This window comes from Cuculus canorus, chromosome 8 (genome assembly GCF_017976375.1).
Source record: "Cuculus canorus isolate bCucCan1 chromosome 8, bCucCan1.pri, whole genome shotgun sequence".
Classification (NCBI taxonomy): Eukaryota; Metazoa; Chordata; class Aves; order Cuculiformes; family Cuculidae; genus Cuculus; species Cuculus canorus.
In genome coordinates, this window is record NC_071408.1 from 14,306,479 (window position 1) to 14,377,950 (window position 71,472).

The 71,472-nt window shown below is 43.1% G+C and overlaps 1 long non-coding RNA gene across 4 annotated transcripts; it reads left to right on the top strand.

Annotated features, from left to right (window-relative positions):
* The first annotated feature begins 13,056 nt into the window (after nucleotides 1–13,056).
* Nucleotides 13,057–60,738, top strand: LOC128852874 (uncharacterized). Of its 4 annotated transcripts, none has more exons than XR_008450978.1 (5): nucleotides 13,057–13,969; nucleotides 16,417–16,531; nucleotides 16,668–16,978; nucleotides 48,444–56,765; nucleotides 57,382–60,738. It is a non-coding gene; the product is annotated as an uncharacterized LOC128852874 (long non-coding RNA). The 4 variants fall into 4 exon arrangements; XR_008450980.1 differs by having other exon boundaries at nucleotides 48,444–54,236; nucleotides 57,382–60,737; XR_008450977.1 differs by having other exon boundaries at nucleotides 13,088–13,969; nucleotides 48,444–60,738.
* Nucleotides 60,739–71,472: the final 10,734 nt, after the last annotated feature.

The following is a 71,472-nucleotide window of genomic DNA, read 5'->3' on the forward strand; positions in this document are numbered from 1 at the left end:
TATCACTGACACACCGCAACATCTGAAATACGGCATCCAGCTAGCATGTGCTCTGGGTGTGAAAGGGAAAAACCGGCAGCATAAGTGTCTTCAGTCTCCATGTCATTAAGTACGGCCATTTGGCAGTGAAACACGTGCACACGATTTTAATTCTGCCTGTGGCTGTTGCATCCTCGTAAGCGAAGAGATAAAAGCCTCTATAAGAAGAGAAGGCTTGATTTCAAGTGACAGTGGTGACATTTTCAGCAACGACCCCCCAAGCGTGGCAGAGGCTGCCATTCAATACTCTTACCCCAAAGGCATGTGCATCATCCTCCTCTCACCGGGAAGATGCGGGAATCCGGATGAGCAGCCGGGGTTGTCCAGCACTGAGTGGTGAGGCATCTACCCAACTGCACCCCAAACCACATCAGGCTCTGCATGGGGCACTGCTGCCAGCATGAGTGCTCTTACAGCTCTCCCGCCTCAGCCACAAGCTAGTTGCTCTCTCACTGCAACTCGCAGTGTTTGTTTAATTTAGACTTCAGAATATTTTCACCATGGCCACAGACAGGCCAAGGAAAGGAATGTGATTTCTCCTGCTCCTCCCCTGCCAGGCCTGCCAAGTTTTAGAGCCCTTGAAGTACTGCATGTACTGTGTCACTGTGTCCCCTGGACTTCTCTCTTGGGAACATCTGGTGGAGAACAGAAAGGAAAAGGGAATTATTAGAGATCTGTTCTTGTACACAACCCTTCCCATAGATGCATCCTCCTCTGTGTGTCCAGAGCCAGCCCCACATATTTCTCCTGGCAATACGCGCAAGTCCAACAGTAGCAGCTTTCCATGCTGGGCTCACAGGCTCTGCTTCTGCAAAGTGTTCCCTGAGCTCCCAGCCTGTGGAGGCTCCCAAAACCCTGCAGCAGAAGCTGATGCTTTCCCCCAAAGCACCAGTGGGGCACACTGAGACGTCTGGCTGCGAACCGAAAGCAGCAGTCTGCTGGCATGAGCAGGAGCAGCCAGGAGCAGCCTGCTGATCCAGTGCACCATCGCACACACGCCAGAGCCCTGGGGCTCCAGGCAGAGGGAGGATGGAGTTGTTTCGAGCAGTATTGATTCTGGCCGTGACTGGACTACAAGGGTTCGACTATTTTAAACATCTTGGATTTTCAGGATTCTCATACTATTTGAATAGAAAACTGCATTGTCCTAGACGAAGTGCCAATCTTCAATTTTTCAGCCTCTTTTCTCTCTGTTGTCGAGATATACTTCCCCATCAGTTACTAATATGCTTCTAAAAACTTGAAGAATTATTTGAAAAAGGGCATTCCTATTCCTTATGCATAAAACATGCATGCATATTCATATAAAACATTTAGAAAAATTTGTACCAGTTATAATTAGCATGTTTTGTGCATCTATTTTCTTTGCTATTAAATAACAAATTTGTGGTAACCATAGCAACTGGAACATCACATGCTACTGGTGCTATTTTGGGGATAACATAAGTACCTTTCTTAAAGAAGCATTCACACCCCTAAGCTATGAATTTTAATAATTTTCACGATAAAATATCCCTGGGGTAGATTGTATTCATCCCTCACTATAGTATTGATTTCACGTGGAATGCACTACCTTGTTTTGCAGTGCCTTTGACCACTTTAAAGCACTATTGGGTCCTCTTGTTTTGCAAAAAGGCAAGAGACTTTTGAGAAAGGCAAAAGAGAAGCTACGTGGTGTATTGGTGGCACTTATATTGAGGGGAAAAGTACAATAAAATGAAGGATTTCTGTTACCATTTCTGGGGAAGGAGCTAACATCAGTCATGCAGCTCTTCATGCCTGAACAGAGAAAAAGAAGGAAAGAGATGCTTTCATCTTGGACTGGTATAGCTCCTGCTGGCATAAGCAAGAGGTGTTGCACTAGCTGTACTGGAATCTGGGAGAAGTCCTTGGGGACCTCATGTGGGAAGTCCTGATCAGAAAGACCAGCTGAAGCACGGAAGCCAATTCCCTGTCTGTGCAGTCAAGTATGTTCACTATAGAATATCTACTGTACAAACCACCGCATGCCATGAGCCTTCCGACATGTCTCAGAGCCTTATAGCTAATGGGATAAAGAGCAAGAGACCAAAAGCCACAATGGTAATAAGCCATGTAGAGAGAGTAGGTGGCAATAGGGTCAGTAACTCTGTGCTAGGATCCATTAGGGCAGGAATTCTCTTAAGTAAAATCTGCTGGAGCGCCACATTACAGACAAGAAAAAAAATGGCTCAAGAATCCCAGTCAACATTATGATGAATTGAGGAAAAATGGAAAACTATGGACGAAATTCCCTTCAGTCCCTGAAATTGGTAATTCAGTTAATAGTGAGCACATAAGTAGGATGAACCAAACAGGCACCCATGAGAAATGAATGCTATTAAAAATATCCTGCCCACATTGACGTACTAATGAAAAATGCTGGTTGACATGATTAATCGTTTTATCTTTAAAGTGTCTCTAAAGATGAAACCCACCCTGAGCTATCAGGATGGTGTTATCCATCTCCTAGACCAGAGGTAATGAGGGATCATTCACCCTAGGTGGCTCCTACACAGGTGATTTGGGTTAATGCACATGCTAAAAATGCCATTAGGCTGGGAAATGACTCAGACTAAATCTGCCTGCTGAGGTGGAGTTTGGAGCAGAGGGATTTTACTAACAGGTGACGAAACGGGAAGACCCATGAATCCAAGCTGTAAGAATATGCAAGTATGTGCAAAAGATGAGTGTTCATGGGGGGTTGCAGGGCCAGCTGGAGACATGCAAAAGGGTAGGATGCTCAGGAAGTGCCTCAGACCTGAGACTGGAATCCCCAGCACGGGTGAGTGCTCACCCAGCTGTGGGCTGGCTTGGGGCAAATTGCAAGGAGTAAAAGTTAATGAGAATTTTAATTTTGTAAGCTCAGCTAGGCCAAACCTTGTGAAATTAAGCTAGACTGTGGGAATTAGCCAGAGAAAAGATTCACAAAGCACTGCTTTGCCTCTTCCTCCATTCCATTCTGCATTCCTCCTGTTTTCTCACATTCAGGTGTACCAATGGGATTTTTTTTTTTTAGAAGTTCATCTTTACTTACTGCTAATTTTTTAGCACAACTTACACAGGAGAAAGCTTCTTTCTGCTTTTCTCTTATTTTAGAAATGTAGCTTTTTATTAATGGGAACACTTATAAATTGGCAAAATGCTCCCTTTCAGCCACTTTGAAATGAAGGTTCTCATTTTGGAGCATTATGGTAAATTAATCGATTGAAAAAAAAAAAAAAAAAAAAGCAAACATTCTGATATCTCAAAAATAGAAAGATTTTATTAGCCTTAAGTAACCCTTAGTTGCTTATGTCTGATCTGCCCAAAAATAAATAATCTAAGATGGAGAAATTCTTTTTCACCCCCTTCTTGCTGAGTCTTCAGAGACTTGTAGTGCTTGTTTCAGCCAGGCCCTGGCAGGATATCCTGCGTGGAGACTGCCTGAGAGAAGATGATCTCTCAGTCCCCATCATGCTCACTCTATGTGTTGCGTTATTGATCCTCTTGGACTTACCTGCTTTGTTCTCCCTTGCTGCAGGTCCTGCTGTGCTATACCTTTCTCTGCCTGCTCCCTGCTTCCTCCACCAGTCATCGGAGCATCTTCTCCCTTAGCCCCTGCTGTGGAGAGAGATTGGTCTTCAGCTCAGCTGAGGCCAACTCTATTCCAGCCCTTCCCTCGCCTTCCAGTCTTGTTCTCCTCCAAATACCTGTTTCTTAAGAAAAGTCTTGGGAAAGGTCTAACGAGGCAGCAGCGCAGTGTTTCAGCTGAACAGATATGCTTCCAGGAGCCCTGAGGGGTGAAGCAAAAGTAAACCCATTAGAGGCAAAAAGGGAGAGTTGCATAGTACGCTTTTTTTTCTTTTCTTGATCCATGCTGTGAAATGGGAGCTTCTCATTCTACTTTCTGTTTGGAGGGGAAGAGAAGAAAAGAAAGATTTGGATGATGCTGGCAAGTGATAAAATACAGTTCTTTTTCTTATAGAGTAAATGAATGGGTTTCTGCCTTACCTTTTGTTAAAGTTCTTAATCCAGCCTGTAAATAGGGACTTTCCCTTTGGACTGACTTTTTAGATACAAGGCTTAGAGCTGATCTGAAGTAATGGGATCAGAAAATAGAAGAGATATATATATATATCAAAGAGAATGATACATATGCCCATACTAGCGAACTTTCTCTTGCAGCACTGCTCATATACTATATGTAAATGTTCACATATACAAAGTGCACTTCATTTTACTGCAGACATAAGCTAAGACACCTGCTTGAGGACCCTGCCTGCTTGATCCATGGGGAACAACGTGCCTGCCTTTGAGCAAAGCACAGATCCTCTACAGTAAAGCAGAACACAAGAGGTAATCTTGTTGCATGTCCTTATTTGGATTAACTAAATACTGGAAGAACTCAACATTTAAGGATGCTGGAAGTGGAGATTCATGCTCCCAGATCTTGGAAACAGCAGTAGCTCACCTGACTGAGCAGAAAACCCAGCAAAACACGGACTCAGGATAGAGTGAACTCTTAATTAAAAACTAGATTATCTTTAAAGAAAAAACATATTTCACATTTGTGAAAGAATTCCTTACGCTATTTGTTATGCTACCCAAACTTTTCCGATGAAGCTGTAGCCCTTCTGGTTGTTTCCTCGGGGCTGTGCCATGGCTTTCCGTAAACACGGCTGTGGTGATGCAGTGTTCTTCTTGGGTTTGGAAACCCTCCAACTGGTATTCAGCTGCCATGGAAAAAAATCCTGAAAATTCATAGACTTGTCTTGTTTCCAAAGACACCTCTGACCCAGGCAATGTACTCAAAAATCCTTAATAATTTTCTGCTTAGTGAAAATCCTCACTGATGGAATAAGAATTTCTCCCAAGTCAGAAAATGAGAGAGACGAGATTTCTATTGTAGTTCTTAAAGATTAACATAAAATTATATTGAGAATATAAACCTGAAATAATGCATATATTTTTGTTTTAAAATGCATAAAGGAGTCACTTGGTTTCCATTTTGTATTTAGCAATATTTGGATACCATTTGATGTTATTTATATTTTCCAGGGTAGCTTTTCATCAGATTAATTTTTTTAAAAAGTGCTACTATGACTATATTTTTGGAAGGCATTTCTAGCAATATAAAGAGATAAACCTCCAACCACTGCCATCAATGTAATTTGCAAAAGTTGCTCAGACTAGAGAGCTCAGGAAACAAACTTGATTTCTTCCATTTCTTGCATTAATCTTGTGTAAACCAAGTGGAACTTTGCAGATCAATAATTGGACCCAAGGAAAGAAAACCAAAATCTAAACAAAATATCTCTTCTACTGCTGATGTGTAAAGCAGATCTGGGCAGAAATAAAGATCAATACTTGCAAAAGTTGTTGGCCTGAGCAGATTTCTTTCTCCCCGTTGAAAATACCGTGTGATTGAAATGGGAAATATTTAGAGGAGACCTGTGTTCCCAGAGACTGTCAATACTGAGCTAGTTGCTTACAACAATCCCAGCTCTTCCACTGAATAGTATGAAAAACGGGCTGACATCTGTGTACATACTCTTTTGCTCTAAAATAGTTTTTCTGTACTGCTATTGTTTTGTTTTCTTCTCAAAGCAAACCCAATATCTGTCAAAACCACAAGTTACATTACGAGCTTTTAAAATGGCTGTCAATGCTTGTATTAATACATTTATCCCAAATCAGCTGAAAGCTGTGCTAAGTTTCCTTTATATTCAGCCCTAAGATATCCTTCTAAATACCCATAGAGGGATATGTTTTAGTTCTACTATATAAATAGCAATTATTTTATTCTTTTTATTCTATGCTTTAAGAAATATGACCACTTGAATGTCTCCTACTTCAAATATGAAGCCATAGTATTTCAAACATTTGGAATAAATACTTTCTTTGACTTCAGTGTCAGTATGACAGTTACTAAAAGGTACATCCTTCATTGCCTGTTTCAACACTGAAAGGCCTTCATTTCAATTAAATTAAACCTCAACTAAGTAAACAAATAAGTGGAGATATCGAGTGAAGGCACAGCACCAACCCACTCGCTAACGTGAAATGATGAGTGAGTGGTGAAAGATTAGCCCTAGAACAGGGGTCTGCAAATGCAACTTGCTTTTTATATGAGTTGTGTTTTCCGATGGGCTTCAGGTCAGGTGCTGAGACTTCAGGGCTTGCTCTGTCTGCAGCTGTCTCACTGTTTTCTTAGCTTAACTTGAGCAAGTTCTGCAATGTTCTGTTCCTCCAAGGATAAAATGTGTCTAACGTTTATCAGTGTTGCAAAGGTGTCAATGCCTCCTAAAGGTCTTTGGCATTCCCTATAAGGAAGACACTATGCATAATAACAGATCCACAGTGTGCATGTACGCATATGTAAAAATGTAATCTCAAGGGTTAATCTTTTTCTCCAGGACATTTATTTTTACCTATTAAATCCATTGTGAATTAATGCTTTTGTTTAGATTTATATGGTTTTAAGGCCAAAAAATAAGAGAGAAGACGCAGGCACCTGTTTAGAGACAGAAGCCACAGAACTAGATATGTTTTACCAAAAGCATTTGTTGATGCAGAATAGATCAATGTGTAACTTCATAATAAGGTGGAAAGGATATGAGATTAAATGTTCAAATACATATCCTAATTAGAAAGGACATGTACGTCCACATACAGAGAACCTGACAGTGAGAAAATGACCAAGATTCAGCACTGCAGTGAATTATAATTTTCAAATTACAAGCATGCATGTGAAAAAAAAAGCTTGTAACTGTTAGTAACTAGACTCTATATTCATGTGAAAGCTGTTGCCTTTATCTTCTTAAATCCCTCTAAGGTGTTCTGTCATTCACTGTCAAATTTTCTACGTAAGATAATAAGACATATGTCACACAAGTGTCCAAAACTGCTTCTCTGCCATTGCCAGGACCCACCAATTTTTTTTGGTGGTTTGATTTGTTTTTTTTTTTTAAGCAAGAAGAATATTAAGCAAGAGATCTGCTTAAGTATTAGCAGTCAATTGCAGAACGTTTTCCCCCTCAGATGTGATAAAATCTAATACGTGATGCCCAAATATAGTGGAAAAGGCAATCAGCAATTCATGTGTAGATTTGGCCGTGGATTCAATAGGTTGTCAGAGAGCCATAGGATGCACAATAAAAATGTGTGCTAACTAAATTTCAATGTGCAAGAGCATGTGTTCAATTTGCAAGATGTTTTGTTTAATTAAAAGGTAAATACCATTTATAATTCCTCTCACAGACTATTTGAGAGCAGCAAAAACACCTACAGAGCTTTCAAGCTGCCCGAAGAACTACTTTGATGCCTCTGATCCATGAGATAGGTACATTTAAATTATAACAGTGCACTACTTTATTAAGTGATATTTTTATTTTTAGTCAATATTGGTTATTGTTTTTAAAAATTTCTAAACATCAGTTGCAAATTGTTAGCTGCACGAAGTGTGTATTTTGTCATGGAAGTGTGGTGCAAATACCTCCCCAAATATAATTGACTCAGAGAGACAACGTTCACCCTAGTGCAGAAGACTGGCATCAACCTAGGACATCACATAAATATAAAGGCATAAAACCTGTCTGCACAAGCCACGTTCAGACCCCTCTGCATAAAGGGCAAACTGAAGTGCTGCTGAATCAATTGCATCTTTTTGAGGCTTGCTTTTCTTAGCCATATCCTCTCCTTCCTACACCTCCCCAAGCTTGCGAAGCTTACAATTCCTTTTCATTTCCTTTAAGGTCCTGAGACTTGACACCCCATCATAGCTTACAGCTCCATGCTCTGCTTTGAGCGGCTGTGGTTCCTCCAGCAGAACCCCTCATCTAACCAGGCTCCTCCTCAGACTGAGATAAATCCACAGCTATGCCCATGGCAGGAGCACCACATTTGGCAAATGGAGCAGCTGAAGCCAAGAAAGGAACAACAGTATCAAATGGAAAGGCAGCACCGGTGCAGTGATGGGTGTCATGTCTCCATACTACATCTACACAGTTCTGCTCTGACATCCAGATATCTTCTGCCAGGTGCTCGGCAGCACTTCTTGGCTACAGCTGCTTATAAAAAGTGTAGGGGAACTGCCTGGCTCTGAGAGACTGCTACCTCTCCTGCCAGTGTCTTTAAGGGCAGCATCTCCAGGTCAGTTTTTCCAGTGGGGAACCTAGCAGCTCTCATTTTGTTAGGTTGTTTTTACATAACAAGAATGGCTGAGAAGAGGCGCAGGCAGCTGACACCCAGCTCTCTAATATGCTGAAGTTGGATTCTGTTCTGCTCAGAGGGTCTGATGGTATCAGCCTCCAGAGAATCAGTGTCTGACAATCCCAGTCTGTTGTTCATATTGGTTCAGTCTCAGCTGAGCTATTTCTAACAACGAAGAACATATCTGAGAGAGTTACAATTTGCTGTAATCATATTTTTCCAGTGTTTCTCTGTGATAATTACTCCCATAAATATCATTGATTCACCTCAGCTCAACAGAGTGCTCTCTATTTCTGTGCTCAGTCTTAACTTTCCACACTCAGATTACCAAGGCAGGACAATGGTAGTATTTGCTGTTACCAGAACCCCTCCAGCTACGGAGCTGTCAGGGCTTCCAGTTTCAGTCCAGTTTCTATGCTGTATTAGTTGATCAAAAATTCCTGTCTGAAGTAAAAACTGCTGGGGGAAAAAAGAAAGGTATTAAATTTTGCACATGTTTAAATGATATATAACAATTATAAAGCTTTGACTTGGTCTTCAACCAGGCAAAGACTTGAAAACCAGAAGTCAGGATGCAGCTTTGCTGTTAAATTTCTCTTATTTTACTGCTGGCCCCTGAGTTTAGTTTAGTAAGAGAGAATGTTTTTAACATAATCAATGGGCTGTACACCTCAGGAATTCCAGTTCCTACTGTGCTTACTGACAGCTTTCCTTAAACTAGATTTTATAAGAGTAGGGGCTATTTTTAACTGTCAGCCTGAGTCCCAGATGCATTTGGACCGGCAGGTACCAGGAGTGCCCAGAAAGGAGGCTCTTGGTCTGAGTGCATATGATGCAGGAGGGTATCTGGGAAGGAAAAAAAGAGATAAGAACAGCAGTATTGCTGTTCCCATTTTAAAATGGGTGAGATGTGGCAGAAGACTAAAGAACTCACCGAAGTTACCTCTTGCCTATGGGATACCTGGTGTTCAAAGCGAAATCTCCAGATTTCTAATGTCCCCTCTTAACTACAAGGCCATTCCTCCCCTCCAGAAGATGATATATAGGTATATAAATGTGTATTGATGTAATGCCAAGTTATAAACCGCAAGTCTTTCAGAACTCATGTCCCTGATAGATTGCGAAAGAACTAGAAGTCAGGAGAATTGTGGTTTATCTGACCTTATGCTAATCATTCTCCTTACTTGTGTCTTGGTCAAACTGAAATGGATAGAATAATGAACCCTTTTGAAAACTGTAATTTCTGGGTGTTGGTCACGACCCAGTTTTCATAAGTTGCTAGGATATGGTGATAATCAGGGAAATGAAGATTCTATCTTATGAGACAAGACCGAAAAGCTTGATTTAAACAAAGGAAATTATGAGAAGGAATATTAGTACACTGTGAAGGGAGTAAATATCAGAACTAATTAAGTTCAAGGACAAAACTGGCATCTGAACAAATGGATTTAAACGGGCCCTTAATAAATGTAGGCTGGAAATCTTAAGAAGCTGAGTTATGAGATTCTGGAACAGTTTCCAAGGGGAATAGTAGGGCCAGGGAAAGTAAGCACCTTTAAATGGATCTTCATCAGTCTATGAAGCGGGTATCACGCCAGAGACAACCAAAGGGCTTGAAGCTCAGGCCACACAAGTCCAGTGTTCCCAGATGACAGCCAGAACATCACCAAGCTGGAACATCTTGGTGATATTCTGGAAAAAGAAGTAGGCAACCACAATACGTCTCACTTTGCATCACATATATTTTGGGTTTTAGGCTCCTCCATTCAGAGAGTATCTTCAGCTCTCTGACTATCCCACCAACCCAGCACTTGAGATGTTCTCTGACACTTCCAGGTAATCCTTCATGGCTCTTAAGTGCCAACGTAGGAAGAGAGATGAAACGGCTCACGGTAGCGCTGAATGCAGAACTGATTGATGTCTATAGAGGACGGGAGAGCAGGGATGGAGGCGGGGGCACCACACATGGCTTCCCACGTGCTGAAGACCCTTTGCCCCACCGGTGCAGCCCCAGGGCAGGGACCACTGGCTGCTGGTTATTATAGAATCACTAGGTTGGAAGAGACCTCTTGGATCATCAAGTCAAACCATTCTTACCTGCCACCAAACCACGTCCCTGAGCACCTTGTCTATCTGGCTTTTAAATCCCTCCAGGGATGGTGACTTCCCCCCCCCCCCCCCCCCCCCCTTCCCTGGGCAGCCTCTGCCAGTGCCCGATGACCCTTTCGATGAAACATTTTTTCCTGATGTCCAGCCTGACCCTCCCCTGGCGGAGCTTGAGGCCATTCCCCCTTGTCCTGTCCCCTGTCACTTGGGAGAAGAGCCCAGCTCCCTCCCCTCCACAACCTCCTTTCAGGTAGTTGTAGAGAGCAATAAGGTCTCCCCTCAGCCTCCTCTTCTCCAGGCTAAACAGGCCCAGTTCCCTCAGCCGCTCCTCCTAAGACTCGTTCTCCCAGGGCAGCTGTTTCCGAGGGCAGCGACCCGTCCCGGGGCTACAACGCGGGGCAGGGCAGGTTCCCCCTCTCTCCTCCCGCCCCGCGGAGCCGCCCAGGACCCAGCGCAGCCCCCGGGGCACTGCCGGGCCGGGGCTGGGGCAGCGCGCGGGGTGCGGTGCGGCGCGCGGCCAGCAGGGGGCTCCGCCGCTGCGCAGCTCGGGGTCCGGCCGGGCGCCGGCAGCCGCCCCCGCAGTTCCCGCTCCCCGCCCGCAGCCGCGCGCTGGCTGGCGCCTTCCCGCAGCCCGCGGGCACCGCAGCTCCGCCGCCGGAGCCCTCCCGCGCCGCTGCCGCACGGGCGAGGCCGGGAGACAAAAGCCCGGCCCCGTCCCCGCCTCGCTGCGGCGAGGAGCCCGCGCTCCCGGGGAAGGACCGTTCGGAACGGTAACGGGCGGGGCGCGGCTGCCCGTGGGAGCCCCCGGCTCCGCTCTGCGATTGCCGGAGACCGTGTGAACAGCGTTAAACCCGGGCAGAAAGCAGAGAGGGGGAATAAAGCGTGTCTTGCAAAGCGGTGTTCGGACGCGGTGGGGAGAAAGAATGGGGGCGGCCACCTTTACTGGGCACTGAATAACAAGGAACAATAACTAGGTCGCTTTGACACTGGCTTGGCTTTGGGTGTTTTTCCTCCGGCACAGCGTTTTGTGCAGTAACGGTGGGAGCGGTGCCGGAGCGTGCGGGGGCGCGGCTGCGGGAGCGACAGCGGGCGGTGCCCGAAGTTCCCGCTGTCCCCGCAAACAGCATCGCTTTGCGGTGCTGGGCCGGGGGGAGGGAGCGAGGGAGGGGCTGCTGCCTGGCTGCCCCCTCGCAGCCGCCGGCGCAGCCCACTCGGCTTCCCGGGAAGTTTCTGACACCGAGAGGGAGAGACAGGGAAACTCTCAAGTTGTGCCCGGGGAAAAGTTGCTCGGCCCGGGGGCAGGGGGTGGGAAGAGTTCTTGCCTTTTTCCTCGGTAAACCCAGGGAAACGGCGGGCTTTGCCTAGAAGCTTCTCGTGATCGTTTTGAGAGAAGGGGAGAAAGAAAACAACGTGTCTTGAGTGGCACCTTCCCTTGTTCTGCCTTTGCTCTGCGGCCGGGGTTGGCAGAGGGGCTGAGGACAACCGGAGCGGTGCTCCGTGCCCCGTCCTCCCCGCTCGTAGCCCCTCCTCGAGAAACACGTCCGAATCCTCGTGGTGAAGAATCAAACCCCACAAAAGCTGGATGTTTCTCGGAGTGGGGGGCTGGGGGCTTCGAGCCCAGCGGCTCCCGCCTGCCGCACGCTCGGCAGCGGCGAGGACTTGACCTGCAGAGGGCAATAGTTGGACGCAAATGTTAACAAAGACGGCGAGGCTCGTTTGCTCGGCACCGTGGCCGGGACCCAAGAATGCTGTGTAGGCAGGCAGCAGTCCTTAATTAATGTATACTGAAACAAAAGATCGGGTAAATTGTTTGATTTGTCTTTAGGCTATGTTTTCAAGGCTACTCTAATTCATAACTGTTAGATTTATTCGAAACATATTAACACAAACTTCCAGGAGAAGCATGCTGTTAACTCCAGGATTACCCTAAACACTAATTGTTTACTGGAACATTTTAATTCAGCCGTTTGGATTCGTATTATTAGCATTATTATTCTCTGCTAATCAGATAGGCGAGGTGGAAACGAACGGGAGCTTTCCTAATTGTTGCAGCGATTGACAGGGCAACCGGGCAGACTTCGCAGGAGGAGGCGGCAGCCGCCCCGGCGCGGCGGTGAGGGGCGCGTCGCGCCTGGCCATTGTCTGCGGGGCCCGGCCGCCGCCGTTCAGCACCGGGCGGGCGGACAGCGCCCGGCCCGCCTCTCCCGCCCCGCTCTCGGCGCAGCCCGGCCCGGCGCCTTCGCCCAGGTCTGGGAGGGATTCGCCTCCCGTTTGTTCTAGCAGCCCTTTTCCCCCTTGGTGATGGATTTACTAGGGAATGGAAAAGAGCACCCTGACGGGCGCACTTTGTCTCCCTGTCTGTACGTGTAGACGTGGCTGCAGTAGACTGGGACTTGTGTACATATACTGCTTTAATAATTACATATACGTCTCTATAACCTCATTATTCAGGGAAGACTAGAAAACTCGAGCAAATTGGAGTGTTGGCAGCAGGAGTGATTGCAGGTCTGGATGCACTCTGTCTCTTCCCAATTCACCGCCCCCTTTCTCCCCTCCCTCCCCAAATCATATTTATCTGAGATTATGTCAAATTTCAGTGATCGGAAATGTCTTGCCCAAAAGCCATTCCCACTGGAAAAAGTCAAAAGGGTTGCTGGCATTAAAACGACCTTGCGTCATTACTGATGAAATTAGCAGCACTGTATGTTTAGAGCTTTTCTATGGATGCACTTTGGTCACAGTAAGAAGTAAGAGGTTTGGGGTTTAACCCCCCCATCTGAGCAGGAGCTGTCTGCTTTTACTAGCTGCAAATCCCAAGACCGGCACTCGAAAGCGTCTTAGACCCACAGTCCATTTTTTACTTGTCTTTAAGTGCAAGTGATGGGAATTGCTAACCTCAGCTAAGAAAATTTCATTTGCCCCATCCTGCTAAACGGTTCTGGTCGACATATGTTTGTTATCAGAGAGAGGTGCTATGAACACAGAGCCATTTTCTTAGCAGCTCTTTGACTCTGTGTTACCATAGTCCCACACAGCATTGGTCCTTTCCCATTGGGAAGTCATGAATAAGAGACTGTGAAGCTTGCACGTCAGATCTTCCTCAATTAATCCACCCTTAGCATGTTTGGGATCCTCTGCTGGATGGTTAACAGCAGCTTTGGTAACTGTATGCTGTCCATACCCAATTATGCTCTGCTAAAAATGAACTCTGCAGAACAACCTTCCTGAGCTGTCAGTGTCTCCCGTTTTCCTATTTTAACGCTTGTGTGTAGTGGCAGGCGACAGATGGTGTAGATCAGATCGATTTGATTGCATTAGGCGATTTTTTTTTTTTCCCTCCTCTCCCCCCCGACTCCTTTTCTGGAAGCCCATATTCATCTGAGAGGCGATCGCCGGGGACATGGGAAGCAAGAGCAGCCGCCGATGTGTGAAAGCAACGAGACATGGCCAGCCAGAGGCGCCGGGGTCCTTTCCCGGGGTTTGTTAACATGGTAATCCGGCACCAGGAGAGAAAGCTGCTTTCTACTGCCCAGAGCCCGTTCCCCATCACACATCAGATGACTCTCTGGTTTTACACACAGTTGGAGTTCTGCTCGAAACCTGGATTTAAAGGGTAAGCGCTTCAATAGAGGTGGATTTCTGGTGGTTACTCGGGTAGGTGGCGAAACGAGTGAGCTCCCAGCGATTTTTAAAAGACGCTGCTTTTGAGCGGGAATGAACATTTTCTTCCTTTCTCCTTTCGTCCTTTTTTAATTTTTTTTTTAATCTTTTTATGTCCCTTCGCTCCCCCCTTCTTCCCCCCCCCCCCCCGCTTTTTCATCAGCGAGCCCCTTTAATTCAGAACAATCTCTCGCACGGAAAGACATCGCTCCTCTCTATTGACGGATGGGATCGATATTCCCCCCTCCTCTGAAATTTGCTTTTCGTGGCAAACGCGAGCTCTGCTCAGAGCTCCGCTCCTGATAGCTTAATAGTGTTTAATTCCCTCCACCCGTCCCCCTCCCTTCTGTGTCGTCTGTGTCCCCCCCACCCTTCCCGGGCACAACAGAGCGGTGGAGGTGCCCCCCTGCTGCCCTTCCCCGGTCCCGCCGGGCTCCGTCACCCCGGCTCTTTCGGCGGGGGAGCGGGGAGGCAGCGCCGATAAACATGGCTTTCCGAAGCCGGTGAACAAAGGTATTTAATGCCGAGGCGCGCCGCCACCGGCACCTCCCGCATGCGGCGGAGAAGGTGCGAGGCGGGGGTTTCGCTGCCCTGGTGCTGAGCGGGGGGCGGGGGGCGGGGGTGGGGGGGGCGGGAGGAGGCGCGGCGGAGCGGCGCGGGGGCTTGGCGCTGTCCGGAGCCGCGGGTGCTGAAGGGCCCGGTGGGTGCGGCAGCCCGGGCCGGGCTGGTGCCGAACGACCGCGGCGAGGCCGGGCAGGGGAAGTTTCGGCAGGCGCTGTATTCGCGGGGGAGTGTATGTGTGTGTGGGGGGTGCTTTTCGGGAGAGGAAGTGCAGTATCGGATGAACATAGCGAGAATAAGGCTGGCGCCGCGCGGGTCTTCTTTTCCCCGAGATTCGCATGCTTTAGTGCTCTTTTCTTAAAAAAAAAACACCTCAAAGTTTGGATTTCTGCCTGATTCTCGACGCATTTGTGGAGCGGCTCCAAATTTCGGAGAATACCGGTCTAGGTGTATCATTGTGGAGTGTTTTCACCACGACTCGGTGAATTTTACTTTTTCAAACGGCTTTTGTTCAAGTTGAAGGAAACCCACTGCATCAGTTATTTGAGTTCTAACGCCAGCTAAGGGGGTTACAGCCTTCCGTTTCGCAGCGGGGAAAAATTACAGTGTTTGTTATTTGCTCTCTATCTGCCATTTAAAATGCAACTTGAAAGCTTGCTGTGTTAGGGGAATATAGGAAACCACACCTAAAATGAGAACAAAATAGAGGAGAGTGAGTTGGATTTTTTTTTTTTTAATTTATGGTAGTGTGGCAATGAAAGTATTTTTTTCTCTGTTTTCCTTCTTTCTTGCAAATTCAGACAAGAGCCTGTGTTACAAAACAAACGCTTTCTTCTTGTATGTTGTAGTCGGAAGCATAAGGGTACTATATCAGGGAAGGCAAGGGCTCATGTTAAGGAGGGAATCTGCAGAAAAAGTAAGCATCTTGTATTAATTTCAGTTCGAATCTAATCAACAAACTGGTCAGTTTCCGAGTGCAGTGGATAATGAGAGCTGTGTGCTGCATAATTACTCATGGCTGAGGAAGTGCGGAGTCCCCCTGCGATGTGCGGGGTTTGGCCTCGCGGCGCTAGTTGCGTTCCCCTCTCCCCGTCACTCACGCTGAAGCTGTCCTTAGCATCAGGAGCCGGGGTGAAATAATCCAGAGAAGTTCCTAATCGCCAGGCGAAGTCTGCTGTGCCATGACGTTGCAGAGATCCTTTCTATTTAGTTGGCGAACAATAAACGTTTATTATCACCGCGGCAGATCATCAGACAAAGCTTCCCTCTCTCCCGCCTCCCCCAAGTACGAGCGCTGCTGATAAGGGAACTGCTCCGGGTGACGGAGAAAGCCGCAGGCGCCATTTGGAAATAACTACTTTATTATTATTTATTTTTCGCTATTTTTCCGCGGTTCGGCTCGTGCCGAGCCTGGCAGGGCGGCGGCAGGTGCTGGAGCTGAGGAGCCACCCGGCTCTCCGGCGCGGGGCTCTGCCGCTCGGGCACACGCGGGGAGCCAACTGCGCCCAATTGGGACTTCGAAGCCTTTTTCGCCTTAGATTTTTTTATTTTTTTTTTTTTATGGCACTAGGGAGGCCTGACAGAGGAGCGCCTCTGCTGAGCTCGGAGCCTTTGCTACTTCTTTCTTTGATTTTCTTTCTCTTCATCGCTTCCCTTTCCGCCCTCCCTCCTCTTGGTAGCACATCGAGTCAGTGTGAGTCAGGACTTGTGAAATGCATTTCCAAAGCCCAGATGAAAAGTCTCTCAGGCGTGGCTGCTGCTTTATCGGAGCTCTCCCAAGCCCACCTATGCAAACAGATTTGTAATATTTGTGTGCTTAACCATGCATCTCTCTTACAGGAATCTGTTGCTGCGTGTGACATCTCTTGCGAGCTCCCAGAGAGAACTGATGGAGCATACAGCTAGGGAATAGGATGTCAGAGAAGCACAGAGGAAGAAACCAGGCAATCACCAGGTAAAGTCAGCCTCACTTTGATTTATTTCCTTTCACCTCGCCTGCAAGAGCTCGCCCGCTCCAGTAAGGCGGCAGGAGAGCAGAGGGACTGTACGCGTGTGTGTTAAATGCCTGCTCCTCTCGTTTGCCTCCGCAGGATGGGAAGGTTCAGCGTCCATTGGATATGGGACGAGATCACTCGGCAACCCTTGTGGATTCTCCTTCTTCTAAAGGGGAATTATAGTTATGGATTTATTGTCCCGGTGCAGCGCTTCCACCAGCAGCAGCAACAGCGGCAGCTTTCTGACTCTCTTCGGTGACGGGTATTCTTGGGTGGATAATACGGATTACGTTGTTATTGCTTAAGAATACGCGTAGTCGAGGAGAGTACCGGCGGCGGGCAGGCAGGCAGGCAGCGCGACCGCCCCCAGCCCACCAGCTGGCTCCTAACCTCCTCTAGTTGCCAAGGTAGCACCTTTTCCATCTTTTCCTACGCTTTGCAATGTTTCACTCTGTCTGTGTCTCTGCGGGCGGGGGGCTGCAGCTCGGACACCCTGTCCGCTGCCGAGGGGGTGTCCGCGCGTGTGTGTGTGTGTGCGTGCGAGCAAGGGCAGGGCCGGTGAGGGCCGGGAAACCGCTCGCCCGGGGCTGCGGGCAGGGGGCGGCCGGGCTGCGCCTCCGTGGGTAGTGCTCGGGAGCTGCCTCGGGGCCGGGGGAAGGTGCTTGCCCCGCCTGGGAAGCCCCCTGTGCCCCGCGGCAGCCCTCATCCCGCGCCCCGTTGCCCCTCTCCGAGCGCAGGACGGGCATGGGGGGGACCTCGGAGGCCTGCCCCGCGTGCCGAGGGGTGTCCCCTCCTCCCCGGCACACGGGTTGTCGCAGAGCAGGAGCGACCCCTGCTCCTCCGCGTCCGCGCCCGCCGGCGGAGTCCGGGGTGCCGCCCTCTCCGCAGCCCTCCGCAGCCCCGCGGCTAAAGGCGAGGGGCACCCTCGGCTGCGCTCTGCCCCCCGGGGAGCCCCGCCATTCCCCGGCCGCTGAGGGGCCCGGCCACAGCCTGGCTGGGGAGCAGGTTGTGGCCGATTGCTTCGAGGGGGTGATGCCCCTCTCGCCCCCTTATCCTCACCCCGTCTCATCTAGCTGGTGAGGGCAGCGTTAAGAGCGCGCCCGCCGCAGCGCGGGAGGTGGGGAATCGCCCAGCCAGGTGCAGGACTCGTCAGCCCCCGGGGCCCCTGGTTGAGATACATCTTCAGGGCTGGGGGTTTGTCTTGGCCCTGGAGCCCAGGCAGTGCCTGCTTTGCCCCAGCAAAGGGCTCGGGACCCACCAAATGCTACTGGGCAGGTTGGAGACAGAGCCAAGAGAGTGTTCATTCTCAATAGCAGTCAAACCGTGCCCCATCTCTTTAACACAGAACAGGTGCGTCCACCCGCCCCTCCAAGCTCAGCTGCAGGGCACTGGCTTTAGTTAAAAGTCTGGCCAGCCTTTCAGATCCTTAGGAAAATCTAGGCAGAACATTCATACTTCCAGTCTTTTAAAAACTGTTCCTCTGCCCCCAGGATAGGCAGAGACAAGCAACTGGGTGTGATCATCCCTGTGTTTCCCCATTTGAGACCTCTCTACATGCCCAGAGGAACCCAGGTCTTGTTGCCACATAGTTGCATTTGTGAGAACATATTTCATCCTTATGTGAATTAGATCAGAAGCCATTTTAAAGCAATACCAAGAGTACTGTGATGAGAGCGCCTTTTTGAATGCATCTTTCCTCAAGCCCAGCTATGATGAGTCTGAGAATGATTTTTAACATGGACAAGCCAGATGTGAAGTGATCGTTAAATTGTGAGTGTGATGCAGGATGATAGAGGATGCCTTTCTGTCTCTTGCTTAGCGATTGAAAGGCTATTTATGTTCTGCTTAATTATTTCCAACAACTGGCAAAGGAATCTTACTCTGTTGCCTTCAGTAGCGAGTGGAGCGCTCGTTGTTACACAGACGTGTGGAGCTGTTATTCTTTAGACACATCTTTGATGCTAGTACTCTGATCCTCGTGTTTCTCTAATACCACTTGAAAGCAGATTTTTTTTCTTGTAGTTTAGTATGTTCAACAGCCTCAGAAATAATGTTAAATTATGCTTTAAAAAGACGCGATCAGCTGCTAAATCATAGTCACTTCAGCACCGTAACACAGCCACATTCACATTCTAGTGCTGCAGGAACAGTAATGGAAACACTCTTTCAAACATCGAGGTTTGTATTACAAACCTTCCTCTGACCTGAGCTTTTAGTTGTCATTTTCCCTTGAGTCATAACTTAAGAGTATTATCAAGAGTTCCCATTTCATCCCATGAAGGATGTGGTTTTGTTTGCTCTTTGCTTGGTTGAGTATCTTGTGCAGTACGGGTTGGACTGGTACCAAGCTAAGCAAAATGTGTCTTTATACCTGGTTTCTTCTAGTTACTTTCTGTTTAGCATGATTAGCTGGTTTTGCTGAACAATGCCTTAATGACAGGGCTGATGCATTTTTAATGCATGTACTCTTTGTCATTGTCAAAATTAACATTTTGATGATTGTAGAATTCTTTTCTCTAAGATCTTTTGGGGAATATTGTGATATATGGGTTAAAATGGTACAACTGCAAGGTCTGATCAGAGAAATACTGGATATGCTCACTAAAATAACTATAAAATATTGTGAAAAGGTTCGATAGAATGATGTTTCCCAATAGCACGATCTCAGAGTGGCTCTCCCCATTCATTAGCAGTTCCTTGGGTCTGTCACGTATATGTATCGAAGGACGGAAACAGTAATTTCTAAGCAACAGATATCTAAGAGGAGACTGTTTATATTTTGGGCCTGATCCCAGGAATGCACGTAGCTTCCATGGGACTGCTCAGAGGAGCGAGGTTGCTCACATTAAATCCAAAATATTTTGGGCCAGATCCTACCATTCAATGCAATAGCAAAGCCCCAATTGATTTCACTGCGGGAAAGATTAGACTCCTAGTGAAAGGGATTTTTACAACACTACACTCCTTATTTTTTTGCATTAGAAATCGAGAATCCTGCGTGCTAAAAAATGAGTCTAAACCCCCCCTGCCTCTAATAGCCTAACGATATTTTATTAGCAGCAAAAATCGTATTAAAAGGCCATAGTGCAACATAATAAGAAAGTAGTTTATAAATAAGGGAGTTTAATTGTACCAGTACGAGCACTTTCTAAGACAGCGTTTTAGAATGAGGTTTGTGGCAGCACCAACTGTGTGTTAACAGCTATTTTGGTGAGTGCATATTTAATTAATTCAGAATACTAAATTTCTGTTCTAAAATTGGTTTTGTAATATGCATCCTGGTAGAAAATTAAATAAAGAATCAGCTCAAAAAACATTACTTGAACTTAGCCTTTCTTTAAAGGCGATAATCCTATGAAGATTTGTATCTCTGGGTAATTTTATCCACTGGAGTAGCCTCAAAGGCTGCTCCCATAGGTAAGTCTTTGTTGTGCCAGGACCCCTGTAGCAGCATGGCTGATTGATGGAGGAGCGGATGCCGGGGCGGCACCTGCCCTGGCACAGAGCCGGGTGCTGCAGGCCTCCGCGGCACAGCCTCCCATGATGCTGGCTGCTCACCGCCCCGCTCCACGCCAGGGAGACGGCAACTGCTCTGGCCTTCCCAAAGTGGGACCTGCTGAAAGGGCTGTTCCCCTGAGCACTGCTGGCACGTTGTGCCCCACAGCGGGAGTAGCTTTGGTCTCTAATGGATGGAAGAGTAGCTTTGGTCCCTATTGCCCTGTGCAGGGGGACAGCCCTGCCTGGGTCTGACAGGAGGCATGACTTTCCTTAGCAATACCCTAAACTAAGTGATAAGAACTGTTATTTGATTTCAGGTGCTCTTTCCAGAAATATTTATGCCTATAGCCCTTATATACACTCAAATCTCTGCATGTAATTAATACATGTATGCACGCATATTACACTCACCTCTGAAGGGAGGCTACAGCATCACGTGAAAAGCCCCACTCTCCCAGCCCAGACAGAGGCTCGGCTCCTGCTCACCTCAGCAGGGGCCGTGCATTGCACTGTGTATTTGTCACTAGTGTTGCGAGTCCTCTTGCTGCCTGCAAATTTGCCTAAATTTGTTGCGTGTAGATATGTTTGGTTATGCAGGTGCCTTTCTTTGGGATCAGTTCTGCTTGCTTTTCACTGTTAAGACTACATCTGATTTTGAAGTGAGTGTAAGATTTTTTCCCATACCAAGTGATTGCTTTTCATGTCAGTTGAGGTGGCTTTTAGTGTTCGTAGGATTTTTGCTTTAAGAAACTGAAAACAATATCTATATATGCATACAGCTGGACATGTACTTCACAGCTGTAGGAATAAGCCAACTGGCCTTTTTCTTTGGGTGTTTGCATCACACTGGAAGTAATGTATACAACTAGATTTTATAATTTTTTTTTAAAATAAATAATGTCTTTACATACACAAAAGGCTTTTTCTTCTCTTCCTTTTAAAAGACAACTATTCTTCTGAAAAGCAGCCCTCCCAGTTATTACACTTAGCTGTAATGACACCTCAGCATTTATTGTTGTAAAAGTAAATCATAACACCCATTATTAATAATTGTAATTTTTTTTACCAGATTTAGCATCTGCCTCCCGAAAGCTTTAATGGTGGAGACATATCCTGGGCTAAAACCCGTGATGCTTCCATGCTTTTTGTTGCTATAAATTACTAACCAAATTACACAAAAATCCAAGGAGTTGATTATCACATACCTGCAATGCATAGAGCTATTTATAAATGCGGATTCAATAATAACAGTGACTCAAAAGATATTTAAATGGCAGGCCAAAATAAGAAGGCTGAAAGTGAAAACCCAAGCCAAAATTCATCGAGGTGATGGAAAGAGTTTGACAAAGAAGGACAGAGAGGATCCTATAAAAGGTAAAGAGAAGAGGCCTGGAGGTGATGGTAGAGGGTAGACGTGGCAGGGCTGTGCAGAGCTGGAGGGTGGATGAGAGATGAGGCGCCAGGGATGATAGCCAAGGGGGTATCGCAGCATGGAGCTGGGAGAACGCACCAGAAGTGTGGAAGCCAGGACTGGAACATTATACAGATCTGGTAATTTGCTTTCTGGAAAAACAGTATCTAGTTAAAAGCAACCAACAGAAAATTAGGTTCAATGTTCCAGAAACTGGAGGGGTTGATTGATGGGAAAAATAAGAGCCCTGAATATATAACTGAAAGGAGCTTTATTTATATATATCTATATGAATATACATACCTAGCCAAATTACATAATAATGGTTTTATATATGTATAAAAATGAAATGAGTATCCTGCTTTTGAAATTGTTCTCCTACAGAAACCAGTGGGAATTTTCCATTGATTTCAGTGGGGCCAGAATTCCTCCTGTTTGCAGGAAAATGACGTAGCTTATTTCGTGCAAATAGAAGTAGGAGCTATGTAGGGAGAAAATGCGATGTGGCTATCAAGAAATATTTCCTTTCAGTGAACCAAATACCTCTATAGCCAGCGGGGATGATAGAAAGTAATGGAGCAATCTGCAGGCAGGAAAGCCCTTGCCTGGGAGATATGAATTAGCTTGGCCAAGACACTGCAGGCAGCAGTCACCCTGGAGAGCCGCCTGGGGAGGCCTTCTGGCCTCTGACTTCTGCGATACACCCTCATGAAGCTGAAATGGCTTTGATAATTCCCCAAGATTTTGTACACTAGAAAGAGGTAAACCCATAAGAGGTTACTTAAACTTTCCAAGCTACTCTCTCAGAGTATTTCAGATTAAGTCAGACTTAGTCTTCTATCTGTTTCAAGGTCAATTGTCACCACGGTATTGTTCTGTATCAGCTCATCTGAGTTGCATGTAATGTACAACCCTTTCACATTATTACATTAAGCATGAAATGCTGGAAAAATATAGCTGACTTCTTTAAAATTAAGAATTTCTGATTCATAACCTTTTTTGAATATTAGCAGTTCTCTCACTAGGTCAGGACAATGTCATGAAGTTTATTAATGTTCATAGGTCAAGCCTATCTTTTAAATCACCGAAAATCAATGACAAAGTGATCACCCTGGAATTGGTCTTCTCTAACTGGAGAAAGAGGGACATTTTGAAACAGAACTGTACAGCATCTGATTGTGCAGCCTGTTACCAAAAAAAGAATCATCTCACTGCATCTTACAGCAGCATCTACATATATAATGTAGATTTCATATGTCTTTTTAGATTATGTGGTAGTAATAGCTTTGCAAGTATTCACATTCTCCTAACAAGAAGTTGATAGAAAATTTAAATAAAAAGGCATTCCTGTGATTACTGTACTATAAGGAAATTGTTTTATTTTTTTCAGTTAGGTGGGAAATAATAAGAACAAGGAGGCTTGATGCGTTAATGCTTCATCGCCATCTGGAAACTTATCCTTTTAACAGTCATACTTCAGGAGATAACTTGCCTGCTTACTCCAGAAAAAAAAAAAAAAAAGTAGAACATTATTACCTCTTTGTCAAATTTAAACAAAACCATTCTTCTGAAATCCCAAATTATACAGTCTGATGCCTGCTGGTTTACTGAAGCAATGGTTATTACAGTCTTGCTGCTCTGGTTGTTAAAAATGACCGTTCTGGTGAAAAACAGTTTCTTGTTCCCCTACTTTCTTTCCTCCACTGCCTGGATAGCCTCCTTCCTGTCTATGATACATGAAAAATGTTTGAGGGGATGGAATTTTTTTTATTTCTCAACATGTTTTATTTTAGAAATGTTCTATTTTTTTTCTGAATATCTTCAACTATAAAGAAGAGCAGTGGAAACTTTCTCAGACCTCAGTTTAAGAGGTGGTGACTTTTCCATTTCTCAGAAAGAAGTGTTTGCCAGAGGTCTGAGTTATGCAGAAGGCAATAATGTTCAAGGTTTTGGTACACTCCTTTTCTTTCTGACTGCACATGTCGTATTGTCCTATGTTGTGTTATGACATCATGTGGCTGTTGTACATGTGATGACATAAACTCGCTTGCCTTCAGCCATTCAGAGAGCCCCTTGGTGAAAACAAGATCTGCAAGTCCTGCTCTAGGAAGCAAGAACAAACCCACTCCCTTTTGCTCATCTTGTTTAGGTACTCTCCTTTCTATGTATATAAATTCTTACCAGTGAAGAGTGCAGGACCTTTAGTTAGAGATGAAAAAAGACACGTTTAATTTTCATTTGCTGGAGCTGCAGTGAGTCAGTGGTGCTCGCTCTGCTCCAGCCTCCCTGGTACAGAGGGAGGAAGAACTCCAACAAGGGAAAGGAGGCTGGATGGGCGTGATGCAATACTCAAGGAAATGAAATTAAAAAAATAAATTTCCCTTGCCTCCCTATAGACATAGCTGGAGTTTATGTTTTATTTTTTTACCAAATGCCACTCTGTGTAAAGTACTCTGCATTTTTTGGATGCAAGACTTAAATATATGCCCCCTAGAAAGGCTCAGAATAATACCTCTGCTTTTTCTAATAAAATCTCTCTTCTGAGATTACCTCTGGAGCTAGCAGTAAGGTCAGTATATTGTTTCATAGAAGTCAGCTCACACTGACATGGGTTTGGCCTTCTTAGCAATGGGCCGTTTGCTGCTCAGAAGTGTGAGGAATGGCTCTCTGAAATATCAATAGCTTGCCTTCACTAGAGTTCATGATCAAATTTAGCTGGTAAGTATCAATGTGCTACAGCACCCGGACTGAAGGGCTGAGAGACTTGGGCCTCGGCCAGCTGCTGAGGTTTGCTTTTTAAATAAGAGGCCAGCTCTTACATTAGTGTAAATCTGCAGCTCATAATAACGGCAAATGAGGTTTGTGTCAGAGTAGCCCAGGCTACAGTCTGGTCTTGGACTTTGAAAAGGAGTAGAAAAATTCAGCTGAGAACTTTAGTATTCCAATTTCAATTGGTTTTGGCATGTGTGTGTGAATGTTTCGATACACATATGTACACGCATGCAGAGCTGCATCTCATTCTTGTGGATATTTCCCAGACTTGTGTGGCTGCTGTTTAACAAGGACCTAAGAGTACAAAACCTTCATCCTGATGTAGTTTAATTGATATGTGTAGAGATCTCATATGAAAGCTCTGGGATCCCACTTTTTCATCCATAAAAGGAAGGAAAGCAAGCTTCATCCCTGGCTAAACCTTGTGCACAATATAGATCAATAATGAGACAGCATCCATTTATGTATCGCTCGCTGGAAATGACTGAATTCAGACAGAAGCCGGTGAGGCAGCCTGAGCTCCACCAACATGCATGGCGTCTACTGTTAGTACCCAGGATGAATCCTGAGGCAAACAGGGAAGAGAGGCACTATTTGGAGCCACACTATGAGGAGGAATACGAGCTTCAGTACTTGGCAGGTCTCCTCCCTGACAGTGCCTTCAATGGCTCTACCTCGGACCTGGCAGCGTTGGAGCAGGAATGCAGGAGAAATGGTTGCAAGAGCAGGGGGCAAAAGCACAGCCCCATCGCTGCTCCCTAGGAAGAGACTTACCCACTGACCCAGACTTGCCCGCAGGTGGAAGCTCCCTGCCTTTCTTCATGAGAAAAGGACATGCTCAAGCGGAAAACGGAGCAAGGCGGTACTAGCTTGATACACACCCATGCCTTCTTGCCGTCTCATTGCAGAATGTTTTCAACAATATTTGTTTTTTACCTGGGGAAAAATGTGTGGGGAAAAAAAACCCATCCCTGTTACTACATTGGATAGGTAGGTTTGTGTGGCTGACAGCCCAATGACAAGGCTGAGGTGCAGTGCCGACAAATGCCTGTGACAAAAAAACCTTGCTCGTCTATGAGATATTTAGCATAAATAAGTCACTCAAAACCCCTTAGCAAAGCACAATTCAGGCAACTCCTTTGCTCCATGTCCTTTTTACTCCTTCTTTCCTCTGTGGCTCTTGTGTACTATGCCCATATGCTCTAAAGCTATTTTGTTTTGAGTTTTATGCATGTGTTATGTAAATTAGAAGAATCAAGCTCCTCTGCTTGCTAAATTATAAATTGAGTGGAAATTGGCTTGCTCTCTTTAGACTACGTCTATAAGTTATACAAAATGTAAGTAATCAAGCTGAGCAGGCTGGGCTGGGGAGGGAAACACGGCAATAACATGGCCATGTGGATGCAGCTCAGGTCCACGTGTCCCCATGTACTGTTGCTTGCCTTTGCAGCCTTGAATATCTCTTTCCTTTAAAGTGCCAGTATAAGTTCTTTCAGACCATTCTCTGAGATGCAGGTTTATTGCCTCCTTTGATAGTTTGCTCAGCATATTCACTACACCTTGTATAAATGAACTGCTCTTAAACGCTTGTTTCCACTCTCTTGCTTTAGGACCAGAGTAGATCTGGGCTGCCACCTCTGGGAGCACTGATTGAGTTTGTGTCCCTTCTTCCCTTTGTAAGTCAAAACCTGTTAATTTTAGTGTTTGTCTCTTTGTCTTACTCCCTGCTTTGGCTCCACTTCCCTTATCCTACACTAATTTTCCTGTGCTTGAGTCTTGCCCTGGGTTGTCTTTTCCTTAGCAGCCCAATACAACCCTACAGGGTAGGATTGTGGTGTGAGACTGGGAGCCTGACAGTGGCAGGCAGCCTGTGAAATGCTGCCAGGAGAGCAAGAGGATCATTTGGTGTCTTGGGACTCTGTGAGGTGGTAGAGAATCTGCTAGAGGGCCGAAAAGGCAGGCTCTGTGTCCTATTACTGCACAGGTAGACCAAGTTTTAAGAAAATTAGGCCTCAAATCAGATGCCTGAATCTATCCATACACATTTAAAGGTAGGCTGAACTTGTGGAGCCAGGTAGGACCAGAGTTATCATAAGCAGACAGGGGCATGGTCCTACTCTACAGTCTGACTTCAGGGTTCCTGTAAAAATGTCAATTTTAAGATGATTGCAGCCTCAGCACGGGCAGGGATGTCTGGCAGGCGATGGCTGTGCCAGCATCTGCACTCTGTCAATGTCTGGAGCGCTGACTGAGGGCAGCCTTGTGCTGACAGCGCAGCCTGTCCACCATCAGGGCAAAGCTTTGGACAGGTCTGCTCTCTGTCTTTTACTTCCACACCAGCTGGAAAATAGAAAAATGCATCTTCAGAGAGGGGGTGTAGTGCAGTTCTCATGAAATCTTGACTTTTTGAGGTTGGTGTCACAGAGACGGTGAACGCCATTGCCATAGAAAATTCAAGTTAGAAACGAATCACTGCAGAGCGGTGATTGTGGGTGATGGGTGGCTTCTGCAGGCACAGCCCCAGGGCCACAGGTAGCACGTTCCCATTTAATGTGCAGTCCTGGGCATCTGCTGAGTCCTGGGGAACTCACGTGGGTCTCAAAGCCCTCCCAGCCCAGCCTGACTGCTGAAATGTGCCGCTCCTCGGGCACAGTGTGCTCTGCTGATTCTGGAAGGGTTGAAGCATATGCTTTGTTAAAGGGAGTCCCAACTGAGTTGGTTTTGCCTGAGTGACAGATGACCTTCAGGAGTCACAGGCCAGGACTCACAGGGTGCAAAGGAGGTTCTCTCTGCATGGACTCTGCCCTGCAGTTGATTCAGTTCAGGCTCTCTTTCACTGAGTTCATAAAATACATCTTTTTTAAATTCATTAAATACTTTGATTCAGTGATATACCATGAGAACTTGGTTTATTCCGTCCAGTCAAATGTTTACTGAGAAGTGATAAAAAATATCCAACCTGCCTTTTTAGAGCTGCTTATTTTATTTTGAAGGGAAGGCATAACCTTTCATTTCCTGGTGTGATTTTTATTAAACCTCTGCCTGTTTTATTTGGCAAACCACATACAAATTTACTACCATTTCTGTTTCCAAATAAAAGACATATAGGTTGGTAAGCAGGCTGAAAGTCAAGCTGCTATTCCTTGAAACTCGTAAAAGGATCATTTTAATCCGTGGAATTGCTAATTAAAGCTGCTTCTCAATACACAAAAATTAAGTTAACAGTAATTAATGTAGCCAGCCTGGAACCTTAGGAAGCTATTGCCAGCAAGTGTCTTTTGGTGCACTCAAGAGGCTACAGTTTGATTGTTGGCACCGACAGGTTGGGAATTGTAAACATGGTAATTAGCAGTAAGTTTCTGGATCTCAACTTGCCAGACTGGCAGTCTGATTCTTGGAGTAGCTGTTGCATGGGAGCAGGGGAAAACAAAGTTAGGGAATTAGAGCAACCTTGCATTGCTCCACCAACATATGCCACTGGACCAATGTTTTTCTTGGCAAAGATCTCTGACACAGATCTTGAAAGCAGCATTGCAGCCCTGCTGCAAACTGTGAACATCGGTGCAGGCATCAACCAAGCAACTATCTGCCGCTCCTCTGCTCAAACTATGAATGTTGCTCCATGGAAAGGAATTGTAGAGTCTGAGATTCCCCTGCTGCACCTCTACGGTGCGTCACAGTGTTGATAAGATTATCAACAATAATGGGATTAAAATAGTTAAAATTCAGCTTTTGCAGTAATCTCAGAGTGTTCTATTGTTGAGCTATCAAAGATTAAGGTTATAGTAACCTTATTAACCCTTGATGTAGTGTAAATAAAAAGGAAATGTCAACCTTAATTCCACTATGAAATTAAAGCTTTGCTTCTCTAAAAGATGATTCTAACAGAGTTTACTCCAGCCAATGTGGTTTATGAAAATACAGAACCCACATGAATTCAAGAAATCTCATCTGAGAGAGAGAGGGAGAAATAAGCAATAAAACATGGTACTTGTTTTGTTTAAAAAGAAAAAAATAGTATTCATCCAGGTTGCACATCTGCAGGAGCTGTACCTAATGCCATAAAGTATGCAAAGAATAGGGAACAAGTGCTCTTGGTGTAAATCTCTGTGATGGAGTGAACACAGCTGCTCAAGACTGCAGCAGCTGACTCTGGCCCTGGGCAGAACAGCTGACCCCATGCCTCGTGGCAGCCATAGCGCTGCTACTGATGTCCTCACCGGGCACTGCGTGGCCTCATCAGACCTGCCCCAGGGACAAGGACAGGGTGCTCCAACATGAGAGATTGAACCAAGCATTGTTCCACCAGCACTTTCAGTGGCAGAGGTGAGGCGATGAAAACATAATAATGTCAGAAATTAAATAAATGGTGGCTGAACCTTCTGGAAACAGAGAGCCAGGTGCTGGTGTGAAGGGCACATGTTTTCCTGGCTAAGCTGATTTCCAGGGGGTGGAAACTGCCTCTTTTGGTGATGGACGGTTCCCTCCTCACCTGTGCTGGAGGGAACCAGCCCTCCCTGCCCCTCCACCTGTGCTGCAGAGCCCTCCCTACCGTCCCCACCACCGCTGTGAGGACTGAGTAAATAAGTGGGTCTGGAACCGTGCCCTGGGCCTTGTTCTCTTACCTGAAGGGAGGGAAGGGCTGATGTCAATGGGATGTGGTCCAGGTAAACCTGTATTTCCTTGTGGGAAGTCGGAGGAGAATTACAGTAGGCAGAAATGGTCTGTGTGCTCTTTGTTACGCTTCTTTGACTGGGAGGAAGAATAAAGTAGTGATAAAGTAGAGTGATTCAGAATGATTCTGCCTATTAATAACTTGAATGCTTACTCTGAGTCTCTGGCAGAGGGGTAGTTAGGTATTAAGGAGCTGCCTAGAGCAGGGAGTGAGCTCTCTGAAGGGCAAGAGGCATTGCCAGAGCAAAGAGATTGTTTTAGTAGGGCTATTGCCCGGGAAATGGGCTTTGCAGCCACGTGGCATCTGCATCTCCTGGAAAATACTGGCTTTATGGACTGATAGAGCTGGGGAATGGGTGTGCTCTGTTCTTCATATTGCTCACTGTAGTCCTCACTAACTCTGGTGAAGTTGTGTTACAAAAAAAATCAGAGAGCTCAGTTTAGGATTTTTTTTTTTTCTCCACTCACTGAATCATATTCTTCTCTGGTGCAAACTGTCCCAGGTCCAGAGTGTGCACCAGTTCAGATGCATCCTCCAGGTCCTGGGCTTCCTCCACACCCACTGCGGCTGCAATTGCTACCACAAGCACATATTGGCTCACTCGGACTCTTCTTGTCTTTCCGCAGTGTAGGAATAGACAGTGGGCCCATGGGGTTGTTCAGGAAATATTACTGGTTTCCAGTGCTAGCATAATGTTCCATTCTAGATAGTATGCCTTTTCTGGACAATTTCCCAGTAAAATAGTAAATGGCAACTGCAGAGCAGTAAAGGCAATGCTGTATTTGTTAGAATGACATTTCAGAGCCTGCAGAGCAAATGAAATTAGGATGCACAGTGTGTTGAAGCTTCCTTTCTTCATTGCCCTACCCTGGGAGAGCTGCTGTTAGGTTCAGCTTAAGCCTGGTCCTTGCTCTGTGTCAGCCTTAGAGTGGACGAGAGGCTCTGAGAAGGGAGGGTGGCTTGTCTCTGAGCCCTTCGGGCACCCTCTGCTTTGGGAACAGCCAGCATCTTCAAGGGCTTGGGGGCATAGGAGCTGCTGCTGCTCTGCTGCTGGCACTGCAGCCCCAAGCAGGAGAGGGGTGATTTTTTTGTCAGTAGGTGTGAGGTTACCCCCAGACTCGGCAGAGTTAGTACCAGGGTGGCCCTGCAGCACTCTGACCTGCAGTCGTCATTGGGGAGAAATTCCTGTTGGTGCCTGTGGATTTGGGCCAGGCAAAGCTACTCAGGTTTTGGGCTACCCCAAGTGTTCACCACGGGCAACTGATGCTTTCTTTGGAGTTTTGCAGGTTTGACAGTTGACACACTGTGAACACTTTGATACACATTTGGCATCAGAAAGAGGTGGAAAAAAAATGGTAGTAATCAGTTAGGTTTGTCCGAAGGAGGTAATTGAAAACAAATTGCTACCAAAAGCCAAGGGCTAGAGTTAATTGCAGTGGAGCACTGTGGGTGGCTCACCTGTAGGGAGAAACTGCTAGAGAACAGGCAGGGTTCAAATCTGTTTCTCTCCTGGTGGGGAAAGAGACTCTCAGCCATATAATTTGGGTTTTAGGGTTATTCTGTAGCTTATTGGCCCCTACTTGAAAATCCAGGTCACAGAGCAGTGCTTTAATCCGTGGCAATACCGCCGTCGGTGAAGGCAGGGGCAGCCGCAGCTTGCCCTGGTGGCACAGGGATGGCCAGGCTGCAGCATCACTCCTGCCACAGGCAAGTCCGAGCTGACCCCCGCAGCACACAGCAGAGGAGGCACAGGCAACTGCTGAATCCCCTCTCCACTGGGTTGTGCTGGAGGAAGGGGGCGTGTAAATCCTGGGTTTGGCTGACGAGACAGTGGCATGGTAGAGGTGGCAATATGCACAGAACCACTATGCCACCAGCACACTCCAACTAGGAGTTTTACCTTGCAGTTTGATCATTGCTGCTGTGCATTGTTTTATTTGTTTCAAATTTAAACACTGCAATATTTGCTGCTCCTGGTGTTTCTTAGATGTCTGGGGTCGGGCAGACACAAATGCCTATGTAAATTGGTGAATCGTTTTGCTACGGGTGCTCTGGATGCAGAGACAGGGAAAGCCTGATGCAGGGTGGCATGGACTCACTGCCCAGGGTGGCAGGAGGGGGGATGCCCGTGGTGGGGAACAGCTCCCCAGGACAGAGCCTCTTCTTTCTCTGAGAAGCTCTTTCTACACCAATAAAGCTATTGCAAGAATTCAAGAGATGAAAGTAATGATTAAAAAGCTGCTCTAATTTTTACTAAATCGCACTTTTTCTAGATATTTTGATTTAAAGCTATTGCGGCGTAAACCAAAAATTTTTTCAACTTCCTATATCTGGCAATAAATTCAGTACCACCCTCCTTCAGGGCAGGTCCTTGCTCCTGGCCCTCTCACCTTTGTTTTGTGCTCAAGTAACCAAGTATACGAGCAGGCTGCAACCTGCACCGCTCTCTGTCTGTTCCCTGCACTAACACTGCATGTAGGAAGGAGCCAGGGCAGAATGAGAAATGGGAACCAACATTTCTTAAAGCGGTCTAAATGCAGGGCAGACCTTCTGAAGGTTGTGGTGTTACTTAAGTGATGGCTGTACCAGCTCTGAGGGTTGGGTCAGCCTGATTACAGCTTGGATTCCAGTGGCTCAAAAGACTTTAAAGTATACAAGTGTACCACGAGTATTAGAAAATGAATACCCCTGCCTAACCTGAGGTGTGTGAAGAGAGATCGCCTGGATCTCCTTGGAATGTATGTCCTTTGATAGTTCAAGATACCCTTATATAGAAAACCAAGCCATATGCTGATTTATTTAACTTACTACTATTATTATGGACAGCTTTTGGGAAGATTGGTAATAAAACCCTTTCTCCTCTTATTTTACAATGAAAACCCCAAACACTGTCCATGCAGCAAAGTCTGTCCCCAAATAGAAGCCTGATGTGGCAATGCTAGTGCCACGCAATCCCACGCCCCTCCGTGGGAGCCTGGCCTGCATGAGAGCTGGGGGCTGTTCCAGTGGGGGTGACAGCTCTGCTGCACAGGGACGTGAGCAATTGCTCTTGTTTTTAACATGTCAGATCATAACTTGATCATCTGTTTAGTGTCAGGGCTGAAAAATACTGTCAAAATGGAAATGCAGGAGCTGACTGAGAAATCAGTGAGTACACTATCTGGGTGCTCCAAATTTAGACATCATGATTGATAAAGGATATGGAATTGACTTTGTTTTCAAGTGAGAAGACACTCTATTAATCCTATACAATTTGAACATGTTTGTTTTAAGAATAATAGCTGTGTTTTGCAGAAAGTGTGTGTACTCGTGTTTGCACGTGCACATGTACGCACGTATTGCAGTAGTCCAGCCTCGCATGGAGTTTGCTGCTGAATTAAGCTGGCACTATGAAATGAATTATCAGCTTCCCACAAGGTCAGGCATAGTACCTGTACAACACAGTGGAAAAGTCTGAGTGGTACTGGGTGAGAATGTTTTCCTAGCGAAATTTGCTGGTGTTCAATTTGTAACTTCACATTCTCCTTTTCCTTTATTTCCTTTTATTTCCTTTGATTTGTATAAGCTGCAAGGAAAAGATGGGGGGGAAATGGCACTCTCGTGGAAGGATAAGGTCTTGGCAGGAAAACAGCTCTGTGTATGCTGCTGAATATGAGGTGCGTATGGTGATTTGAAGGGGTTTACAGAGGGCCAATGTGGCTTGTTTTTCAGGTGGGATGTCCTGCGACCAGGACATCTGGGAGCTTCAGTGGTCAGAGTGGTGGATTATTGCAGTGAACACATACATCCTAGTCTCCCAGAAAAATAACATAGAGTCACATACTCAAAGGTTAATGTCATGCTGAAGCCATGGCCACCTGTGTTTCTCTCATCCTGCGGCTCCCCAGCTTGGTGTGCGCTGCTGAGGGCTAGTGCTGCTTTGCTTAGCATGAGACACAAATAGCATGGCGTGATGTTCAGGCATAGCCAACACTCCAGCCCTCCTGCTCCTTGCTGCGGTGGGAGATTTCTGCCCTGGTCCTGTCCGGGTGGGCAGGGATGCTGCCCGTGAGGCGATGCATCAGTAGCTGCTGGGCTTGCCGGGAGGTTCTGCAGAACTCCCCAGGGCCCACGGGGCTCCTCCCGGCCCTGCTGAAAGGATGTGGCTCAATAGCATCAGGAGGGCCCCTGTGCTTTTGACCTCAGATTTTCTCTTGCATATGCATAAAGCACAGTATAGTGTTAGAGGGCTTTAATGGAAAGAAATAGAGGAAGCCATTGAATAAGTTTCAATGGTAAATGTTTATATTAGTATTTTAAAAATTCAGTGCATTTTTTTCAAGAAATTTAATATTATCTTTAGAATGAGAGCCAAAAGGCACTGGAAATCATAAATGAGGAGGGTCTTGGTTAAAGAAACTGCAACTAAGGCCCTCTCGCTCTGCTAACTCTCAGTGTTTCTACTGGTGGATTTCCAAATAGCTACTTCAAAGCTCTGGAAATCCGAGTATTATTCCCAGAGCATATATCCATCCAATGATTTGAGCCTGGTATTCACAAGACAAAAGCTGTTTGTCACATGAAATAAATCCCTGCAATTCAGTCCCTTCTGTGAGTTTACTCGCTCCCTCAGTGAGAAGTTGGGGACACCAGATTGCCAAGAGGGTGAAGAAAGGTAGAGAGAATTGGTCTAATGAGTGAAGGAGTTCCAGTTCCCTGGAGTAACCCGTGCAGCACCCTTCCCGCCCAGCACTGTGCTTCCAGGCAGGATTCAAGCCTCCAACATGTCAGCATTCCTGCCCAATTAGATGAAACAAGATCAGGAAAACACCTGTTTACTACAGTATGGTCTAGTTTTTGATCCAAACAGATTGCTGTACATTGGGTGTGAAACTCCCTAATGTTCAAATGATGATGCTGGAACCTCTCTGACAGCTCTGCACTTTCTGAGGTTATGTAAATGCCTAAAAAGAAATCCAACTCCAAATCTTAATTGTGTAGCAGATTTCAGTCCTGTGAAATCTAGGCACTGCCAAATTTTAAAGCCATGCTGCCACCTTACATAAATACTCATAAATACTTACAGTAGGTGTCCTAAAAAGATATTTGGATCACCAAGTGAGCTAGAAGGTGGCATTACAGGGCTGCCTCATCTCTGCTGGCTGTGAGCAGCATGCAGTGCCGCCCAGGTCTGCTCGCACAAGAGCAGAAAACCTGGTTCCCTTTATGTCCAGCCAGAACTGTGGATACCGGGGATCACTTCCCAGGCAGAGAAATGAAGATACTTCCATTTCTGATGCCCATTAACAGGGCAGAGAGACTCTTTCTTGTGCTACTGTGATCTAGCCTGATGCAGAAACAATTATAAATTCCATCTGGGTGTTGCAGCCCTTGCTATGGATCTCAAAATATATTTGAGATTTATTAGCATTGTGCTGCTTCTGACACAAAGGATGTGGGGGACAAAGAGCAGCAGCTTCTGTGCTATAAGGAGGCACATAAAAAGCTGTCGGTGCACTTGTGATTTCATGCTTCTAAATGTTATTATCCAGACATCATTGTACTTGCAACTATTCTGTGTGCATTGAATCTGAGGTGTAAAATACTACCTGGTATTAAAAATGTGGTAGTTATGTGGATGGTTAGAGTATATCTAATGGTTTTGCCAGAGCTCTTGTTAGGTCTTATTGCCTTGTCTTTGGTGCAACTTAAGGCAGAAAAATCGAGTTTACTGCATTTAAAAAGTGTACAAAAAGATGTGCTTGAGTAAACTGATGTCTATTTTCAGTGTTTGAACAGGTATGTAAAGAGAAGGGGATTGAATAAAGGCCAAGTCCATGTGATAAAGCTTACTAAATAACAGTTGTGATTAATTTTGCAGAATTGTCCATGAATGACTGGCAAAATATTGCCTGTATCCTACAAATACTAGAACTGGCTGACTCATTATTGTGCTCAGGGAATGGTACCTTTGAGCTGTGATCTGATACACATTAAAAATTGTCATCGATTTATTTTTTTGGAGAGATTGAATCAGGGTCCTAAAAGACAAACAAAATACTTGTTATATCCTTCCTTCTTTTTTGTTGCTTTTCTTAGGGTAGGTGAGGAATCAGTGCTAAATCACAGCAGTGCCTACCTCTGCTCTTCTGGAGGGAGGAGAGGGGCAGGGCACCTGAGCAAAGGAAAACGGTAGAAGAGGAAAAGCACAGAAAGAAATGAGTCGAAAGAAACAGGCAAAAGCAGAAAAGATGATAAGAGAGACAAGTGAATAAAAAAGAAGAAAGGAAAGATGAGTAGAAAAATTAAAACAGAAGGGAAGACTGGATAAACATGAGGAAGCTCAATAATTAATTCAAAGCCTTAATATTTCAGTATACTCCTTAGGCAGGTGATGAATGCGATAAGGAGTTTGGGGCGGGTGGGGATGTTGCAACAAACTCCACTTCTTCCCCCCATCGCTGTCTCAAATACCTTTTCTCCCTTTTACCTTGGCCTGAGCATTAAGGCTTGCACAGCTCTGCCGTGCTTGACAGCTGTCCCGTGGGCTGGGCTGGAGAGCCACTGCTGCTCACAGGCTCTTTCTGATGCTTATACATGTCCAGCCGACCTGAGGTCTACAAGGAATATGAGTAAACACCAGTTCCCGCTTAAATCTCAGCAGGTTTATCAATTACAAACCCGTGACAAAAGATGAAGTAATGTCCTATCTGGCCAAATACTGGGCTGTAGGTCCTCCTTTTTTTTCTAACAGGAGAGCTGTCTGATGTGTCTTGTTACTGTCAAAAAGAAAAAAAATATCAGTTATTGTGATTTAGAGGAGCTAAGTGTTTAAAATAAATACACATCCAGTGCTTTCATGTAAAGATTCAGTGATAACCAGGTGCCTCAAATCAATGCGCTTTTATCAAAGCTGAAACAGTATTTTTTTAAGCTGTTTATGGACTATCTCTGCTCTCATTGTCCCCTCTTACAATTACAGATGGGGATGATGAAAACACATTCCCATGCAATTATTTGCTGCTGACTTATAAAAAGCCAAAGCCTAATGAGCCTCAATACAGAGTGAATTAATAGCATCCTTGTGAAAGAGCAACCTGAGATGTTTTGCCCTACTACTGACAGTGAAAGGAGACCTGTCCATGAGGTTTAAGACAAGATCTGAAGGAGTTTGATTCAGCCAATTGCAACCTGTTGAGAATGAATTCTGGAGCTGTGTTGAACAAGAGTTAAGAGCACATCTTCCATACATCTTTACTTTGTGTTTTGGAGAGACCAGTATGCTGTCCTCACACAAAGAGCCAAGCTCTGATAAATGCACTGATCCCAATTTGTGCATCGCTTTCTAAGTCATCAAAGCAATTTTAAAATCAATATGTTATGTTTAAGTGGGAGGTCATGCATTCCTCTCTGGGCATGAATAACCCATTGAGTCTGCCTGCACATTGAGAGTTAACATCCTAGATGCAGTGTTTTGTTCAAACCAGAGAATATAAAGAATATTGCGGGAAAGCCATAAAGGGAGATGACGCAGTAACGGTTCCTGGGATGTTAAAAATACAGTTATGCTTATGAGCTGCTGTGTAAGCCTGACTGCAGTGGCTGACTCGGGGTGATGCTGTGTGGATGACAGTGTGTTTCACAAATGTCAGGAGTGCAGAGCTGAGTCCCAAGCAGCTACTGTAATTTTAACATTTTAACATGTAATGAGGCCAGAAGACAGCTTGGTGTAGTAGTAATAATTTAATGCAACTAATATTGTAAAGAAATATCTGAGACAGTGTTGATAGCTCTGCCAACAGCAGTTTGTTAAACACTACAGTGATCAGTCTAGGGTGGGGGTTGTAGGCTTGAGTACAGGTCTGTGGGATGAAGCCACTAGTTTTTAATGGGTTTGAGCCATTCTTAAATAAACCTTCATTAGTTAGGGTGGCACCGCTAAGTCTGCTTCCTACAGAGCAGCAGGAAGACAGAAAGAGCATCTACAGCAGTAATAGTTTAACACAAATTGATTTAAAGACTGGAATAATAGGAAGCTTAGAGAGCTGGGATGAGGGATGAAGGAGTTGGGCAGGAAGAGAGGAACAAAGCAGCTCAGCTGGCTGCGGACAAAGAAGGAATGCATCTCCTGTTTTCTTCTGTCCACCGAAGCACTCCACATTGCAAATGGGAGATGTGAATGCTCGGGGTGCATCTATGAAACTGTTCTCGACTTTGTGACCTGTTTACAATGCCGCGCAAACAACCTCTGGGAAGACCGAGTATGCTGCCTTTCACAGCCTAACTGGGACCCACTGCAGGGCCATTCAGTCAGTGTTTACTGAATGATCTACTAAGAGGCTTCATTATGGTCTCCAGTTTTCAGAGGGTCTTTTTTGTCTGTCCAAAATACTTATGCCTGCAGCATCTCAGACCTGTCCATGTCTTTTTTTTGTTTACTGGGTACAAAGTAGTTTGGTTTATCCGATGTGTCTGTATACAGAGTTTTAGTTGTTTGGGTTGCTTTTATGTTATAAAGAAAATAACAGCCCCTTAAAAATTGTTTATTGATCATGAGAAGACAGTAGATGTTTTTAATGTTTAGAAACAGAACTTATGAAATTATAAAATGCCTTTAAATAAAATACTTTATAATAAAACCACTGCATCCAGTGTTTTCAGAAATGGAATACATTTCATTTCCTCATGTGAAGGTTCAGAGAAAACCATGGTGGGAGTTAGACTTTCTCGCTCAGTAACTGCACTGATGTCAATAAGTCAAAGCTAGTCTCTTCCCAAATTCCATAAACCACTGAATGATTCAAAAGCAAGGTTTTGGAGGGCTGTAAAATTCCCATTTCTGTTGAAGAACTCTCTGCAGGAGTTGTGATTTTATTTTTGCAGACGCACACACAATGCGTTCTTTCTTTACTGAAAGCTTAGAACTATCATCATATGCCTATACATACACACATACATATGTATGATGTGTAGCTGAGCATGTATGTGAATGCACGTGTATGTATATATTTTATTTCTAAAATTATAATCATATTGCAGTGTGTTATGAAGAGACAAAGGTTGCTTTTAGCCATACAATCTGTTCCATTTCTGACTATGCTGAGTCTCACCAGTGCGTATAGCAGCCTCTCTGACTGGTCCCACTCAGCATGTGGTTCTGGCTGACCCTAGCGATGATGAAGTACAGCTGAAACTCCCTACCTGTCCTTGTCGTGACCAGGTGCCTGAATTTGGGGGTTGGTTTGCATATTCCAGAATAACAGCTCTGCCAGATGTGACCACAGGAATGTGAGGCCTGAGTGTGTTGAGTCTTGTGAAGCAGAAAAGATCTGCATTTAGCCTGGAGTTTGCATCTTCCACCACTTCCAGGAGCTAAACAGGACGCTGGTTCCTCCATGAGAGAAGCCAACCAAGGAGGCATTACCCATTCAAGGAGGTTGGTGGGACTGTGCAAATGCCAGTGGTCTTTGCCATTAACCAGCTCTCTTCAAGCTGGCTGATAAGCGGTTGTCAAGTAAATCCCATCCCTTCAAAAGGCAGGAACAAAACCACTTACTTGACAAAGCGAAACTTTTTTTGTTTGCTGGCAAGGGATTAATTCCTGTGCAGCTATGCTTCCCCCTTAGGATGTCAAAGAAAGAGGTTTTGCTAGTCAAATGCCGCTTGCCTTACCAGCCTGCATTACTCCAATGATAAAGTGCTCCAGTGACAGAAGTCACCTTCTGTGTTCAGCTGAGCTCAACTGGAATCGTGCTCTGTGGCTGTGCTGTTAAGTGACTGAAGACATTACTGTGCTGCTGTATTTCAAGTAATAATAAAAACTCACCGGATAAATTGAAGGAGCGTGGCTTTTTGTTGCAGCAAGTTGGGATGATATAAGCAACTCTATCATTGTGCTAAGGCAGCAGATGCAGCCAGTGTTTGGAGGAAATGGTTCATGACCCGATGACGCTTCCCAAGAGATACAGCCAGGAAACAAAGACATGGGGGGCCCCTCGGGTAGGAGTAACTCCAGCAGGGTGGGCAAGGTAAGCAGGAGGATCAGATAATGAGAGAAAGCAAAGAGAAAGATGCAATACAAGCAGAAAAACCCTTTGCCATGCTCTAGCCTCACTCTTGACTCAGAGCTGTGGGATAGAAAGTAATAGATGGGGAAAAGCCCCTTACTGAAGACCAGGAGAGCACACCAGGAGCGTGCTGCAGCCACTCTCTCTGCAGTGAAAATGAGAAGCAAAAGCCACAATTAGCACAGGCATGAACTGCAGGAATCAGATCAAAGATCTGCATCACCCAGAGAGCTGGGTCCAGTGGGTCCCTGGAGCAGAGGAAGGCACTTGTTCTATATGGGGAGCCACAACCCTCTGGGACAGAGCGCTGTCAGACACTGGACGGGATTGTCACCACACAAGCACATTAAAGCTGGTCCCTGGGAAAGCAAATGCTGATGGGGTGCTACTGCATTATTTCAGTCCCTGAGCAACCAACCCTGAGAATACGTGAGTGCAGGTGCCCCAAATGTGAAGCATGACCTGGCTGGGGGGTCGATGGCAGAAGGCCAGGATGCTCGCCAGGGGCTACACCCAGAGAACAAACAGCTCCAATACTGAAGGGAGAAGCTGAGCTGGCCTTGCTCAAATGGCCAAGCTAAGCGGGTCCCTTCCCTTGGCTGATGTCATGACTTTAAGGGAAACACCTGGGAGCAGCGGGTCAGAGGCAGCGCTTGCTCTTGCTGCTGCAGGAGGACTGCACGGAGGGTGTGCAGAGCTGGAGCCCATTCCTGGCAGGGCTTTACCTTTGCCCCCTGTACTCTCCCACCTGGGTGAGTCACTGAGGAGCCCTCCATGGGCAGCATCCCATAGACGTCACACCTGACCTGTGCAGGTAGACATGGCCACACTAGTGTGCACTTAGAAGCAAACCCTGCGTGTGTGGGGCAGCTGTGACCACTCCCACATACAGCAGTGGCTCTCTCACCCTCAGGAAGGGTCCCCAGCAGACAGTGATGGGGATCAGCATGGCCCCTGTAATCCTCTGCTCAGAGCCTCGGCTGCCCTCCTCCCCAGCCCATACCTAGACACGCAGCACTGCAGGACAGCAAAGGGTCCCAGCCCTGAGCACCCCCACATCAGGAGCTCGGGGTCAGCACTTTTACTCCAGCTGAGGTTATGGCCACCCTTGCCTTCACATCAGGTAAATCCAGCTCAGCTGCACTGGTGCAAAGGAGCAAATATATTTTAAGAAATTAACTGAAAAATGAAAGCGTAACAAATAAAGATAACAATGCTGCTAAGGACACCTATTGAACACAGCATTATTTGCAGCTGGCACCTGGAGATTTTTACAAAATATGTATTTATAAAATAAAGCTGGTTTTGTCTGAAGGGGTAAAAGTTTCTGCACTAACACTGCAGCTCCTGTGTTGTCTTCCCCTGCTGTGTTTCTTGTCTCCCTGTTGCCTGCTGACCTGCTCCACCTGAGGGGCTGTGCTGGGGAACAAAGCTGCAGCCACTTTGAAGTCTGCTGGGGTTAGGGCTGCTCCCTGGAAGGAGGGGAGACATCAGAGGAGGCAGCACCAAATGGAGGGTGAGAGTGTGGACTGGGGGAAGGGAGCAGGTGGTAAACCAGCTGCTTGGCACAGGGGCTGAGGCTGGTGTGCTGCTGTGCTGCTGTGATGAGCTGCTCTGACCAACAGAACTTGTCCCACACAAAGGGTAGGTTACCTTCCCTTTGACTCCAGTGGATGTTGGAGCGTGTTTGTGCGTGTACTGAGCTCAGAAACCAGTTACTGTTCTTTGGGTCTTCTATCACACAGTCATCGTATTCTCTGCCATCCTGTAATTTGCAATATCTATTTTATTATTTACATAAACTCATGTTTTTGCTGTCTTCAGGGAATTTCACCCAAGTAAGCACTAAGCTAGTTCACCTTCCTTGAAATTCATAAGCACAAACATCTTTGATGTAGTTTTTCTGCTACTGGAATCTCTGTAGTACTTACTTTGGGTAGGTCCTTTTTTAAGAAGTTAATAAAGCTGTCACGGCGAGTCCATTGACTCTTAGTAGAACATTTATTTCATTTCTGAGGTCCCTTTCATAAGCAGTTTACATATTAGCATTGTCTATTGGCACCTAGTTATCTTTTCTACTTAGTACTAATCGGCAATGCACATCCTTTTGTAGCCCCCAAAGCTCATGAGGCAGCTACTAGTTTGACTTCTGATGGGGGAGGAGGTATCTGTAAGCTGTGTTTCGTTTCTTAAGTCTTTTAAAAGGACTAGAAATCCCAAACGCAGTAACTTGTGGGTTTCTGTCTTAGAGAATTAGGAAGTCTTTGCATTTCTGAGCAGGCAAACATTGAGCTTTGCTTGATCAATAAGAGGCATTGCTAGAGGTCTGGTATAGTCTACAACAGCTAACGGTAAGTGTTGCTATAGGCTATGGAACTAGGAATATAAAATGTCGAATGACAGTAATAATTCATGCATCCTGGGACATATAAAACCAACAGCATGTCGATAGCTGTGGCATGCTCTGCAGAAAATATGCAGGATTTAATGTTGCAGGAGTCTCTGTTTTATTTTAAACCACACTTTCCTGGGTGAAATGTAGACCTTCCCCATTTGTTAAAAGCATTTATTTTTGGTTTCATGTTGCTACTTTTCTGTTAAGATTCTAAGAGCTGCACAGCTCAAAAGGGGCCTTGAGATTCAAAAAGCAAAATATATGTATTTATTAAAAAAACCACATAAAAGATTTATAAAATGGAAGATGCAGTAGTATTTGAGATTCATGGACCATTTCAGCATTCATAAAAGCATGGTTCTCATATTGGCTTCACTGGGAATCGGACTTTGTTAGATGAGGTACCCAGGAGGTATCTGGCATTGCCTTAAAATGAAACTTACTACAATCACTTTGCAATTTACTTGGAAAGCAGAATACCTTGTGAAGCAAGTAAGAACTTATCCAATGCTCATCCTCTTAAAAAAATACTTCAGGACAATTAATACTGCTTGTCTCTTACAAAAAGACACCGAAGAAGGTGAATTATTGTATCCGAGAGGCTACAGAAGGCATAAGAAGAAAGACTGTGTCTACTTGATACATGTTCTCCCCTGTGCCACTACTGCATGGCTGTTTGGGAGCCTAAAAGTGATGGGTGCTGTTTTACAGGCTAAGGCTCTCACAAAAATTCTTCAGATGAAACTTTAATGAGAAAAGGAAAAAAGAAAAGTTCAAGCAGCCCCATTCCCATGCTTTCAGCTGTGTGCTCCTGTGCACATCAGCTCTGTGTTGCCAGGCCTCCATTTCTCTAGTTCTGCCTGGAACTAGAAAGGCGAGACAGAGGAGTTGTATGTCACTCAGGATTATATGAATATAGGCCTTAACGTACAGGTAATACTTCTAAAAGAATGCAAAATATTATTAAAAAAAAAAAAAAAAAAAAGGAACAGCATCACAAAGAAACCCACCATGCATTATTTAAATCTTTCCCTGTGAGAGGCTTAGGACTCAAATGCATATGAATCGTCTGCTATTCCATGTGGCAGCAATCTCTCCACTTCAGAGTTGCAAGGTCCAGGCTCCTACTCAGGGAATTGTTTTTAAGGTGTGTATTCAAATAAAATGTTGTAAATATATTTTATATATATATATAGAGAGAAAGACCATAAAGTGATTTTGGTGCAGTGGACTACACGTATATAAGCAAGCACTAGCAGGTATTTCAGCACATCTTGCTAAACTTAGAGTGAAACAGAGACGATGATCAAAATAAAATCCAAACAAACAGCCTGCTACCTGTCTGAGACCCGTGGAAAGGGATGTCTTTGTTCTGAGGAGAGCATCTTGGCTCATTGTGCTCCTTCGGCTTGGTTTTGGGGAGGATGTATTTTACAGTCCTCCCATGATACTCGGCAAATTTAAAGCTGTCACTGTTGATCGTGCTTCCTTTTGTATTAAAAGAATTTTTGTGGTGTTTATATTATGGGGAAAAAACTTGTATTTCTACTTATTGTATTTTTATTGTCTCTTTCCTTATGACTGTACTATTTGTCAGCAGCCAAGGGGCCACTTTGATGCTTGCTTTGATGCCATGGTTTATTATATTATACAGTTGAGCCTATGGTTTTGCTTTCTAATCAGAGCTGGCATACTGGGTGAAAAAAAAATAAAGCTTTTCTGTAATTATGGTTATTTCATAGAGTCTGCATTTGTTATAGCTGCTGGAAACTGGTGTTTGTTAATACCTATATATATTCTGATTTGTTTTTAATATTGGAGATGGTTTTGCCTGCTTCTGTTCCTCACCGCTGGCCACTCATGTGAGCAGGCTTGCATACAAGCGTGCTGAGCGGCTACAGTCTTGGGAACATGTTGGGCTGTGTGTGTTACCTGGGTTTGTGTGCATGGTACAAACTACACCTTGTTCACGTTTCTCGCTCTGAAGGATTAGCAACCAATCAAGAAAAAACAAATTAATCTTGTTTTATCAGTTCACCCAGGGAAATGAGTGGCCAAAATAACCAGAACATTAATGCTGGCAGCAGGGACAGAAGGCAGGTGGGCTGGAATCGAGTGTGCTGGGTGATGTGCACCTCTGCCTTGCTCTTTTCAGAGGTATATGATTTCACCCTGGGTCCTAGTAAAAGTAACGAGACTCTACTGTGCCCACAGAAAGTCTCACTTGCTCACTCCCTTCTTTGCCTTATGCTCCATGTGATAATGCCAGACAGGACTTGAATAATACCTACTTGGATGTAGCTATTACTTTTCTCCCTATGTCTCACGGCCATTTTCAGCCTGATGAGGAACCATTCCATTTCCATTTTATAGAGGGAAAAGGAGAGACTTTGAGAGGCTGAGTGATTTATCCAGGATGATGCAGCAAATCAATGGAAGAAAAAGGGATCAGGCCACTCCATGCAGTTTAGGAGTGTCTTTAACTGCCCCATGGGTTTTCTAGGGAAAGGCATGCAGGTCCCCAAAGAGGCAGCTTCCATCGCAGGAACGTTCCTCCATTATTTCTGGCAGATTATTGCTGTGAACAGCGGAGAAATGCAAAATGTATTATTCATCTCTCCTACTCCTAGAATCAATACCTATCAAAATACAAATACAATTTAAATCAAAGGGCACTTGTTGAGTGCAGATCCTACTAATTGGGTATGATTTCCCAACAATTTCTTAAATTATTTATCCAAGGGATGGGCAGCAGGCATTTTATGTGCCCCAGAGTGAATATTATAAACCTCTTGTCATGATACAGCAAATGTGAAATGTAGTGCAATGCAGCGTGATTCATAACCTCGATGAACTAATGTAATATCAATACACATCAATCTGCGCAAAAGAACCTTGTCTCGTCTTAACATCTAACAAGATGCGTTGAAAGCCAATAACCTTGTGAAATGGACACATATCAGTGAAGGATACAGATTGTACTGCTAGGAATCTATTAAAAATGTAATACCCACCTGCGATAGAAGTTACTAAACCACCATCAGCCAAAAAGAGGTTTACATCATGCATAGACATTCGTCATGAGAGCAGCTCCCTCCAGGCTGGCTGTTGGCTATGTAAACAATTCTGCTGCAATATCTGGCCTTATTTTCTTCTGCTGGTATTGCTTAGTCTACCTCCATAGTCAACATCTAAATACTATTTATGCCATCACACTAGTTAATCACACTTTTAAAACCTGTAAAGAAAAAAAAATGTTTTGAAGATTCTTGTGTACAAATTAGGTAGCAGCTCTCTTGTAAAATGAAAGGTTTAGCATTGTCATTCAGTAACATAGATCAATGCTCTTCAATTTTTAATCATAAGGATTTTTTCTATGCAGCTTCTTTGGATCTTAATTTTCAAACGTATGCACCTGTCCACACAGCAGATCTTAAGCTTCCATCACATCAGGCATGCGTGAACTGTGAAAATCTGTGGTTCCATCATCTAATTGTGATACTAACTCACCTATTTGTTTCTTATCAGTGATTCAAAAGAACTGAAATACTAGGGATGTATTCTCCCCAATTTTTAAAGCAGATGGCTTTAAAAGCAAACATTTTGTCAATTTACTTTTTCCTTTGTCATCTGACAACAGTTTAAATGCAAGTGTAATTTTGAGGCCTAAACTAAATAGTTGCACACGGGGCTGCTGTCACTTCAAAGACAGCAGCACGTGAGAGGCTGAAGTAAACCCATCAGAGTAATTCAGATCAGATATTTCTTACTCGGTGCCTTCCTCTCTAGCCTTAATGGTGACCAGGCACGCAACCAACCTGTCAGGAGCCTGAGAAAAAGCTGTAGCGATCCATAGTGCCTGCACATTTCGGCTGCTGCAGACAGCCTGTGATCTTACTACACTGTTGGCCGTACTTACATGCAATTGTGCAATGGAGGATGCAAGGCAGAGCCTTAACTCTGAATTTCATGGCATTTTAAAGTACAAGTTAGACTTTTAATGGTATTTAAGCCTCCCTTATTAGTTGCACAATAAGTGTCTCCTAGCTAGCGTTCTGCAAAATCCTTCCTGGCTGTCTGTAAAAGACACAATTTGAAAGTCAAAGAGCTGAAGGTTGAATGCTGGGTGTGTGGAAATGGATCACTGTGCCTGAACTGTTGGGAGGAATAAGGGAGTCTAAAGAAGCACTGCATTAAGATATCACAGGCTAATAAATGTAGCAGCACAAAGCACGAAAAAGCATAGCATGAATGCATTGGTTCTGTAGGATAAATTCACCTTCAATTATGCAGCTCTCCTGCTTATATTTTTGTTGGTTTTAGTTAATGGGAGTTTATCTGGCAGATGTGAAAACAAAATCAGTTCCTAGCTACATCAAATGAAAATAGACAATCCTATATTTAATGTTTTGCACTTTCTCATTCTATTTAAATGAGAACGAGCTACCTGGAAGGAGAATCAAACATTGCAGCTACTGTTTAGTAGTATTTTCATTTACTATTTCTGCCTAATTCCTTTCATACATGTTCAAAAAGTATGCAATTGTATATTAGTGATGGCAAAGGTTACCTAAATTAACACCATGGGCACTAATTTTGCTTTAAATGGAGAGCAGGAGCACATCTGTTTCAAACAGCTTTGTAAAACGCCTTTTGTGAGTTCAAATCATATACAGTAAGACTACTTAACTGAGCTCTCATATACACAACTACTTCTTTGCAGTAGTACTAACAAATGGATCTGTATAATTGCACTAGCATTTTGGTGCAGTGAAATAGGTTCCTCTTCTCTCCCCTTGAAAATTCAGCCCTGTGTTAGTGTTTAGTGGATGCCGGAGAGAAGCCTGTGTTGTTCCCTGTTGGAGGGGGAGGTGGACCTGGAGTAACAATGGAGTCTCAATATGAGTATGATCGTTCTCCTTTATTCATGCACCTTAAACTTCTTATATACTTATCCCAATAACAAAACAAATCCTAATTGGTTATGTCCCGCTGTTCATGTGCCTTGTGCTGTCACGCAACTGGCCAGACGCTCTTGAGCACGCGAAAGGGGCAGATACAAAGTTCTCATCACAACTCTTCGGGACTTTCCCACGCTGGATTCCACATTCTTGTATTCTACTCCCTTTTATCTTATCTCAAGGTCAGGCCTAGCTACAGACAGCAAACCCTAGATTGTTGACTGCTATTAAATCATGAGCCATTCTTCCACAGTTCCCCATGGCAGATGTGCTATTCACTGTATAAATATACTGGCTAGATATTTTATGTTTTGCTTGCATTTTCCTTTGAGCAAGGCATGACATTTTTTTGAGTTGTAACTAATACTATTTTTCAGCCATGAATTATTGTAATTATATAACATTATAAATGAGGTAATAAAAGTTAAAAACAAATTCTAGATTATACCTCTGGATTGTATTCAGAGGTAAGAAATGTATGGGTTTGCTGTACATCACACTGGTTTAGGAAGAATATAGTCTGGAAATGATCGCACATGGGAAACACCAGTTGAGGGACATATACCTTAAATATGAGCCCACACCAAATGGATAAATAGGTAAATATGTCTTTTTTACAGATATGTACAGCCTGCAGATATTTACAGTGGGCAAACTGAATGTAAACAAATTGAAATGTTCAATTCACAAAATTATCATGTAAGTGATTTTGCCTTAAACTGTGGAAGGATCAAAGAAAAAGCTCTGCAGAAGACATCCTCCATCATGGAGACAGGGAGGCAGTGGTGCTGCCTGTCTTCTGTTGTGGTGCAACCTGTAATCCACCTTTTCTGGAAAGCAAGAAAGTACCATTATATTCATTTTTCAGAGGGAGAGCTGAGACGTGGACAGAAACCAGGAGCCTTGCCTGCACGCATAAGGGAACTGTAAATGCTGAGGGGTTGAAGCTGCGTGGAGGCCTTGGCTAATACCCTAAATCATTAGACCATCGTTGCAAAATTTATGTTGCCAAGTCTTTTGCTGGCGAAATCTGAAAGCAAACGTTAGCAGCCAAGAACATCATGCTAATTAATTGCCTCAGGAGGACACGGATTCCAAGGTCTAACGAAAGATGGAATCCAGCTCCCATATGTCCCATTTGATAGCCCAAGAAAACATGCCCACATTTTTCACAGAAACGGTGAGAAATGTCCAGCTACTTGTCTCTTAGCTGAATAAAACTAATCACCAGACCCAGAGATGGAAATGGCTGCTCATCAGCACCCAGCCTGAAAAGTCAGCCCAAGACTTGTCGCTGAGGAACCGTTTTGATTCACCGTGTTGAAGGCAGCTTCAGGAGGTGACAACTGAGCACCAAAACACCTATCTGTGCTGTCATGTCAGCCAGCAGAACAGCAGTACCCCATCCTTTGCATGCAGCTACCCTGTCACTTTGCCAGTTCATTTAAAGGAATGAAATAATAATAGAAACAAAAATAAGTGAGCACGTCACGTTCATGACAAAATACTGAAAAGAAAACAGAGGCATCAATATAAATGCAGTCAACAATTTGTGCCAGTGCTGCCTTGCTGCGCTGTAGGCTTGTTCTTGTTTGAACTTGAAATTCCTGTAGATGGGATGTTTGTGCCAGAAAGCTACTGGTGCGTAGCACCAGGGAAACAACGAGGGCTGACAGCCTCAGCGCTTTCCTGGAGGCAGAGGGCTGTCTTTGGGAGTATAACCCTGTTTTGAATGGGAATGTCCCATCTCTGTGTGACTCTAACACATATGGAATCGTTCAGCTGGCTTAAAGCTATAATGTTTCTTTTTATTATTTATTATGTGAAGAATGTGTCTGTTGCTGAGCCAGTTGTCCGTTGCACACATGAGGAAATTCTGTACTACATGAAGACCGGCACGCTGCTGTGCACGTGCTTTGGCTGTACCCATGACCTGCCACGTTCAGGGTGAGGCAGGTGTCATCTCCATGCACAGGAAGATTGGCCTGCTTTGCTGGTGTAAGGTCTTTGACCAGATTCCCAGATTTGTTTAAATAAAATTGACTAATTGAGCTGTTGCTGTGCACACTGTCTTGTTGTACAGGACCTGATCCTGCGGTGTGAATGTCTTTCAGGTGTCACAGCAACGACCCCAGCCCAGCTCGCTTTCTCAGAGGATGGTAGGATGTGTCTCAGCGGCCACCGAGCAGAGCGGAAGGCTAAGGGCAAAGAGAGGGAAGCAACAGGGTTGCGGAGCAGAACTGTGGCAGACCTCAGTGTATAACCCAGGTCTTCGGAATGTCCCTTTATCCACCAAAACATCATTAGTATTTGCTAAGTGGTCAGTTTTTGGAAATTCACAAAATTTTCACCTTCATCTTTCATCTTTTATATATGATACGCATGAAACAGCAAATCTTGACAACTTGTTTAGTGAAAATGGGCACAAGGAAAGCAGGTTCAAATTGCATGGCAAATTTTTTACCTTAAGTATTGAAGAAGAAAAAAAAAAAAAAGATTCTGTATACCCTGAGATTAAAAGAGTAAAAAAATAGGAAGGTCAAGGTAAGTAATTGTAAGAGTAACTATTGTGTATTTCCTCGACATCTCACGGGTTCATACAGAATAATGACATTTCTGAACTTCAATAACTCCCAAATAGAAAGGCTTGTGGGATAAAGTTAGACATGGTATTTTTCAGCAATTTGGCTTCATTTTCCCTCTAGATCTTAGGTGACATAAAGCTCCAAAGGAGCTCGTAATATTACTGTCCAGGAGATGAGATCAATGCTTATGAGTACATGTTTTGATAATACAGCTCAGAAAATTGAAGCAATTATTATTATGGAAAGACCAAGGTGATAAGTACCATGCTATATATGAACAACTGTCAGTCAGACAAGCCAAGAAAGGTCATGATCCATTATATTAGTCATGAATGTTATCATAAACTGACATAAGGATGGTAAACTTGGATTCTTACCTTTTTTTTAGTGTTGCTGTTCTTAAACTTTGCTGTGTTCTAGAAAGTCCAGTTAATTATTAATGTTTCTCTCAAAATAAAGGACTTTTCAGCATAACAGAATTAGTTTACTGAACATCTACATAATTTCATTTTAAATTTTACTTTAAATTAACTGGCTGAAGTGTCGCAGCAGAATCCAAGATACCGTGAACAGGTGAGGGAGGAGAAACCAGCAACACAGTAATTCCTGATTATTTAGATGCTGTCACATCTGCATCACTTGGGCATCCCTAGGCCTCTTGCCCACGTGCGGGAGGCTGCTCCAGCTGAGAATGGTAGGAACGGAGCAACAGAGGTGGGAGCTCCTGCCCTTGCCGCTGACCACACCAAGCCAGGACTGCGTCCTTTTGCAAATCACTCCCTTGACATTAATTTTCTTTTCTATATCAAATATGAACCAGGGTGACACTCCAGAGTTTATGACAGTGGAATGGGAGAGTGTAAATCATATTTTATGTCTTTTGTGTTGCTGAGCATTTTCACACCCACATAGAGCAGGCAGCCCGGTGGCTGTCACCAGTGCAAGGCTCCTCTGAATTCTGGGACCCTCAACTCCCAGAGCAGTATCACCAGGGTCAAAGAATCAGTGCCCTCTATTGAGACTTCTTGCAAGCACCAAGGGATCCTGCATCCATTGCTCACCATTTAAGAGTCAGGAGTAAATTGATGTCACTTCATGTAAACCTGTTCCCAACATGGGTTCCTAAGCAAGGATACGGGAAGTGACCTCTGTGCCCATACAAAACCAAACCCTTGCATCCACGCTCACTGACTTTACAAATTCTACAAAGGAATTGTATCACCCTGAAATATGGATGCATTAGAGGTGAAACAACCACCCAGTTAACACTGGACAGTTTGGTTTCTAGCATCTGGGGGAATGGTATGGCAAACTCCAGAAATGCAAGAGGAATTTAAGGTGGGATTTATGTCTATGCAAACTTCAAAGAGAAAAGCAGGGTAAGTACTTCTAGAAAGTGCTATGCTGTATTTACTGACCGCATCAGATCAGAGGTGTGCTTTTTTGTCAGACTTAAAATTCAGTATTTCCAACAGACTCATGGTGATGTATGGGTGTGATAACATTGACGCAGGCTGGAGACAGCCACCAGTGAGTCACCACACCATTTCCTCCAGAAGCCGCCTGTCTACAGTAGGCATCCCATTGCACTGCTGATTTAGTCTGGCTTGTAAAAATCACCAATCTAGTCTAGTTTGTACAATCCTCAAATAAGCCGTGTTTGTATCATGCAGGTAAATGTTCAAAGTGAAACCAATATGGGCTAACTTGAATTGTATACGATATCTGCAAATCATTACTTCAAGTGAGAGCATAATGCCTGGAACCACAGGCAGGAAAATACATTTACAGACTATCAAATTATCTTTGGATAATAGTGTATACTTTTCACTGGTGTACTGTGTGTTCTGATAGCTGAGCAAATAATACTACAGCTGGAAAAGGCTCAGAATTTCAAAGAGAAGAGATTTCAGAAGTAGAGTACTTCCGCAGGAGAGACTGGCTTTTCTGTATTATTCTGGGGAAATATTAAAACAAACAAACAAACAAAACCCAACAACCAAAACAAAGTAGTTATTTTTTATGACTCAGGACTACTAGAGTAACATCCTATGATAAGCAAAACCTTTAGATAATTTGTCTATTTGCTAACATAACCTGCAAAGTGTTTTCTTATTCACATGAGTTTACTTCTCTTTATGAATTGTAACAATGTTGTTTTGATCAAATGTCTTTTCAGAACTTGAACAAACAAATCAAGTAGCTAAGAAACCATAGCAGTTTGCATGCACAAGTGCTGCTTGAATATAACTTTTTTCAAGCACGTTTTTACAGGAAAGAGTGCCCTTGGAAATTTTGGAACAAAAGCCATATACCACAGTGCTGTTTATGGTGTCTATAGAAGTGTATGACACCCAAGGTGCTTTTAAGATGCTCCAAGCTATATCAAAGAGCATTGAATTCAGCACAGTTGAGAATGCCCCCAGATTCACTTATGAATACATTTTTTCTTATATCCTGTATGTTAACTACAGTTAGCATAGCCTTGGTCATTGAGAATAATCCAGAGAGTAAGCCTATTAGGTAAGATTTAGGATCTACATTTTTCTGCTCACATCTGCTTGCCTGACTTATGTAATCTGCCTGGATGTCACAGTTTACATCCTATTTTCATTGGAGGATAATGCAATTTGATCGGTGTCTTCATCTCCTTCTCCGTTTCTCCAAGAAAAATCTCTGCTTGTCAGCTCCTCCTTACCGGTGCTCTTTGGTATGATCCCTAACCATGTCCTTTATTAAAGGGGAGTACATGCAAGGTCTGCAGGCAAACACACAATTTATCATTGTTTGTGCAAAGTGGGTGCTGAAAGTGTTACTTAAAAGACAGTAAGAAAATAAAAGTGATGTAGTAATTTCCTAACCTCAATTTTCTGTATGTACTTCCTTCTCTCTCAAATCTCTGGCACATCACTGTTTTAGCAGCAATCAGTCAGTAGAAGCTTTCTGAAGATTTATGTTTCCTTTTAATTTTTACAAAACCGAACTGTAAATCAGTAATTTTAGAACAGCTCAGTCCGAGAGGTAAATTAAAATTAGGAAAAATTAGACCATTTCTAATGAGATGGTTATTACCCTGAATAATGATGATTATTGGTTCTGCTTAATAAAACTGTCAGCCAATGCAAAATATATATTAAGTGAAATTACATTACATTATATTTCTATCAACTTAGAAATTCATTGCACTGCTTCCCCACAAACCATCGGCATCACAAAATGTTAGACGGTGCTTCCTTTTCCAAATAGGAGAAAATGTGGACCTTTCAAAAACAGTCGTTCAAAGCCCCGATTTAAAGCCCATTAAATCTAATGTGGTGAGGAGTCATGTGGACTTTTGTGCCATGTAGATCAGGACATCACTAAAACAAGCAGTGTTCTCTCCTGTTGTCTCTGCTAGATATCTAGATAATACTACTGTGGCGAATATTTACAGTATAATTAGCCTGCTTCAGGAAGAAAAAAACTTGTAGGCACACATTCCCAGCCTCATTGCCTCACTGAATTCATTGCTTATCAGTTCACGGGATCTTCTGTTTCGATTTGCCTGGCAAATTAGGAGATGGGCTTCATAGAATAAACTACACTTTTTTATTTCCAAGGTGAAAAACAATGAGGAAAATTATCCATTAACTAAAAACGAGATCCTGCTGTACAAAACTCGACACTGGAGCCCCAAATGCTGAAGTGAGCCAACACCCTAGAATCCTGTTAGCTGGCCAAAGACATAACTGTCCGGAAAACCTGAATGCTGAGCATTTATTTGTTTAAAAGCAGGACATGGTACCAAAAGTTGCCTTCAGCAAAGAAAGCTGTGCTGAGGAACGAGAGCCATCCCTCTGTGAGGGTGACTCCCTGCCTCTGCACAGGGAGCCTACGTGGTGATAAACTGCCAAAGGGAGGGGAAGAAAGGGGAAGGGAAGCTAAGAGTGCATTGCTGCTACCACACCTGCTGTGTGTAAGGTTTCATCTAAAAGGATATGTTTTCATGGAATATTTTGATATGAACTAAAGCACATTTGTCCCACAGAGAAGATGTATACTGCAGCTACAGCAGCACTATAATTTATAGATTCGGAGAAAGATTAAACAAGCAGTAACGACTGCATGACTTGATATGCACCTATGCCAATCAGCCTGGTGAACTGGGGTATGGAGTCGTGCAAGCCTTTCTGTGGTGAATGTTGAAACCTGAAGAAGCACAGATTTTCCTGTATAATTTTATTTCTTTGAGAATGCTATTGCTCTTTCAAACAGCAATGTATTATCTTAAATGAGGATGATAACATGGTTAATAAGCCACAGCACATGTGGTTATAAGGTTTTTATCATGCTTTGAAACATTTACTAATCCACAAGATTTCTCCTTTTATGAAGCCCATTTTGTAGAGTTCCATAAACAAGGTTCAACAGTCACAATTTCATTAGCATTATATTGTTGCCATGGTAATGTGGTACCAATTCAATTGATGGGCTTTTTATCCTGGGCTTATTATAGAATTGCTCTTCCCGTCAAAGATACATCTATATGGAAACAGCAAACAGACCTTATCATCTGAATATTAGCACAAAATTTCGTCATATGCTAATTTGGATAGGAACGTATCACATTATTGGCATCAGACACAGAAATCATCACAAACACAATAGAAGTTAGTAAACATCATACATGGTAAAGATGCACTTTAAAATTAGAAAAATTACTTGCATTGTTTGCTGCAGTATCTGAATTTGTTATTGCAAAAGCACTTGGCTCTGCTGTGATGTTCTCTGTAATGCTGTTGGGAGGGCACAGTGCTGCAGGTGGTAATATCAAAGGAAAAAAAAGCAGTAACAAATGCTAAAGAATAAAACGTGAGCTGAAGGGATGTTGGTCATTCTCCTGTTTGCATGTTCTGCAGCAGGTTCTGGGGAAATCACTGCCAAATAAAAAGCGTTAGTTTCTTGGTCTCTAAAACGGGGATAATGGCCCCTCTGCCTCCTGTATGGAGCACCTGGCGTATAGCCGATAACAAGGGTTAGCTGGTACTGCTAAACATTATTATTAACTAAAGTAGCGATGTTTTTAACAGCTCCAGGAAAATACACTGCAGAGATCTACAATTTGAGAAATGTCACTGGGAGAATCTGGACTCACCCAGGGAAGCACAGAAGAGTCGGCAGACTGAGCAGGCAACAAAACATATGTAGTTATGGAGGAAAGATACTCACATTGCTGAAAAGAATCATGACAGTTTGTAGTTTTTCTTAAAATAAAAAATATTATAGGCTACAGGAGAAGTATTTGCAGCAGTCTGACCAAGGAGAACAACGATACAATACAAGGTAACAGTGGGGTGGCTTGTTTATTTTATGTTGAAACGCTTGTATATTTTCACTGTTTTTTGATGATTGTTTCCTATTTAGATAGGAAATATCTCTTCCATCCTGATACATAATATTCAGTCTATCATTTCTCAGCTTAATCATATTGCATCCTTTGCAGCAGCAAGGGTAAATTACAGACAGGAGAGTATTTGGTATAATCAAAGATGTATTCCATTTTACATGATAAGTTTTGTCTGATTTACAAAGGCAGTATCTTCTCCAGCTGAGCAAGAAAAGAGAGATGTGCACTTGCAGATCAAAAAAAAAAAACCCTCAGAGGAGAGGCTGCTCCTCCATTAGGATCCTATTGTTCATGCAAAAGTAACCATTGTTACTAGTATTCTCTATTTATTTACTTTTACCATGATATAGCCACAAGACCCAGCTGAGTATGGGACCTCTTTGTGCTAAGCACAGCAAAACCGCACAAAGTCACAGTCTCTTCTTCAGACAATTCAGGAACTTAAGAGCCATGAGAAAGACCAGAGAGGAAAGAAAAGTAGAAAGAGGGAAAGACAGCTTAAGTAACTGACTGAAGGCCAGTGAAGTTGCCCCTCAATCTGCATGCCCGCCCCACTGGAAGAAGGAGATATTCGGAGATATCCTCCCTCAGATTCTGAGGATTCAGACTCTAACGTGTACATGGAGCTACGCTTTACCCCCTAATTTGATGGCTGCATCTATGTTACTGAGCAGGGGCAGCCTGAGGCAAAGCTTGAAGTCAGCTGTGCAGCCCACCCATATTACCTACTAAAACACCTTCAGGCTGGCTCCAGGGCAACCCTGTTAATCCTCCCAGGGACAAAGGCTCAGGAATACCCTATGTTTTTGAGCATGTTCAAGGGCACCAGGGTCAGGATACCTGTCAGAGGAATATTAATGGTTTCAACACCACAATCGAGGCAAACGGGATCAGGCTTTCTTCCTCTGTGGTAGGGACTTCCAAATCCAAGCCTGAACAGATGGAGGGGGAGCAGGGGTAAGAGAGCAGATTTTGGTCACAAGAACAAAAAGTCTGTTTGCACAAGAGTGTGAAGGCTTTGATCAGGAAGAAATTTGATGTCTTATATGAGGAGAGCATTGGCTTGGAGATTTTCTTGCTTTCTCCCTCTCTCTTAAAAATCCATACTATAAAAAACTGTTAAACTCTTGGGGAGGAAGGATTCATCTTCTGATCAGTAAATACTACCTTTTGTTGTGTGGTGCCTGCTGGTTTTACTGCTGTTTCAAGCTTTTAAAATGCTTTCAGGGAATCTCATTAGATTTTAACTTCTTTTTTTTTTGTTAGGGAATCTGAAGAGACTTTATAATAATCCCAACTAAACTTTTTTAATAATATCTGCAAATAATAGGCAGGCATGGATTTGATCTCATATACGGACCCGATAAAATTCTGATCTATAGTAAAACTCATTAGTCAGGAATCTATTGTCATCACATTAATGAATATAAAAGCTGGCACCTTTAAAATGGCAATATTAGGGTAAGCCTATATATTTTAATAATGGCTTTGCATCATGCATTCAGTATTGGTGAAGATTAAGATTTAGCCTACAGAAGTAATATCCATTATGATGGGATTGTCCACAGTGAATTGAGTAGGACATTTGCTTAATTAAAAGTATTTATCTTAGGTTATTTAAGAAGTATGCCCTACTACTGAACTGATGATAGAAATTAGTTCCTTATAATCAGTTCACTACTGATGACTCTCCTTATATTAAACAGAAGAAGAAAAAGGTAAGAGAAGAGTGAGAGGAAAGTAATAAATCCCAATGCCTGAGAATTTAAAGGAACTTTAGAAATAATGATTAACACTACGTCATGAGAAGGAGATATACACGATCACACCTACAATGCAGACAGCTAAGCAGAACCCTAAAAGGGGGCATTTCCTGGAGAAATTTAGGAAACGAAACAATGAACAGAAGCCCAGATTCACATTCCTACACAATGGACCTGTGCTAATTATCCTTCCCCTAATGAGGCCTCAGATGGTATATTTGATATATTGGGAGATGACTTTGAGGATTAGGGGTGGGACAGGGTGCTGCCGCAGTAAGGAGGCATAGCCGGGGGCAGGAGGAAGGTCTATGGTGTGGGGCATCTCGCGGGGTCTTGGTGATGGCTTTTCCCAGATGTGGGCAAGGCGCTGGGGGAAGCAGAGCTGCTCTGCCTGGGGAATTTGAGCAGCGTGAAGAGCAGAGCAGAGCCAAGGCAAAAGCCAGAGCTACAGGGAGGGCAGGAACTGGTCTGACCTGCTCCCTTGGGTGGTTTTAGTCATCTGTTTATAAAACCATACCTTTAAGACCAAGCCCTAACTGGTGTAGTGTTTCAGCCTGTATCAATGTTACAGCTGTACAGCCTAGCTCTCCCGGACTAGCCTGTCTTCCTCTCTCGCCATGCCAAATGACCCATGGAAAACTGTAGATCTTCAGTCCGTGGGGACAATTTAACATCGGCAGCTTCTGGGGGTGCTGCTACAAGGTAGAGATGCTTCTATCTCCTTCAAACCATCCCATCAACTCAGGCGTGCTACTTACGTGAACAGCTTATGACTCCCACAGCAGAGAGCTACTTGCTTGCTTCTAGGAAAACCCTCCTGCCTGTGAGGCAGCCCTGCAAGGCAGCTGGACCTTTCACCAGCCAGACACCAAATCACTCACTAACTAGTTTTGGCTGAGTTTGCCTCTCCTTAGATAGAGCCTAGAGGACAGAGGAGAAATATTTCTTTTCTTCATGCCACAACTTGTTTTGTTGTTATTTCTTCCTGTCTCTTTTTTACACTCCAAGCATTTTTCTTTCTTAATAAGCTAACAGCAAGAAATACTGTACCCCCTACTCTACTAATTTAATTTCAGTAATTTGTTTTAACTCTTATTCTAAGATTCAAATAGCAAGTGACGTTTATTGATATATGTTACACTTCTGAAACACTAGAAAAAAAAATCTGGCTCATTCTCTGCTAATGCTGTCTTAGATACTGTTTTAGGAAGAGGAACCACGCTGCACGGAACCACCCTGAGCATCTGCACAGGATCGGAGCTGTCAGTGAAGTGTGTGGCCACAAAACTGGTTCTGATTTGTCCATGTGATTTTCTAGGCGAGCCTCGGACCCTGCCTATGTTGTGTGCTCCCAGACCTCGGCCCCATGATGGCAGACAGAGTGACATCCAGAGTCCCGCTTCCCCCAGGCACTGTGCTGGGCATTTGCTGCTGGCGGAGTTGCCTGCGCCCAGCAGGACACCGAGCTGCCAGACACCTGACCCAGACTGACTGCTGGTAGAGACACTGCTGGGGCTGGCTTTGCTCTGCTTCTTGCTGCCTGCCTGTCTTATTCTTCTGAGTTATGTCCCAGCTCACTCCTGTCCCATTGTGCCGCTGCCTCCAGGCTGTGTTGAGTTTTCAATTATCACAATATACAATGCAGATGCTATATAAAACAGCTAGCGTGACTCAAACAGGCTCAGTTCAGTAGAAATAAAGTTAAATAAAAAAGACTGCTATAATACCAGGAGGCTGATTGCAACCACGAGATACCAGTGTCATATCCTGTGGCTTTTATGTTGGTAGATGCAGGTTTTAGCCATTAGAGTTTAGGAATCCAGCAGATAACAACCATAGGAAATGGATCAGGCTGTCTTCAGCTGTGAATAACTGATACACTTTCACCAATAAATGGAGATCTGGTAATCTGCTAGAAGAAAAAAACCTTTGAGATACCTACAAACATATTCTGGCATGTAATATATGGTAGCTTCTAACTATGTATAACTTAGACTCCCTGATTACTCACATAAACTGTGTCTAGAGAGCTCTGACCTCGGAGAACAAATGTGCTCATACATGATCAACTTCAAATTCAGGCAAGGAAATAAACAGTGAGTGTACATCTTAACTTCTGTATTTGTACAAAGAATAACAAACATCCGGATCAAGTATCATCATAGATGGGGGAAAAATGCTATGACAAAAGAGGGAGAAAAAAAATACGATAATGTAAAATGTGCCTGTTATTGACTTTTGGAAAAGCTCAACAGCTAGAATTTTAGAATGTGATATGTAGACAAATGTAAAGAGAGCAACCCATTAAGTGTGCTTTTCTCCAGAGCAAAATGAAATAGGCATACAGAGCAAATTATAATACTTAGTATTTTCAGGGCAAATTCTATTTGAAGATCATGAAGTAATTGGGAAACATTAACGAATTAGCCTCACATCTAGCTTTCAGGTAGATAATAATGAAAATTATTACTATAAATAAATATTATTATTATAATTCTTGCTCAAAAAAATTGAATATTGCAGTGTAGAGCATTTATGCATTTGTTCAAAGTCTGTGTTTTACTACTTTACCTATCCTTCTCTACACCTATTATCTATCTAGTTCATCCTTTTCCAAATACTGTGTGTGATATAATATTCAGTTTATGAGCTCTATAAACCAACCAGCTGAGTTTCCTTATGAAACAGTGCCTGTGAACATCTCCATTTGCATTTGAATTCTCAAGCAGTGACAATCCTGCTTAAAAAAAAAAATAAAGGAAAATGGAATCATGAAAATCAGTACAAAATCTGTCAAGGCCCCATCTGTGATGGGGTATCGGAATATCACTAAGAAGCTCTGAGGAACAAAGTTCATTCCAAGTCTAACACATAGTGCTTTTTGGTCGATGAAATTAATTCAAGGAGGGTGAAATGAGGGCACACACCATGAAAAACTCTGTTCCTCCACTGAGGAGTGAAGGAAATCAGCATCTCTGCTGTGTGTGTGGTCTTGGGTTTGGTACATGCTTAAATACTAAAGGTTTTACACCACAAAATACCCAGTGTGCTCACGTATCCTTTTGAAAGCCATGTATACCTGCCGTTTCTCTGAGGAGTGTCAGGGAATGACAGATCTCTGGTCCTGACAACTTAGATTATGTGTGCTTGTTGCAAAAAATAAACTTGCCAGCTACCTGATGTAGTATGGAAACAAAATGATAGACTTCATCCTGGCCTTGAAAATTCCCCCACAAACATGTTTACTTCCTCTTGTATGGGAATACAGAAAGGTTAGGCACACTTGTTTGCAGGATATTTATATTTATATCCTCTTTAGGATCTGCATTCGTAAGAGTCTTGGCCTTTGCTTTTTGGCCTTACACATGCAGTATCTGGAATTAACTAAAGGAAACAGGAAAACCACAGCATTCACACCATTCTAATGTACCATAATTTTTTCTTTCCTTTTTTAAACTGTTAGAGTATGCAAATGTTTAGTTAACTGGTCCTGGTGTTTTCTCTTTATTGAATTGCTTTCACTGTGGCAAATAAATATTCATAAAGAAATGTGGACAATAAATCATTTCAAATAGTTCAAAGCCATTTTCCTTCTAGACTGCATATATATTCAGCTGTGACTTGCCTTTAATATTTCATTCAAAAGACAGACTTGTAGAAGGACAATAGAGATAATGTGTCAAGTAGTAATTAAAACAGGGAGTAATGATTAAAACCATTTTGATCTACATTGTGCTCTGTCAAATTCATAATCTCCTGTGTTTGTTAAGATGACTTGCTACTTGCTTTATACAGAAACTCAAAATAAAATTCTATTTGAAGACACTGCATAGAACAAAAGATTTTCAACCCTGAGCTTGTGGGGTACAGAGTCCCTCCCAGTTCTGTAGTTTAGGTATACCTTCTGTATCATCTAGTAGGACAAAACTTAGACAGGCACTGTCCCTCCTGCTAATATTGTTATTTTTCTGGGTAGCAGATCTAGATGCAGGAAAGAAGACAATCAAGGGCCACCGCAATGTGTACGGGCACATGCAACCTCTCTCACCACTTGTATTTAAGCTAGAAGCTCCAAAAGAAATCAAGATTAGAGATCCAGTTAGCTTATATTTTTGAGGATCTTGGTTTAAATCCAAGCAACGATGATGCTTCTTGCCTCATTATATGCATTTTGGCTACTAATACACATATTTGGCCCAAACTCATCATCTGTCCCAATTCATTGCTGACTTTAGGCCCTGATTCAACAAAGAACTTACATACAGACTTAAACAAATTGATTTAGGAAAGCATTCCTCTTTGTGTTTAATCTTGGGCAGACATTCAACTTTGAAATCAATGGGACTTATGGACAGCCCTGACCTTGGGGTCTAAATGGTTGCTGAATCAGTGCATTGACAGAAACATACTGGAAAAGATAATATCCATGTCTAATCAGAATTATAGTCTCTACTTTCATGGGAAATTACCCATAGATAACACATTATTCTGCTCAAGAAATCCATTTTATAGCATTTATTAGAAAGCCTTAATTCACATTGCCTGTTTATGCCAAAGATACCAGACAAATAGTGTCATTCCTTGATAGTGTATCTGTAGTATTCTTTAAATAAAAAGAAACAAAACAGGGAAAGTTCTGGCACAAGAAGCCATCCCTTATTATTTACTGAGGCTTTCTCTAGTGCCTGCCACATAGCAATCCTTTGGAGGACAGATATAAGGTAAGGGAGAGTGGTTCTGAAACTCGATGTACTTGAAGACAATTGCATGTGAAATACTATGTTACATAGTATCTAAAAATTAAACTCCCTCCTAAGAATAATATTTGATGAGGGATGTCTGCCCAGTCTGCATACAGAGTCATCATGTGTTTTTATTACACAATGAGAGCAGCAAGAGGAAAAACAGTAGATATTTCTGGTATGATGTAGAGGTTGTATAAGTGCAACTATGGGCAAATCTATGAGATTACAAGAAGCAGCTGGTAAAATAATTGATGCTGTGTTGCATGAAATAAAACAGTCTTCTTGCCATTCTTAAAAATGTTTCACACGTAAGTTATTATATTACAAAGATGGCAAACAGAGCACCTTAGATGTTGTTTATAGAGTTGAAACAGAGACATGTAAGGGGAAGTAAATTATGGTGAGTCCCATCGTGTCATCTAATTCAATGAATCATGACTATGAAGATCATAAAAAGATGCAGGAAGAGTCAATGGGTGCTACCTCTCTGCAAAACCATAAAGGGATACACGTTATTCCACTGGGTTCTAGAGGTAGATTTCGGGAATAACACATAAAGAACGGCTGTATAGTGTTCACCTGGCTGACAGTGGTAGAAATTCTCACTGTTACCTCTATCTATCCTAATACTGCCTACATTTCTTTGAAAGGTGATGGGTCAGGAATAAGCAGCTGCTGTATCGCATGCTTATTGCATGCAAGCTCTGTATTCCCTGCAAGCCTCTGAACAGAGGTCCCTTCGATCAAATGGCAGACTGTAAGGGGAAAGCACAGCTGGTCAGGACCTATATTATCCTCCTGTATTCTCAAATTACCAACACCCCCACACTCAGAAACTCCCTTTTGTGTCATATCATCTACTTTACCCTAGGAGAGGGTGGGGTTGGAGCAAATCTGTGTTCTGAAACCGCTGCTTCTGCTAGGCATTTCCATATATGGTCATGAATCGAAGCTAAATTTGCTTAATTTAATATCACCTGCTCTCAATGAAATCAATTAGTGCCTAGCAGGAGCAGAAAGCTTATAGAGCTCAAGGTGAGCGGGAACAGGACCTTGCTGCGTGAAAGGGTTTTCCTGATTTGAAGAGTGGGTAGAAGGAATATTGGATCTGTGCTACAATGTTAGGATCTCCTTAATTAGTTCTTCAGTTTCTGCTTAAATCTTACTGATTTAGAGCACTTAATTACAGAGGTGAGTTCTGCAACTGATTTAAAGAGTCTGTGACCTTGCTTTTTTTTGAGGATCTAGAAAGAAGTCACCTTCTCTGTTCTGTACCAAACAGTATCCCTATATACCTAAGCATCTTTATCAGAAGTGTTTGGTTATGCTGCTACAGTTTTGGGTTTTTTGTTGTTGTTGTTTTTTTTCCCAAATGCCCTGGCGTTTTTCCAATGAGGAGGTTATTTCCAACTCATAACAGATGTAGACCATCCCCTAAGACTCAGGATCAATTAGACAGAAGGTGATTGTTCTCCTTAACATCTTTAGATTTACTGTGGTTTAAAAGTCTGGTTTGTGTCCTTGCTGATCCATTATTTACTAAAATAAATTATACAAATGCAGCTATAGTATGCTTGAAAAATAACAAAACTAGATTGAGTTAATACTCAAGTGTGAAACGTTCATCACAGAGGAATAAGAACAAAAGGCTCCTGATGCTGTGATGGAGTTTAAAGCAAAAGGTCTGCATCATAAAAAAGGTAAGCGAGAAGAAACAATGAAGAACAGGTGGTAGAAGACCAAGGGGAGGGGATAACAAAACAAGCGGAAAAGTGTATTAAAGGAAGAAGCTTAGACCAAAGAAGTATTTGCAGCCCCAGGGGTATGTTTGTGGCACTTCAAAAAAGGGCTGACTAACTTTCAAAGACAGTAAAAACAGAATGAAAAGAGGAAAGGGAGGCATGACAGCCTGTAGCAAAGAGAAGAAAACCGAGAAGAAAAACATAAGGCATGCTCTGGTTATTTATACATCCTCCCACACCTCTTTCTTTGTGAAACATTCTGTGGCTCTGTTAGTGTGGAGGTAGGAAGAGAAAAAGTAGATGTAATGGCTTAATGATGTTGGTGTGTCCTGTGACTAAATAGTTTGGTTTAGGATACCAGTGTTCTGAAAATGAGGTACAGATTGTTTATAAAGCCACAAAGTTGGCTCAGATGCTCAGTTACTCAAGTAGGAATCAATGTGTTACAATATTAAAACTTGTCCTTGTCCCAAATAGACACATATTTTGAATACTTCACTCTTTGTGTTCGGTATCACTGTCTTCTTTTATGAAGAAGTGCAAATCCTTCAAGTTTAGATAGGATGAACTTCAGATACACACTGGTTTAGAAGAAACTGCACATGCTGTTCTATATAATCAAAACAAGGAAATTAATTGTTTTGTCCTTCAGTGAAGTTTTCAGTAATATAAATGAGTCCAGAGTCTGTTTATGACTTTGTCTCCAGAAAGTTTAGAGGTCTCTTTTGAGAAACCACATGATCAAAGTTTAGCTCTTGCTGTACATGCAGCTTCATCTGTGCAATTATTAGGCTTATGTCAGCACCTTGGTCTTCCTGGTCACAGCTCTGGATGCATAGACTTCCTGAGAAAACATTGTAAGGAACACGAGTTCCTATTCCTTGTATTGAAATTGTTGGCTAATACTGTATTTTGGGGTTTAGAAACTCCATTTACTGTGGTTGCCCTTAAGGTTAGAGGTGTAGTCTTCCTTCTAATTGATGATTTAGTGGTTCTTAAGAAGATTGATTGGTGATATAGCAATGGCTGCTCTTGGTTGTGTTCTGAACTCCTTTCATACAGTGCAAGCACTCCTTGAAGTTATGGGACCTGACTGCTTGTGCAGTCAAGGGCTCCAAAAGTCATTGAGAAAAATGGCTCATGGTGGACTCACACCATATCAAACAGTTTTCTCAGCTGAGGAGAAAATATTTGCCCCTTTGCTTGAGATGGTTAAAGGCTTCTTCATTGAAAGATACAGAACTTTTCTGCAACTAATTATAGATGACTCGGCAAAACTGACCCCTCAAATTTCCATCAATGAATGCCTTGATTTATGGACACACACTGTTTTGCAAACAGCAGGCATCACAGATAATGACCTTCAGTAAATGGAACACCAAGTAATGATGTTGGCAGATTTCTAGAATTTGTCAATATACTGAAATGAAATATCTTCTAAATGAGATATGTTTAAATTGGAGAATGTAAATCACTGTAGTGCTGAAAAAAAGAAGTTGCAGAAGAAGCTTTAAACCTCATTCCATTGATACTAGTCTATAAATGCTATTCTTTGCCTCCTTTTCTGCTGCTACAAATGAGGCAAGGCACAGCTAATGGGTATTATGTCAGTAGAAAATTTGAGCTATGGGGAAATCTTGCTTATACTTTCAGGCTTGCAGGGCTAGAGTAGAGTAGCAACTATTAACAGCCTCTCTGGGCTGCTGTGGAGCAGTACAACTGAGCGCTAACATAGTCAAGAATTTGGCCCTAAAAGTTCTCTTAATAGAACAGGCACATGAATGGTCTGGTTTACCTTTGAAGTTGGATATATTTAATTGAAAGACTTTAATCAGTACTTTATGTAATTTAAACCTGATGCAACAGAGTAGCCTGCCTCTGAGAACCTTTCCAACCTCTCCAGAGGTCTGCAATCTTCCCAGGACTCAGTGGTATTTTGATGAATAACATTTCTAGCATGCTAATTCTCTAGCTAATTATCATCAAACACCTAAACAGACTTTCTGCAATATTAGATATGGTTTGGAAAAAAGCAAACAAACAAACCCTTCAACCATGAACAGAAAGGAATTACAAATTCATAAGTATACACAGATTTCCAAATCTTGAACCAGTGGTTCATTACACTATCTTTGAGGTAAAATATAACATTATATAGTAGATAGCAGTAATAACTGATTTTGAAATTTAAAACTAGAATCCACAGATAGAGCCTTAAATTGTATATTAAAAAATAAAGTTGTAGAATCTTTAAATGGCAAACCATGTTTTCCTCCAACCAAATATGTTTTGGCCAAAGGAATTCTATTCTTTTTTATTTTGTAGAAGAGTGCTTCACTTCAGCCTTAAAGGAAAAAAAAAAACAACATACAATACAGATGACAAAAATTCACAGATCTATATAGAACTTGCAGTATTGGTTATACCAAGTGTATTATTCCTACTCCAAAACACTTTGAGTTTACGTTCAGTCATAAATATTTCTGGCCTACTACTCCCCTCTTCATTTTGTTCCGTGGTATTAGTATGAGATGGAGGTACAGACTCAAAAGGAAAAAAAGGGTTACTAGAAGAAGCAAAGCCAGTTTTGTCTGTCTCTGCCAGACTCTGCACCCTTTCAAAGTCATCCTGCCGATACTTGTCCCTTGCAAGATGACAACCTACATCTACAGTGAGTAGTACTTGCTCAGTGTCACATTACTCACGCAGTTTAAAATCGAGCGAGTGGTGTTACCATGGCTTTAATGGGGGTGAGGGGAGCTCATAGCCTTTAAATGGCTGGTATGTATTTGCAAAGTGTATAACCTAAAACCAGAGCTGATAGTTTAAGTGTATGTTGGGAGAATAACAAACAAGCGTAACAAACAGATGGGCCAGCCAGTCTGCTACAACATGGTTCAACTGCAGGTCTGGCTCTGTGTGTCAAGGGGAGATCCTTAGTCAGTCTTATTTGTCATAGTTCCATCAACTTTGGTATTTACAATACCTTTATTTCTATGACATTGATTAATTTCTTCTGTGATCGAGGGGGAAGAAATCAAGAAAATAAAAAAGCATTTTAAATCCTATGATATTCTGTTCTTTTCAGATGTATAGTTAATGTATCCAGTGACAGTGATATAGGTTCTCTCTGCAATAAGTGTGAAATGACAAGTATGTATTTATATATGATCTCATTGTCAGTATTTGACAAGCTTAAAAAAAAAATGTTTTGGCTATAGAAGCTATAGATGTAGGTGTTATGAGGCATGTGGGTGGGACCCTTCAAGTTTTTTGAATGTTTGAAGCAGAAATTTGCTGTGTGGGTTAAAACGACTATGTCTGCATCCCTCTCTCTCCCTCCATAAGTTCCAGACAGGTGGAGATCACACTTTCCCAGCCAGCTGTTATGACCGTAGTCCACCTAAGTGCAGGCATTCTGCAGCAAGGAGGAATGTAGCTTAGCCAAAAGTTGCCATAGCAATAGATTATTATGCAGTTAAGTAAAATCTTGGACATGTAAGTGCTGCAATGAAAAAGTGATAACTGGTACAAATTTGGGGAAGGAGCTCTACTGGACATAATCCTAAAAAATAAAAAAAACACCAAAGAAAAATAAACAAAAAAATATAACCAAAACGATCAAACAAAAAGTCGCCAGCAAGAAAACACAAAACCTTCTACTTTGCTGCTCTGTGTAAAAGTGTGTGGCTCCACAAACAGTATGATCTTTTCTTTTTTTTGGATCTAACCCTACATGAGGTAAACAGCACCCAGTATAATACAGTACATGTCTGTTAGGCATACATTTCAGTATTCCATGAAAGAGGTTGTTTTCCTGTGTGAGACTTAAATATGGCAAAAAAAACACCAAACCCCAAATATGCAAAACAACAGACAACCAGAGAAGTGATGACATTACGTATGCATGATGTTTGAAGAGCAGTCATAAGGTCAATTGGTATTATGGGAAGAAGAGAAAGGCAGAAGAAAAAGGTTTGGAGGAAACAAAAGTAAAAGAAAGAATCACATCTTTGAATCTGATCAAAATCTAAAAATTTAGGCATGAGATTAGACAATATAATCTTATTTTATTTGTTGGGAGAGGGTTTACTTTTTAAAGCATGGCATTTGTTCTATAGCAGCAGTAACTTTCAGTGGAAATAAGATGCATTGATGGATAATGTTTGTGATAAGGGGTTAATTTCCAGAAGAAAACTGGTTTAGCTCAGTTTTTTTTTTTTAATCAAATTGACTATGCTTGATTTGATGTAGTGATCTAATATGACCTTGATTTAATTAGAGAGAAAATGATGATGCAGACTGTCCTATTAACATTTGCTACCTTAGGCTAGGTTGGTGGTGCATTAGCGTCTCGCCCATATTTTGGAGGGATCTTCGGTAGGAATTAATTTCTCCTATTCATTCCAACCTTGGCAAGAAAGCAATAACTGTTGCTGATTGTAAAGTTAGCAGTCTCTGAAGTGGTGAAGTAGGCTTCAGGAATTTCCTCAAAACAGTCCAAGAGAGGTGACTAGCTTGCCATCACTGTAGTAGTTTAGCAAGGACATAGGGATGTACTACAAGTCATTGATATTATCTGAGCATCACTTCTCCAATCAACAACCAAGGCTATGGCCAATCTTTATCCATCATCTTATACCAGCACTTGGGGGTTACTGCCACATCTGAGAATTCTAAGTGGAAATCTGTTTTATTCTATGCAGTGCATAGGTGCTGGGTAAACGTCAGCTCTGTAGCAATGTAGGGAAGAGAAATTTTCTTGAACTGTCCCATGGAAAACTTAGTCGAATTCTTGCTGTCACCAGAGGAAGCTTTGCAATGCCTGTCAGAGTGACAATTTTTCAGTGCTGTGGTGATAAGCAGTTTAACTTAAGTGACAGATTAAAACAAGTTTGAGATTGCCATTGATAAATTCACTTGCTGCGTTAGCACTAAACAATTACAACTGGTTAACAATGAGCGCACACACACACACATATAACAAGTGACAATAGAATTTGAGTATTTATTTTTCCAGGGAACATCTGACAGAGTCACAGGCATGCAATTCTTAACAAACAGGTATTCCTCCTTGGCAGGGAAGAGAGATCCAGGCGCATTGACCCATCTGTCAGTTAAGGTGGTGGTTTTTTCTCCCCCAAAGAAAGGGTTTTCTGATGCCAATTTTATACTTTTTGAAAGCTTTTAGGCACCTTTTGGCGAGGTGGGGCTAAGTCAATTAGGATGTGTTGACTGGCCGTTGGCAAGGCTGCTTGTGTAGTCAGAAGTGGGGATTCACGGTTTGCCATGCCTTTGGGGTGGGTAGATCAGTATGTGCTTTTGGACATGTTTCTGTTCTTAACTGAAGCAACATGAGGCTATGAGGCTCCCACCTCCCCCCAGGTGTCATTCAGCTGATTTGAGAGACTACGACTGGATCCAATCTGTCTTGCAAGATAAGGTTGTTTGTTGTTCAAGTAGAACCAAACTGCTCTCCTTTGCAAACTCACACTGAGTTTGGTATTTGCCATCCACAAGGGCTAGCAAGTCTGTTATACCACAGTTACCTTACAGCGAACATTATGCAAGGTAAGCACCGTAGAACAGTTTGCCTCCAGCAATATTCCATTGCTTGACTTAAACAAAAAATCCAAGATAGTTACCTGTGCCTGTTAAGTGTTGATGGCTGTTGAATACCATTATAAAATCAAAGTTTTAGTTTGGCTCCATTATGGTGAGTACTGTAAAGACCTGGAGAAGATAGTAGCCTCTATTAGAAAATTATTTTCAACTTGCAGCCCTTTAACTCTGTGTTTAAATCTTGCAGTAGGAGCAACACATTTCACTGTGTGCATGTCCACAACTGCTGTAGTGGCAGGCTGGTGTAAACAATCAGTTGCAAGCAAAAGGAACTCTTTATAGGAAGCGACTCACAGGCATGCAAGAAGTTGGGTTTAATATGTACAGAGTCCTGTTTAGTATTTACATAAAGTACTGGTGGAGGGAAAAAGCTTTACTATTTCAACGGCAATCCAGAAATTATGCAAGTAACACAAACTCAAAAATTTTAATTTCTTTACAGAATCACAGAATCACCAGGTTGGAAAGGACCCACTGGATCATCCAGTCCAACCATTCCTAACACTCCTTAAACCATGTCCCTAAGCACTTCATCCACTTCATTGTCAGAAGTTAAGAAAAACTTACAAAAATCATAATTCCTTGTGGCTGATGTAGTAAGGTGATCAGTCCAAAAATTAAACCAGCTAAGTGCAGCTAAATTCTTTAATAAAACTTCATGCAGGGAGAAATTCCCAAAATAAACACAATATTTTCTTTGAATAAAATTTAAATGAATGACATTGTTTCATCAAGATGGATTTTCTGCTTCGAGTATTAACTGGTATCCTTTAAAACTCAGCTGTGATATTTGACATGACTCTTGAAGTAGTGATCTGCGAGTGGGGACTACGTATAAAAAAGTGTACTTAATGTTTTACTGTAACTGACCCTGTGCCTTCACTCTCTTATGTTTTGTTCTTCCCTTGTGTTAGCATTGAGATACCTCTCTCAAAGAGCAAGAGCCAGTTGGCAGCTTTATTTCCAAACGCAATGTCTTTAGCAGGTGAACTGAAAGATGAGTAAACTGCAAATTTTATATCTGCGTGGTGGATTATTTTATTCATGTTGTTAAGACTAACTTTGACTCCGGAACAGGAATTTCCATGAGGGCAAAGCAGCAGTGATTTGACCACGTTCAACCACATGAAACTGTATGAAGATTGAGGTGCTGAGGGGCATGGTTTAGGGATTGTTAGGAATGGTTGGACTCGATGTTCCAGTGGGTCCTTTCCAACCTAGTGATTCTATGATTCTAAGTTAGGTATGTAGCAAGCCCATTCTCTAACAGCTTGCCAGTCAGACTTCTTGGAGATTTGGAAGCCTTGTCTGCACAGAAGAAGTTGACATCTGGAGGAATCTTGGGTGAATTTGATATCACTTTGTCCTCCTTCACTGCTGCATAATGAAATGGGTCCAAACTCAGTCTCATTCAAAATGCAGACCTCACCCTTGTCAGAAACTTGCTGCCACATGGAATGCAGAAGATGCAACTAATGCAGTGTACTGGCCCTCAACACAAATGGTCTGAATTTTCAAAATGAAACTTTCTTTTCGCTCTTCTCATCCCAGAAGTGTCTATGTCTGGAAAGGAGATCCCTTTGTGTCTGTCAGGGCTGAAAGAGACAAATGATACCTTTTCCACCACCAAAAATATGAGATGCCTTGGAGACATCTTAGTGATCTCAAATTTTCAAGTCCTGTAGTGGAAAGGATAATTTGGCCTGATATAATTGAGTGGCTGCTCAGTATTGCTAAAATTATGTCCAACATACTCTTTCTGTAAAGTACTTTCACTCTCTTCTTCCCCAGGTTCAATGCTCCAAAATCCCACATTAATCTGAGATATGCAATTGCTTTTATCCAGGGAAGACTCGTGTTAATGTGTACACTTCCTAGCTTACAAACAGATTTCTTGCCAATCAACGTAGCTAAGGTCCAGCTCATTAAGAGATTGAAAAGAATTTGAAACACAGAAAGACAAAAGACTCTTGGACAAGCACGAAACCAGGACATCAATTTAGCAATTCTCAAGCTTAGTAATAAATATAGAATTTGTCTACAGATGTCATTACTAGAGACTGGGGGGGGAAGCCAGATTTTTCCATCCCCTAAAATATCTTAACGAAACATTTGGTGGCATTTAAATAGGAAAACATTATGCTGTGCCAGAAACAAGTTTTACTTTTTAATATTTCTTTGAATTGCATGATAGTGGTTATCAAAAGATGTTTGTGGTGTGAAAATATGTGGGTTCTTTCTGCTTAATTTTTTTCCCCAAGACGATCATGTTGAAACTTGTGGTCCTTTCTACATCTAAAAAATTAGAAAGCCATTTAGGAGACAAGCTTTTGTTTACACTACCACAGATGGCTGGAATAAATTAGTGGACTCACTAAAGAACAGTTCATTTTAGTTTAAAATGCATTTGGACACTTGTCAAAGCTCACATGGTGGCCATTTTATGTTATTTATTCATGTATTTGTGCTTTACAATTCCATGCCCAAAGGCTATGTTTGAGTAATGGTCAGAGTTTCCTCCTAACAGAATTCATAGTTATCTATATCTCGCACTTCCAGTGCATTTGTGCTCCTGTATTGTGCCATAGCCTGGGTTATCCCGTGTAGCCACTCTTTCTGAAAAGCACTGCATATCCAACTATAAACAAGCATATTAGAAAGCCAAGGTAAAATTCTTTGCTAATGTGAATATTTTAAATTGAGCGTTTTCTGTAGAGTTGTAAATGTATGCTTCCTTCAACATCAGTGCTGCTATTTGGGACAGGTAGTGAGGGCAAGACTTCCCAAATTAACTCTTGAATTCCAATCCACCTGGACTGGATTAGGCTGAAGGAGGACAAAGGATGGCATAGTTATTCCATAGCTCTTCACTCGCAGACCTTTCATAAATAGTGCAGTGGAACCTCTCCCTCCCACACCTCAGCTTTTTCATGTGTGTATGCTTTTTTCCTCTTTGACACCGGTACCTTGACAGATATCTTGAGTGATGAACCTGGTGCTGGAATCAGCAAGGCTACTTCTTTCAACTTTGCTTTAACAGTGATTTACCTTGTCTTGGGAAGGTCACCACCACTACAACAGTGAGTCCTAGCCAAAAGGAAGAAATCACGCTAACATCTGAAGAGCTGTTGGGAGCCTTCAGAAGCTGCTTGTCATATTCATGATATTCATGGCATTTTCTTGCTAATCTTATTTCTCTTTGACCCGCTGCATATTGGATATATCACCTTCATACTGTGGCACCTGGGAGCTGACAAGCCAAACTGAGAGGGCAGAAGCAGCAAATAACTGAAATGTAAA